Source organism: Tachysurus vachellii, chromosome 1 (assembly GCF_030014155.1).
Source record: "Tachysurus vachellii isolate PV-2020 chromosome 1, HZAU_Pvac_v1, whole genome shotgun sequence".
NCBI classification, from domain to species: Eukaryota; Metazoa; Chordata; class Actinopteri; order Siluriformes; family Bagridae; genus Tachysurus; species Tachysurus vachellii.
Window position 1 is genome coordinate 21,712,588 of NC_083460.1, and position 72,089 is coordinate 21,784,676.

The 72,089-nt window shown below is 37.9% G+C and overlaps 2 protein-coding genes across 5 annotated transcripts in view; both read left to right on the top strand.

Moving 5' to 3' along the window:
- Window positions 1–16,346: 16,346 nt before the first annotated feature.
- LOC132850530 (mucin-5AC-like) lies at window positions 16,347–48,748 on the top strand. 2 transcript variants are annotated; one of them, XM_060877174.1, is made up of 47 exons: window positions 16,347–16,469; window positions 16,682–16,726; window positions 18,541–18,802; window positions 18,930–19,044; window positions 20,155–20,245; window positions 20,649–20,755; window positions 21,008–21,224; window positions 21,371–21,499; window positions 21,601–21,718; window positions 22,328–22,466; window positions 23,932–24,042; window positions 24,271–24,340; window positions 24,446–24,583; window positions 24,700–24,864; window positions 26,068–26,162; window positions 26,253–26,379; window positions 26,472–26,727; window positions 26,922–26,974; window positions 28,340–28,440; window positions 28,709–28,860; window positions 29,194–29,332; window positions 30,502–30,612; window positions 30,836–31,015; window positions 31,117–31,356; window positions 31,454–31,610; window positions 31,709–31,837; window positions 31,912–32,059; window positions 32,163–32,206; window positions 32,323–32,508; window positions 33,041–33,788; window positions 36,648–42,271; window positions 42,407–42,582; window positions 43,093–43,264; window positions 43,375–43,622; window positions 43,936–44,119; window positions 44,678–44,855; window positions 44,958–45,136; window positions 45,225–45,294; window positions 45,373–45,503; window positions 45,957–45,988; window positions 46,096–46,261; window positions 46,474–46,569; window positions 46,670–46,710; window positions 47,513–47,641; window positions 47,898–47,931; window positions 48,042–48,165; window positions 48,396–48,748. In XM_060877174.1, the coding sequence occupies exons 1-47, from the start codon at window positions 16,391–16,393 to the stop codon at window positions 48,598–48,600; spliced, it is 12,441 nt and encodes a 4,146-aa protein (XP_060733157.1). In that variant the 5' UTR covers window positions 16,347–16,390; the 3' UTR covers window positions 48,601–48,748. The 2 variants fall into 2 exon arrangements, with proteins under 2 accessions (XP_060733157.1, XP_060733162.1); XM_060877179.1 differs by having other exon boundaries at window positions 16,348–16,469; window positions 33,041–33,793; window positions 38,084–42,271.
- A 12,977-nt stretch (window positions 48,749–61,725) lies between these two features.
- Window positions 61,726–72,089, top strand: part of LOC132850510 (mucin-2-like) — a 30,635-nt gene continuing 20,271 nt past the window's right edge. For all 3 annotated transcript variants that reach the window (XM_060877150.1, XM_060877165.1, XM_060877158.1), the window contains exons 1-25: window positions 61,726–61,825; window positions 62,126–62,173; window positions 62,267–62,528; window positions 62,757–62,871; window positions 63,025–63,115; window positions 63,363–63,469; window positions 63,894–64,107; window positions 64,717–64,842; window positions 64,966–65,083; window positions 65,426–65,564; window positions 65,651–65,761; window positions 66,084–66,153; window positions 66,414–66,554; window positions 66,689–66,853; window positions 67,026–67,120; window positions 67,396–67,522; window positions 67,991–68,240; window positions 68,319–68,368; window positions 68,603–68,703; window positions 68,825–68,976; window positions 69,094–69,232; window positions 69,370–69,480; window positions 70,421–70,600; window positions 70,916–71,155; window positions 71,474–71,630. In XM_060877150.1, the coding sequence (XP_060733133.1) occupies window positions 61,750–61,825; window positions 62,126–62,173; window positions 62,267–62,528; window positions 62,757–62,871; window positions 63,025–63,115; window positions 63,363–63,469; window positions 63,894–64,107; window positions 64,717–64,842; window positions 64,966–65,083; window positions 65,426–65,564; window positions 65,651–65,761; window positions 66,084–66,153; window positions 66,414–66,554; window positions 66,689–66,853; window positions 67,026–67,120; window positions 67,396–67,522; window positions 67,991–68,240; window positions 68,319–68,368; window positions 68,603–68,703; window positions 68,825–68,976; window positions 69,094–69,232; window positions 69,370–69,480; window positions 70,421–70,600; window positions 70,916–71,155; window positions 71,474–71,630 (3,385 nt within the window). In that variant the 5' untranslated portion in view covers window positions 61,726–61,749. The remainder of the gene's footprint in view (window positions 61,826–62,125; window positions 62,174–62,266; window positions 62,529–62,756; window positions 62,872–63,024; window positions 63,116–63,362; window positions 63,470–63,893; window positions 64,108–64,716; window positions 64,843–64,965; window positions 65,084–65,425; window positions 65,565–65,650; window positions 65,762–66,083; window positions 66,154–66,413; window positions 66,555–66,688; window positions 66,854–67,025; window positions 67,121–67,395; window positions 67,523–67,990; window positions 68,241–68,318; window positions 68,369–68,602; window positions 68,704–68,824; window positions 68,977–69,093; window positions 69,233–69,369; window positions 69,481–70,420; window positions 70,601–70,915; window positions 71,156–71,473; window positions 71,631–72,089) is intronic.

Consider the following 72,089-nt stretch of genomic DNA (forward strand, 5'->3'; position numbering starts at 1 on the left):
CCAGAAAGAAATGGACTCTCTCTGGACTCTCCTCTGTGCTTTCTCTTCTGACAACACCCCTCTGACAGTTCTTGGTGATGTCAACATCTGACATGATCTCAACATCATCTTGCCTTCTGACTCTTCTGAATTCCTTCTCCTAACATTCAGCAGCTGCCCACACATAAGAAGGAAATGTCCTGGATCTGGTTTTCACCCACCCTAACCCCCAGATACAGACATGAGTGCTTTCCCACTTCACATCTCTGATCATCACCTGGTATCCTTTTGATCATCACTGTGCATATCGTACCTAAAACCTCCTTCCAACAACTGTCTCTTCTCTGTTTAAAACCTCCACTCCATCTCCCCTTCTTCTGTAGCTTCCTGCATTTTCTTTTTTCTTTTCCTGGCCCTGTTCCTTTTCCTCCCTAGCCTATCGCCTCTCTTTCCTCAACCAATGACCTTCTCTGCCCTCTGTCCACTAAACCCAAGAATACTTCTTTTCCTGCTCCTTGGCGGTCAGACGAGTTACATTTACATTTTCAGCATTTGGCTGATGCCCTTATCCAGAGCGACTTACATTATCTCATGTTTATACAACCTGGGACCTGGGATCAAACTCACAACCTTCCGATTTGGTAGCCTCTTACCATGGTGACAAGCTTTGTGACAAGACAATTCTCTTTAGACATGACTTCTTTCAAGATTGCCTTTTATAAGAAAAAGCTTGAAGCTTCTGCACAAGATCCTTCTAAGCTCCACAACATCTTCTCTTCACTATTTAACCCCCCGGCTCCACCTGCTTTATCCTCCCTGAATACTTAAGACTTTGTCTCCTTTTACAATGTGAAGATTGAGAAAATCTGCCAGACCTTCACTTCTGCCCCAACTATGCCAGGAGTACCCTACTCCTTCATTGTCATATTTTGCAACCACAGAAGAGATTCTAAAAGTCAACCAGTCTTGCAATCCTACTACCTGCCCACTGGATCCACTTTTTCCACTATGCACTAGACCATCTCACAACAGCTTTAACTACAGACCTGTATCACTATTTTCTTTCTGTCTGTCTAGCTCTCACAGAACAACCTCCAAGGTCCTGACCAGTCTGGCTTCAAAGCGGCACATGGTCGTCACTGAGAAACTACATGCTGTAAGATCAGCCAAGCTTTATCTGCCCTCATTCTCCTGGACAATTCAGCAGCATTTGACACAGTGAACCACACGATTCTCTTGTCCACTGTCCGGAGTCTTTGAATTCATGAAGCAGCAGGGGAACTGTTTGCTTCCTTCCTGAAAGGTTGCTCATATCAGGTAACATTGTTATCTTTAGGTTACGTCCCTAAATCCTTCAAGTTGGCAGTTATTAAGCCCCTCATTAAGAAACCTAATTTAGATCCTAATGATCTATCAAATTACAGACCTATTTCACACATTTTGTTTATGTCTAAAATACTAGATAAGGTTGTATGTGTTCAACTGTGCACTTCTTACAGGAGAACAATATCTTTGAAGAGTTTCAGTCAGGTTTCAGGCCCCATCATAGCACAGAAACTGCACTTGTTAAACTTACAAATGACTTGTTCTTAGCTTCAAACAAAGACTGCATGTCACTATTAGTTCTACTTGATCTTAGTGCATCATTCGACACTATAGATCACAACATTCTCCTAGATCGCTTACAAAATTACACAGGTAATCAGGGACAGGCTTTAAGTTGGTTTAGATCCTACCAGATGGTTTATGATCCTATCAGCTCATTCTATTTTGTAGAATTAAATGGTGAATGCTCCAGTTTATTGCCAGTTAATTATGGGGTCCCTCAAGAATCAGTTTTACGACCTCTGCTTTTCTCAATATACATGCTTCCCTTAGGGATCATCATTAGGAGCCATGGGATTAGTTTCCACATTTATGCTGAGGATACCAGTTATATATCTCATCAAAACCAGACGAAATAGCTAAATTGTCCAAATTAACTTTAAAGAGTTAAAGAGATAAAAGATTGGATGACTTGTAATTTTCTGTTGTTAAACTCTGATAAGACAGAAATATTACTTATCAGTCCAAAAACCAGTACACAGAAGCTCTCACACTTCCATTTAGAGGGATGTACTGTAACTACTAGTTCAACAGTGAAAGATCTGGGAGTTATATTAGACAGCAACTTGTCTTTTGAAAATCATATTGCCCAAATTACAAAAACAGCCTTCTTCCACCTTAGAAATATTGCCAAGCTACGAAACATCCTGTCTTTATCTGATGCTGAAACGCTAGTTCATGCATTCATGACCTCTGCCATGGAGTATTGTAATGCATTACCAGGTCCTGCATCTTTAATAAATAGGCTACCATTAGTCTAGAATGCGGCTGCCAGAGTTTTTACCAGGACTAGTCTTCTTGATAGTGTTCGGGGCTCAGACACACTTTCCCAGTTTAAATGTAGATTAAAGACATATCTCTTTAGTCAGGCATACACTTACTTCTTCCCATAATCTTGTGCTCTAATACATCTGATCACATGCACATTATCATCTAGTGCTTGCTAATATTATGAACAGCATCTATGTTAATCCCTCTCCACTTCTTCTCTCTTTCTACCCATCCTGAGGAATCCAGAAACTGTACCAGCTCCGATTGTCTTCCGTGCCATGAAGATTTTGGACCTCCACTGAGATGAGGCAGACTTTGTGAGGATCCTGAGCCATCTAGAGATTTACCAGCTCCAGTTGGACTCTGCTAAACTGAAGAGGAGATGCAACTCCATGTGGTCTTTGAGGACAACAACCTCCTCATCAATACAACATTTGTCAGACTGTATATTTATAATCACACCCTCCAGTGTCACACAAATGAGGATGGGTTCCCCTTTGAGTCTGGTTCCTCTCAAGGTTTCTTCCTGTACCATCTAAGGGAGTTTTTCCTTGCCACAGTCAGCTGAGTCACCTCTGACTTGCTCATTGGGGGATAAATACAATCACATTTAAATATATCTAATATTAATCTTGAACTTTTGTATTATATTAATCTGTATATTATTTTTTACATTAACCTTTTGTTTTATGTTTATGTTCTGTAAAGCTGCTTTGAGACAATGTCAATTGTTAAAAGCACTATAGAAATAAATTTGAATTGAATTGAAACCCCCGAGGCATGGGGAGAACATGCAAACTCCACACACACAAGGTGGGGGCGGGAATCGATCCCCTAACCCTGGAGGTGTGAGGCGAACGTGCTAACCACTAAGCCACCGTGCCCCATGGTAGGTTGGTTGGCATCTCTGGAAAATTGTCCATGGTGTGTGATTGCGTGAGTGAATGAGAGTGTGTGTGCCCTGCGATGGGTTGGCACTCCGTCCAGGGTGTATCCTGCCTTGATGCCCAATGACGCCTGAGATAGGCACAGGCTCCCCGTGACCCGAAGTAGTTCGGATAAGCGGTAGAAAATGAATGAATGAATGAATGAATTGAATTGAATTGAACATGGAGGCGATCAACATCTGCATCATGCAGCCTCTTCACTTGTGTCCCAAAATGGTTAGTACATGGTCCTTTTCTTTTCTCCTTCTATATTCACTCTCTTTGCAAAGTTAAATCCTCACATGGCTTCTCTGCTTCCCTCTTTTAGATACCAGGGCTTTTGCTTGGATCTCAGCATGTCTGGCAGACATATCATAAAGGATGTTTGTTGGATTAAAACCTGAATGCTGTTCATGCCAGGTAATTCATCCCAAAGTCAAGATATTGTGATATCCCCGCACAACTGTCTGATCAACACTTCAGGAATTGCTCACAATCTTGGAGTGTCCTGTACAACATCAAAACGCATGAACGCAATTCAGCTTCCAAAATGCAGCTGCACGACTTGTTTTCAACCTGCCTAAGTTCTGGCATACCTCCCCGCTGCTGCGCTCCCTCCACTGGCTTCCGGTAGCTGTATGCATAAGATTCAAAACACTGATGCTTGCTTACAAAGCTAAAAATGGATGAGCATCCTCTTAGCTCAAAGTTCTTATCCCTCGCTATTAGCACCATGCTTCCACCAATCTACTAGAACTGCTTGACTGGTCCCACCATATCCAAGGGTACAAGGTAAGTATACTTTAATACTCTTTTTTGTTCTGACTTGTGGAATAGGTTGTTCTGAGGTTGTGGAATAAATTTCCCTAGATGTCACCTAGTGTCACTGGCTATCTTCAAATACCTACCTCTTCTTGAAACACTTATCACTTAGTTTTCCCTGTTTGTTTTATGTATTTTATAAAAGAAAAATTGTACTACAATTCCTCCCAAAATATTTTTAGGCTGATGGTAATTTTTGGTGGTAATTAAAGTCTTTACCCTAGTGAAACAGTGGTGATGTATTTGTTACAATACAATACTATAAAAATACCGACCCAAAAAGCAAATCCCACTCAGTTTGTTCAGATCAACAGTTTGAAATGGATCAGTGCTTTCAAGAAGCTACACTTTTATCCATAGAGATTTTAGTTTTGCTTTTGCACAGGGAAATTTAAAAAAAAAAAAAAAATCAGATTCCTCTGTAGCCCCCACTACAATCATTCAAACACCCAGTTGGAATTTTGTGACTGTAAAGGCCACAGAATATTATATTGACTTTGACATATGCCTATGACAGATCATTTTCATTCCCATCAAAACATGGTGAATGGCAGCGTTGTCCTGGAAGAGACCACTCCCATCAGTATGGGAATGTTTCATCATAGGATAAATGTGATGAGACAGAAGAATTTATATGGATTTGCACCGACCCTTCCCTCTGAGGAAACAAATAAACACACACTCAACCAGTAAAATATTTCCAGAGCATAACAGACCCAGCCTGTCATCCGAGGTTACGTCTAGCAACAGAGTAACTCATTCACTTTAAACATTTTCATCCTTATTCATTCATTTTAAAATGAACAAGTGCATACAAACACTTCAGTCTTGAATTTGATGTGCTTGACAGCATCTAGCTCTTTTGGCTGGTTTTACTGAGTCACTGCCACTCATTGTGCCGTGTACCACTCCTTTTTGTCAAACACCTCAATCGTCACATGGTAAAAGGGGCACAGCTATCAGCTTCTGATAGGCCAGACATGTGTTGGTCTAGCTTGTCTCTAAAACTGGTCAAGAGAGAGGTTAACTTCCTTGTGCAGTATGTGCTTTGTTGCCTTTCATTACAATTCTAAATATTATAATATTGTCAATAAATACACCTCAGAACTCGAGTAGAGGATCCAAAACCATGACAGATATGTTAAATGGCAGGTTACAGACATTTGGCTGGACAACTAGCTGTTTGGCATAATGGGGCATTTTTAAAATCTGGATAACAAATCAGCATTCATATACAGGAATTAAAACTTTGAGAATAATTTAAGAAATTTGAAGACCTGTCATTTGAGTTTTGATTCAGATTTTCAAAAACAATCACATAGTAATCTTTTATTTTTTTTTAACTGTAAACCCCATACGTAAAATCATAAAAATGTGTTGAAGGGAGTTGAAGGGAAGGATTTACTTTCAACGTTTACCCAGCAACCCAGCAATCCATGTTAAACTGTGTTTATAATGAAATAATTTTTATCAAACACCTTTGACACATGGCAGGCACTTATTTCCAGGGATTTCAGAACAGCGTAACAGATATTGCGTCATCGGGTACCTATAATATGATAATCTAACCCTATCCCTAACTCTAACCGTAGTAATTGGTTGTTTATTTCATTCATCTTCTACCGCAGTCAAGGCAGGAAACACCCTGGACAGAATGCCAACCCATCGCAGGACACACACACACACACACTAGGGACAATTTTCCAGAGATGCCAATCAACCTACCATGCATGTATTTGGACCGGGGGAGGAAACCGGAGTACCCGGAGGAAACCCCCGAGGCACGGGGAGAACATGCAAACTCCACACACACAAGGTGGAGGCGGGAATCGAACCCCGACCCTGGAGGTGTGAGGCGAACGTGCTAACCACTAAGCCACCGTGCCCCCTTGGTTGTTTATTTGTTTTCTAAAATAAATCTACCTGTATAACTGTTTTGTCCTTCGAAGTATGCTATGCCAAGGAAACACGCCCACTTTATGTCGTGGCAACGAAACCCCTGGAATTTAGTGAATGCCTTTGAACACATCTCCTATGGGATAAAATGCACAATTTCTGCTTTTTAAATACAATGGAATATATTACTTGCATTATTAAATGTATTTATACCAACAGAAGAACATTTACAGCAATGTGGTAATGTCAACATTTATTAAATCCTACAAAATCTTGCAAAGACGATTATGCAAAATCCAGGAACTTAATTCATCCAGGATACATTTCATATACAGGACGTGTGCAAACTTATAATGCAAAATATTTGATTTAGCATTGGTTTTCCAGCATCAGTCACTGTAGGTTTTTCTCAAGGTGTATGCAATATATCGCAAGGGTAAGAAATGAGTAACTATTGAGTTTTATCATTATCTCATCAATCAAGTGGATTTAAGGAGTGTATGGCTTCCTTCTCTCTGATTTTTCCTGAAACTTCCCAATTCCCAGCTCCCCAATCTGCTGATGGAGCTACTTGTACACACAAACTGCATTGCAGTGTATAGTTTAAAGTGGGTAATGAGTGTACAAAGAGAAAGTAAATTTGCTTAATAAACTGCCTATGGAATAGACTAAATAATAATCTCAAAGTGCAGCTATTACAAATTGGCCTTCAAATAATAAATATGAAACACTTTTTTTTTAAGGTCAAAACATTTCTATTATCCTCACCGGCCTAATATCACAAATTAACTAAATTAAACATCTCAAATGTTTAAGGCAGTCAAAGACTTTAGAATGAAATGACATCTTAAAAATCATGTTATGGATGAGCTGTGCACTTGGGAAAAAAATTATTTAGTTATTTCTCCTGTTGAATTTGGAGGCACTGAGTTCACTGCAAATATTTGGACGAATTAAATATTTATTTTTTTACGCCCTGTGCTGGCATACTGAAATTTTTAGAGAAGCAAACAAGGCAAATAGGCTATACATGGACAGATGTCCGCTTAATGACACACCCTCTACCTGTAATCTGATTCAGTTTGACTCTGCATGAGGTTTCAGCTGACGCACGACCATCTGATATCAGAATCTTATCGGATATTCTAGCACCTAGTATTGCACAACTTGGTTCACTTCTGATTACTTTTTGTTTTTATCTAGTTTTATCATAGGATTTTTAAAGTGTTTATGCCATTAAATAAAATAATATCACTTTGAAGCAAACCAATTAGCTAGGGTGAAGATGGCAAGCGCTGATGTGAGTGTGTACTTAGTTATGGGTGAGAGTGTGTACTCATTTACAGGTGAGAGTGTGTACTCAGGTGTGTTTGCTAAAAAACCTCAATTCAATGTTTATCTAGAGCAGCAATAATATTCCAATTCAAAATATTACAATGACTTATGCCTACAACAAAGTTGATAACCTTTTAATTCAACACGAATATTCTGCCTTGACTCATTAGTATGACATACTGCTTTTTGCTGTATATATCAATTGAATAAATATTTTAATGGTATTCACTTTTATATGCCGATTTAACCAATTCAGACTGAAAGATGAACTGGATTACATAGAGGAGTCTACAGCACTGACAGGATGCCAGTACAATGCATGTTTTAACGTGAAACACGTTTACCTTAGTGCCTGGGCAAGCTAAAATAGTGCAGGGATAATTATTTACACCCACAAGTTATATAATAGTATATATACATAAGTGAAAGATTTATTAATATGAACATATGATTTTTGCTCACATTAAGAAACATTAATATCACCTGGACATTCAAGTTCAGGTAGTTGTTTTGACATTTGTTTTCTTTTTGATTAACATTTATAAAGGATTGCCAATAAATTCACTGTCCTAGTGTATACCTGAAGTAATGTGGATCCAGGACGTGCCAGGTTCAGGTCACCTAAGGAGAATACACATTACTGGCACCATGCCTCACTCTTACACTCAATTCAAACAAGGTTGTTAGATAGAAATATGAAAGAGGGAGACTGAGTAAATATCAAAAAGAGAGAAAGCATATAGGATGAGTGGAGATGTGGTTTTAAGTTTATAGCAAATATAAAGTTACCTCAGATCAACACTAGACACTGGAAAGCACTCGACAAGCCAAGAAATGTTCTGATTTTAATCTGATTTTAATTTTTTGTCCATTTTTTAAGCAGTTCAAAGTGGAAGATGAGTTTCTGTTGTACCTGTATGAGCAGGAGGACTAAACCAAGACTGGCTATGGCAGCATAAATAAAAGTGACAGCCAGAAGGTGACACAGACATGAAGGCTTCCTGGGACATAAAGAGTCCCACCACTCCACAGTCTGCAAACCTGAGCGACTCGCGAGGGTGGTAAGGCGACAGCTTCCAGACATCCCAGTTCACCAAAAACTGTATTATTTATGTGAGCATCAAATGAGAGACTGGAGTCAAAAATCACACAGAGGTCTTGATGAAACACATGATGAAATAGAAAGACCATCTAGAGTTACACTGTAATCAGAAAGCTTACTTCTGGGCTATAAAGCTCTACATTATGTGACCAATACCCCAAATATAATTTACAATATAATTAAAGGTTAATATAATCCAACTAACAATTACTAGCTACAACAGATTATATCATTTTCATCTAATACGCTTAAATGTCTTCTTATAACAAATGAAATTCTGCTTGTTACACATGCACACACACACACACACACACACACACACACACACACACACACATACAAACACAAACAAACACACACACGTCAAAGTTAGTGATCAAACTGACTGGTTAATACAAATTCATTAATTCTAGTACATTCAGATAGTCAGAGCTTTTAGTCAGGGTATAGAATGTATTATTAAGGCTTCACTGGTTCTAAGCATTTTATGCAACTTGTCACATAAACCCTTAGTAGACGTCCACATATAGACCATATAAAGTGTAGTTTATCATACCAAAAAGGATGTGCTTAAGTGTTTTTGTTTTGGTTAGCCATAGTGTTGTATTTGCAATTTTAATGAGACAATTAAGACAGCAGTTATTACCACATTTATTTTTTATCAGTAAAATACACTTCCTTTACCTTCCTTAACTATTATGTTTACCTAATAAAATTTGTATATTTTTCCTCTGTATCATGGTCTGCATTTCTCTCCTGAGTTCATGTGAGTGTCTGTTTCATGTTCCAATTCTTTCCCATAAACACTCCAGTTGGTGAAGCAGCTAGAATATAATAGCGCTCACTGACCTACAGATGGAGAGCACAATGTTGCTTTGAATAGATGTGATTGGATGGCAGGATTCACCACAAAGCTATCATTTAATCTCTAAAACCAACATAATGTCTAAAATCTATATACATACTTCATTTACTACTTTTATCTACAATGTTATTGTGCAAAACCAAATGTGTGCACCAGCTATATTTAATGAGAACATCCATCCATCCATCCATCCATCCATCTTCTACCGCTTATCCGGGGCCGGGTCGCGGGGGCAGCAGTCTGAGCAGGGACACCTAGACTTCCCTCTCCCCAGACACTTCCTCCAGCTCCTCCAGGGGAATACCGAGGCGTTCCCAGGCCAGCCGAGAGACATAGTCCCTCCAGCGTGTCCTAGGTCTTCCCCGGGGCCTCCTCCCGGTTGGACATGCCCGGAACACCTCCCCAGGGAGGCGTCCAGGAGGCATCCGGAACAGATGCCCGAGCCACCTCAGCTGACTCCTCTCGATGTGGAGGAGCAGTGGCTCTACTCTGAGCTCCTCCCGAGTGACCGAGCTCCTCACCCTATCTCTAAGGGAGCGCCCAGCCACTTTGCGGAGGAAACTCATTTCGGCCGCCTGTATCCGGGATCTTGTCCTTTCGGTCATGACCCAAAGCTCATGACCATAGGTGAGGGTAGGAACGTAGATCGACTGGTAAATAGAGAGCTTCGCCTTGCGGCTCAGCTCTTTCTTTACCACAACAGACCGGTATATCGACCGCATCACTGCAGAAGATACACCGATCCGCCTGTCAATCTCCCGCTCCATCCTTCCCTCACTCGTGAACAAGACCCCAAGATACTTAAACTCCTCCACTTGAGGCAGGAGCTTTCCACCAACCTGAAGGGGGTAAGCCACCCTTTTCCGGCTGAGAACCATGGCCTCGGACTTGGAGGTGCTGATTCTCATCCCTGCCGCTTCACACTCGGCTGCAAACCGTCCCAGTGCAGGCTGAAGGTCCTGATTTGAAGAAGCCAACAGGACAACATCATCTGCAAAAAGCATAGACGAAATCCCGTGGTCCCCAAACTGGACTCCCTCCGGCCCCCGACTGCGCCTAGAAATCCTGTCCATATAAATAATGAACAGGACCGGTGACAAAGGGCAGCCCTGCCGGAGTCCAACATGCACCGGGAACAAGTCTGACTTACTGCCGGCAATGCGAACCAAACTCCTGCTCCGGTCATATAGGGACCAGACAGCCCTTAGCAGAGGGCCCCGGACCCCATACTCCCAGAGCACCCCCCACAGATCACCACGAGGGACACAGTCGAATGCCTTCTCCAGATCCACAAAGCACATGTGGACTGGTTGGGCAAACTCCCATGAACCCTCCAGCAACCTTGTGAGGGTATAGAGATGGTCCAGTGTTCCACGACTGGGACGAAACCCGCATTGTTCCTCCTGAATCCGAGGTTCGACTATCGGCCGAATTCTCCTCTCCAGTACCCTGGCATAGACTTTTCCGGGGAGGCTGAGGAGTGTGATCCCCCTGTAGTTGGAACACACCCTCCGGTCCCCCTTCTTAAACAGAGGGACCACCACCCCAGTCTGCCAGTCCAGAGGCACTGTCCCCAACTGCCACGCGATGTTGCAGAGGCGTGTCAACCAAGACAGCCCCACAACATCCAGAGACTTGAGGTACTCAGGGCGGATCTCATCCACCCCCGGTGCCTTGCCACTGAGGAGCTTCTCAACCACCTCAGTGACCTCAGCTTGGGGGATCGACGAGTCCTCAACCGAGCCCTCTGCCTCTGCTTCCTCAGTGGAAGACATGTCGGTGGGGTTGAGGAGATCCTCGAAGTACTCCTTCCACCGTCCAAGAATGTCCCCAGTCGAAGTCAGCAGATTCCCACTCCCACTGTAAACAGTGTGAGCAGGGCACTGCTTCCCCCTCCTGAGGCGCCGGACGGTTTGCCAGAATTTCTTCGAGGCCAACTGATAGTCCTTCTCCATGGCCTCACCGAACTCCTCCCAGACCCGAGTTTTTGCCTCTGCAACCACCCGGGCTGAAGCTCGCTTGGCCCTCCGGTACCTATCAGCTGCCTCCGGAGTCCCCCGAGCCAACCAGGCTCGATAGGACTCCTTCTTCAGCTTGACGGCATCCCTTACTTCCGGGGTCCACCACCAGGTTCGGGGATTGCCGCCGCGACAGGCACCGGAGACCTTATGGCCACAGCTCCGCGCGGCCGCATCGACAATAGAGGTGGAGAACATGGTCCACTCGGACTCAATGTCTCCAACCTCCCTCGGGATCTGGTTGAAGCTCTGCCGGAGGTGGGAGTTGAAGATCTCAACTCCCGTGTCCAGGGATTGGGTCGCCTAGGCTCCCACCTTCGACTGCCACCCAATCCACATTGCACCAGCCCCTTACGGTTTCTCCTGCAGGTGGTGGGCCCACAGGAGATCGGCCCCACGTCGCTCCTTCGGGCTGAGCCTGCGAGCCCCAACCCCGGGCCTGGCTCCAGGGTGGGGCCCCGGTTGCGCCATACCGGGCGACGTCACAGACCTTGCTGTATTTTTCTTCATAAGGGGTAATGAACCGCTCTTTGTCTGGCCTGTCACCCAGGACCTGTTTGCCTTGGGAGACCCTACCAGGGGCAGAAAGCCCCAGACAACATAGCTCCTAGGATCATTCAGGCACGCAAACCCCTCCACCACAATAAGGTGGCGGTTCAAGGAGGGGATGAGAACATTATGTAAATTTAATTTTTGTAAAATCTATTTTTGTCCAAACATTTCATTTAAGGTTTATCTATTAAAATAAATAAAGTTGTTTTACAAGAGCTGGGTAAAAACTGCAGCACAGATTCATTAGCATTCATTAGCATTCTACTCATAATCAGCTTGTTTTGTCTCATATCACATTCATACATACGCATCAAGGTGTGTTCTCCTTATGTTTGTGACAAAATGCATACTGTAGCACACAAACACACACACATACACACACACACACAAACACACACACACACACATTCATCAGCAACGTAAAGTCATGTTAGGATACGCACCTTGACTTCCCTCTGTTTCTTCTATTTACTTGCTGTATAATATATGAACTCAAACAGATTAAAAGGGTGACACAGTACCACACATTTAGCATGAAACATAAAGTTTGGGACGGATTTATCATAGACACCAGTTATTTTAAATTTTGTACCAGGTTCAGTTTTATGTCTTCTCCATGCTGTAAATTTGAAAACCCTTTTCCCTTTTCAAAATGTGCATGCTGTGTTGTGTTTTAATCTGTCTTTAATTATTTGTTTGTTTGTGACTCATATCACAGTCACGATTATGCATCTGGGTGTGTTATTAGGATAAACACTATATGTATACAGTATTTGGAATCCACACCTTGAAACGTGTTACTTCCTATGTCAAAATGCAAATATTTATTACAAAATTCATCTAGAAATATCTTCCACATCTTTAATCTTTGAACACATTTCATAAGTTCAGTAACTATGGCAAGCTTTCAAGCATAAATTCGACAAGTTGTTAATATTTTATTACAAACCAGAATTTACAACTTTTTTCTAAAATAAATCATGCCCCAAATGTTCAGACACACAGCACCCTACTGTACCTACTGTACATCTATATAGGGGACCTGCTGTACTTCTGTAGAGAGACTATCTACTGTAGTTGGGTATAGCATTGAAGCTGGGTAAACAAAGGGCAGATGTTTGTGAGAATCAGTTATCCTTGACCAATCCTGAACAGAACCATCCAAAGATTGAATACATTGAGAAGTAATTTTTTCTTCCATATTATGATTAATTTTAGGGAATTATAAGTGAAAAAGTGAGTATGGCATGACAAATATAATAAAAATCAAAGACCTCCAAAGTCTTAGGTGATTTAAAAACAGATATTTTTTTACATTTCAGGTGAGTGAAGTGCCTGGGATGTACAATACCACTGATCAGCAACATCTTCTGAGGCTAAACCATTCAGAAATGTACATTACATGAACAGGACATTGTCATCTATATGAGTCCTAATCTGCAGCTAATATAGCTTAAATGAAACTGGGAGGAATCTCACTTGCTGCTGCAATATGTGTTTGCAAAAGGGAATGTTGTTTTTATTTTACTCATTCATATTCAACTATAGGGTCATGGTGGATCCAAAGTTTATCCTGGGAACACCGGCTGAGAGGCGGGAATACACAAATGATAAATTACGATAATGATAAATGAGGATAAATTTGATTCAGCCAAAAGGTCAAGATGAAGAAACCTTACGAATGTAGGACAACTGTAGATTATTTGGCTGGTGGATTATTTAAAGTACAGCAATTACACCTACTCGGTAATCAAGGGTGAAATGAAAGCATCAGGTGCAGTGTGGTCTAGTACATTGTGTTCAATGTTAAATCTATTCATTATTATTCATTAAATGTGATCTCAAAGTTCTGGCGGTGCAGCACCAGGGACAGCGACACCAATTTTTGTGGCCTACATTTGGAATCTACTGATATTTGATAGTATCAAGTTTATGGCCTTTGTGTAATGAGGAAGGCTGCTACATTCATGGTTTAGAGGAATAAAAACTGATGAAGTATGAATACAGTGAGTGTATCTACAGGTAGAGAACAGTTTCTGTTTTAAGAGTAACAATTAACAATTCACATTGTCTCAAAGCAGCTTTACTGTATAGTGACAGAGTAATAAAAATACACATTTAAAGTTTAAAATTAATTTACTATTTATCTTTAACATATATCCTTAATAGGGGGGCACGATGGCTTAGTGGTTAGCAAGTTTGCCTCACACCTCCAGGGTTGGGGGTTTGATTCCCGCCTCCGCCTTGTGTATGTAGAGTTTGCATGTTCTCCCCATGCCTCGGGAGTTTCCTCCGGGTACTCCAGTTTCCTCTCCCGGTCCAAAGACATGCATGGTAATTTGATTGGCATCTCTGGAAAATTGTCTGTAGTGTGTGAGTGAACGAGAGTGTGTGTGTGCCCTGCGATGGGTTGGCACTCCGTCCAGGGTGTATCCTGCCTTGATGCCCGATGACGACTGAGATAGGCACAGGCTCCCCGTGACCCGAGAAGTCAGATAAGCGGTAGAAAATGAATGAATGAACGAATGAATGAATATATCCCTAATGAGCTAGCCGGAGGTAATGGTGGCGAGGAAAATCTCCCTGAGATAATATGAGAATGAAACCTTGAGAGGAACCAGACTTGGTTGACACTGGACAAAAAAAAAAAATCAACATAAATAATATCCTTCCTACGACAGTTTATAGTTTAGTGAGTCAGCACAAACTCCGAGTTCACCACAGACCCAACACTAACCTTTCCCGTCTGAAGTCTTCAAATGATCACTGATGAAGACCCAACCATAAAGCTGGCTGACCCAACAGTGGTTTAAAGTTTAAAGTGTATTGCAGAATAGAATAAAACATAAAGTGAAATCATCCCTCTATCCTTGAAACTGCCCAAGCTGCACCCTGGAAACCACCATCTGATTCCCCATATGTTCATTTAGCTTTTATTTAGTTTCAGTTCAAACTCAAAGTCAAAATAAAGAATAGATATTGGGTGGGGCTGTTATCAGTGAAGGTTTAAGGAAGGAAACTCTTCTAAATGCTCTTCCTCTAGTTGCTTTGGACTGCATACTGGTTTCAAAATAGCTTATCTGGAAAAAGTTAAAGTGGCAGAAGTTTTCTTGTCTTGACCACTGAGACAGAAAGTTTTTCAAATTGATCTCCTTTGTATCATGATGAAACATTTCTATTCTGATGGGAGAGGTTTCTTCCAGAATGGCAATCCCCCAATCCACAGGGTATGAGGGCTCACTGAAAGATATAAAGAATATACTGTGACCTTAACACTCACCAGATCTTAAGACCATTAGGCACCACTGGAAGATTTTGGAAAGTTTTGTTCTACAGCATTGTCATAATCAAAACTGAGGTAATAACTTTTGGAAGAAAGTCATTTATACATTCAGGACAGTTCCAAACAGAATTCTTACAAAGGTGCCCTGAAGCTTGTATGGTAGCTCAAAGTAACTCAACATCAGTTAAAACAATATATATTGGCTTTCCTGTTTGTCACTTATCTCATCTAATTGTGTGAACTGGTGGGTCATTGCCTCACAGGGGCTCATTAACTAGAGCAGATCTTTCTGGGCTGTAATCCTCACTCTGTACTTGGACTGGATTCTGGTTAAATCAGTCTGGAATAATGAATCAGCGCAATCTATTTTAATCATTCGGTAAACTCCTTTTGTAAACAATTCTATAAATAAATAATTAAGTAAAATACATCTATTGTGTGTGACATTAAAAAAGCAATATAATCTCACTAAAGTAGAATGTGTATCAGCAGTTTAATGACAAGTGATGCTGTTCATGGCACTTACAGAACTCTTTTGTTGCCATTTGTTGGTGGAGTCGTCTAATTGAAAGCGTGTATATTATACCAATGACAGCATGCTGATAAGGAAAATACTTTCTACAGTATGTGTCAGAGCAATGTCAATTTTGTTCCCTTTCCATTTGTGTAATTTTGCTTGTTATAGGTATGACAGATAAGAAAGACAAAAGCATGATTGGGTGGTGAAGGAGCGTGATTGATATTTAATCTTTGGTACACTGGTCCACGCCTGCAGAGGCATGAATGTGTGGCATATGAGTCAAGAAAATTTCATCAAATAAGTTAAAAAATTGTCATGGAAACCAATGAATACATGAAAGTGAATATTTCATCAGTTACTTTTTAGAGGAATATTAGAAAAGTAAAATGTTGTTGATGATGTCAGAGACGATTTTATCAAAAAAAAAAAAAATAATGTAACTTTTATGCCATTGTTTAAAAACAAACATGCATGTTTTGGAAAGGTGATATTATAATTAAAGCATGGATTCTTCTTATTTTTGGTGGAAAAAGCATCCATAAATCACAAGGCTGTGATTAAGTAAGGAGCTGGGTGGCCAGTATAATTTTGATAAAGGGCCAAGCCTTGGCCCCTCCTTGGGAGTCACACAATAGCAGGTGGTATAAAAGCTAATGGTAAGGTAAAAGCTTCTCTCATAAACATCTGTGGGCCTTCAGGGTATCCACAGATCAGCCATGGGGAAGTACAAAGACCATCCAAAATGGACTCTCAGCTGGATCATATTCGTTATTGGAATAAGTTCCTCTCAATCAGGTACAAAAAGATTTTTATTCTCCATCTATATTGATTATGTCTGGGATCAAAGCATTCTACTGTATTTAACAGTGGAACATCTGCAGGACTTCTGCTTCTATAGCCAAAGATCTGAAGCAGAATATAATTCATAAAAACTTTAAAAGGATTATTATATATAATATATACCTGAGTGCATAATTATAACACTGACTCTCTGTTGTCTTCACCAGCAAACGGACCAGTCAACATTTCACCAATGACCAGGACCATCTCTGGTGAGTGACACATCAACATCCACTGATAGATGATAGAATCTTATAAATGATTAAACATCAAATGCATGTGCAGAGAAATGAAATGAAAAGTCAGCTATAGATATTGCTTAAAAAGATATGAATTGGTGAAACAGGTATACCCTCGAGTAGTGATGAATGAAGTTCTCCTTTTAAAATGAACTGAAAATAAAGGTTTTGTTGCAACCCAGGAAGGTACAGTAGGTAATGTTTTCCCCAACATGAAGTTAAGACACCTGTGATTTCTAGTGAAAACCATTGTTCCTTATCTGTACTTTTGTACTTAAAGGATTAAAGATACACTACAGTTTCTTTACTAGGATAGAAAATAGAGGCATTTTTGCACAAACAATTGAACCACATATGAACAAAAAGCCCAGGATGTTTAACAGACATAGTACACAAACATAGTAGTAATGAAAATGAGCTGATATTAATTAAGTACCATAGCATCAGGTTAACAAGAACAGGAATTATTGACCATGTATGGACAATGGCAGAGAATGAGACTATAGTAATAGTATAGTATAATATAGTAAAGACTATAGGAACAGAATACATGCAATAATAACAGAAACTCAATGCCACTGTCAAAAACACTGCAAAATAATTACGTCAAGTAAAAATATATTGAATATAGTTTACTTTATATAGTATTTCTTATTATACCATTAAAACAAATTATTAAACTTATTTCTTGATATTCTTAGCTCATTTCAAGCTAGACTTTATTCTATAGACAAATAATTTGGCATCTTTCCAGAAATACAATTAAAAATGATCTGCCTGTAGAATGATTCTGTTATGCATGATGCTGTGATGCATGCTGAAGTTTTATTATTATTTGGTTATATTTGGTTGATCTAATCTTTATTATTATTATTATTATTATTATTATTATTATTATTATTATTATTATTATTTAATTATATGTTAATTTTTAACATTTAACATTTGATCAGGTAATTCCGAGCTTAAATAAATATTATTTTATTATGTTGCTGTGACATAAATAACATTAGATGAATTACTAAACTAGAACTTATAATAAGGGGGGCACGGTGGCTTAGTGGTTAGCATGTTCGCCTCACACCTCCAGGGTCGGGGTTTGATTCCCGCTTCCACCTTGTGTGTGTGGAGTTTGCATGTTCTCCCCGTGCCTCGGGGGTTTCCTCCGGGTACTCCGGTTTCCTCCCCCGGTCCAAAGACATGCATGGTAGGTTGATTGGCATCTCTGGAAAATTGTCCCTAGTGTGTGAGTGCGTGAGTGAATGAGAGTGTGTGTGTGTGTGTGTGCCCTGCGATGGGTTGGCACTCCAGGGTGTATCCTGCCTTGATGCCCGATGACGCCTGAGATAGGCACAGGCTCCCCGTGACCCGAGGTAGTTCGGATAAGCGGTAGAAGATGAATGAATGAATGAATGAACTTATAATAAATCTGAAGAAATGTAATAGATTTTGTCTGTCAGGCATTGATTGTTTGATAATTAGATTTGTGCTTTTGTAATTTGTATAGCATTCATTTCAAAGGAAACTTCCAGATAACCAGTACACTAATTGTGTAGTATCAGGTGTACATTTAGTACATTTAGTGTACATTTAGTGTAGTATCAGGTGTACATTTACATCTGATTGGATTAGTATTCTTTCTTAAGTTCCTAAATACATCAAGATCAGAATTTATTTATCAAATGTCAAGTGCACAGGAATTTGACATTTTACGGTTATATTTTACATAGGCCAACTATTACAGAGGTCATTTTTTTAATTACGCCTCTTGTCCATCTAAACAACAGGACTGAGTCCGGCTCACAATGAAAGAGTCTGCAGCACTTGGGGTAATTTCAACTTCAAAACCTACGATGGAGACTTCTTCCAGCTTCGGTCTACGTGTAACTACATCCTGACGTCTCAATGCTCAAGCAGCTACGAGGACTTCAATGTTCAGCTGAGGCGGCAGGTCGTCAATGGCGAACCCCAGATCAGCAAAATCACTATGAAGCTGGAAGGCACAATGGTGGAACTTTCCAATGGCTCCCTTAGTGTGGATGGACTCAAGTGAGTGACCTTTAACCCTGAAAAAAAAATAATCTGTGATTTAAAAGAAATTCTACTGTTGTGATGTTATAAAATTGGCATTGTTGGGATGAAATAGTGCTAAATTGTGATTTTTTCCCCCCCTCAGGGTAACTCTGCCTTACAGCCACTCTGGTGTCCTTATTGAGAAAAACCCAACCTACATCAAAGTCACCGCCAAGATGGGACTGGTGGCCATGTGGAATGGAAATGATGCTTTCATGGTGAGTGTATATAAAATATAGTCTTTAAGCTCATATCTCATATGTCTGTATATATATATATATATATATATATATATATATATATATATATATATATATATATATATATATATATATATATATATATATGTGTGTGTGTGTGTGTGTGTGTGTGTATGTATGTATGTATAGTATAATACAGTTTAGTAAAACGCAGTTTCTTATATTACAGTACAGTTTTGTATAGTTAAGTATAGTATAGTACAGTTACACAGTTTAGTATAGTATAATAAGTTTAGTATAGTACACTAAAATGGGTTTTAGAGTCATGTGTGAATCAGACATGCAGATATGGATCATAATCAGGTCATTAATCCTTTAAGTGAGTAACTTGTGCATTTGCTTACAAGAGCAGAACAAAGCATTGATCTGAGCACTTAAATATAAACACATCCACCACATTTTCCTTATTTTGCCTTCATTTCATCTGAATTAGATCAAAACAGGATCTGATTTATTTTTCCTTCTACAGATAAACCCATCTTATTGTACAGCTAATTCTAGTTTACTTTTTTATTATTCTATTTTATTTTACCTTTAGATTTTTTATTATTTCTATGTGACCCTATTTTTATAACACGTATATTCGTAATGAGCATTTTACTGCATGCAGTACTGTACATGTCTGTGTATGTGACAAAGTGACAAATAAAAATTTTATTTTGATTTGATTATTTGTAAAAAAAAAAAAAAATAAATGACTCACCTGTATTTATATATGAAGGTCTAATTAAATCTATTTTTGATAGATGTTGATGTTGCTTTAAATCTGCAACAGCATTGGACACACACACACACACACACACACACACACACACACACACATATACAAACTGCTATCTCACCTTCAGTGAAATCACCCCCACCCCAACCCCAAATTTACCATCTTTCCTAATCCGTGTTGAATGATATATGCATTATATATGTTATATGCATGACATTTAAATAAGGACTAGTTGGTAGGACTTGCATTCCTGCAGCTGAATTTGATTCATCACATGTTTGGAATAAGAATCGGATTAATATTTATTCAAAAATTAAAATTTCTGCTTGGTTTACTCTGGTCTACAGGTGGAATTGGACAATAAGTACAAAAATCAGACTTGTGGACTTTGTGGTGACTTTAATGGCATCCAGCTTTACAACGAGTTCATCCAAAATGGTTGGTTTTATGGTTTGATTATGAGTCATTATTTATGACCTTGACTTTTGGATGACAAGAAGCATATAATTATAGAATGTGTGAACATTATATGACACTTAGGACACAAAGGTCAGTAATGTATAAAACATTATCAATATCTTCTAATACCTTAATGTTAATGATCGCCAGTGATTAAAGGTTATAATGTAAAAATATTACCTGTACTATAACCATAAAGTGTCAGGTGTAAATGTGAAGCATTATGCAAGGTAAAACACACACACAAACACACACACACACACACCCACACACACATGTAAAAACTCATCAATGTTGAATTTTGGATTAAAGTGTTGTGCTGATTGTAAGTATAGTCAGATAACTGTGCTGTTTTTTTTTGGTTTTTTTTCCATAATAAAAGGGGTTGAGATTTCTCCATCAGACTTCAGCCAGTTTGCAAAGATGGATGGTCCGACTGAGAGCTGCAGTGAATTACCACCTCCATCAGATGACACCTGCGTAAAACTTGTAATAAAAATAATTATATAAATAATAATAATAACAATAGTGCTAAAATATAATTAAATGTCCATTAAGCATTTTATAAATATTTTTATTTACTTATATTTTTTTTGTGCTTTTTATTTTATTTATCTGTTTATTTAATGTTCTCTGGGATCTTATTTTTGTCTTTTGAGCTTTATCTGTATTTCCTTTTCTTTTTCTTTTTCTTCTTTAATTTTTGTCTGACCATGAGCACATATTTGGTTTCCTTCACAGACATCAGCATGTGAGCAGCTCCTCTCAGGTCCAGCTTTCAGTGACTGTAAAAACCTCATCTCCCTCGAGTACTTTATCAAAGCCTGCGAGTCGGACATGTGCCAGTGCAACGCCAGCTCCAACAGCTTCTGCCTGTGCAGCACCATCTCTGAATTTTCACGTCAGTGTGTGCACGCTGGAGGAAAGCCGAGCCCATGGAGGACAGAGCAGTTCTGCCGTATGTTGAATAGCCCGAATGCAGAATAATCCTAAATGATGTACTGCTGTAGAAATGAAAGTGGAAACAATGGGACACATAATTTCAATATAAGTTCTTTTCATGGCTATACTGTACAGTATATCTTATTAGTTTCTGTTTTACAGCCAAAACATGCCCTTTTCCAAACATGGCGTATCAGGAGTGTGGGAACCCGTGCATTAACACCTGCTCAAATCCAGACCGAGGACAGCTGTGTGAGGAACATTGCATCGATGGCTGTTTCTGCCTTCCAGGTATCTAACTGCGTTATTTTCATATCATACGTAAAGGGTCTTTAAGTCTTTCATCATAAAAACAAGTCTTTAGAATAAACTGATGAACAAACGTGTTGCAGGTTTGGTCCTGGATGATCTGACGGGTCGAGGATGCATCACACAAGATCAGTGTTCTTGCCTTCACAACGGCAAAATCTATCACACCGGTCAGAACATCACCAGCAACTGTAAAGAATGGTGAGAAAGACTCAGTGCATATGATTGTAGAATCTTCTGAAATTGTATGTGGTTTTACAGAAAACTATGGTATCATCCAAATATTATGAGTTAAAATCCAGATGATTGTCAATAAGTGAGCACAAATGCTCATGTTCTTCAGCTTGGAGAGTGGCACAGTCAGTGAGCTCAGTATGTGGAAAATAACACAGGGCAGATAGCACTTTCCTCTGAGTGTGTTAAGATGTGGTTAGCTGGCTTTGTGTGTCTTTGACGAAACAAAAGAAGTGTTAGTCTTAAAAATCCCGTCTTAAAAGAACGAAGTGTTAGTCTTAAAAATTTCTTAAAAATCCCAATTTCTATTACTTAAATGATGTTAAAGTCATTTTGAGCTCAAAGTAATAAATAAAAGAAAAGTTTGCACGTTATAGGATGGGCTTAAGGGTATTAGTATCATTATCAATATCATTAGTGCCAGTATAATCAACACACGTAAAACTGAATTAGTGGATTTAAAAATTATACAATACAAACGCTATAATCTATTCCTGAACCCAGCAAACGTGCGTCCACGGGAGCTTGTGTGTATGAGGGTTGTGCCTGAACTTGATTACCTTTCTCTGTCTTTAGCACCTGTACCTCTAACCAGTGGAGCTGCACAGAAAAAGACTGCCCCGCTACGTGCTCTGTAGAAGGTGGATCCCACATCACAACATTTGACGGAAAAACATACGACTTCCACGGTGACTGTACATACATTCTTGCTGAGGTAATTGTATTTTCTTATTTGGGTTTAATTCTTTCGTCAATCTAACAAAAGCCTTCAAAATCAAATCAACTTTCCTGGTTGAAATTTCTTTCGGAGATTTAATGATTTATGCAAAACCATAAGATTTTGACTTTCATTATTGCAAAACTACATACTGTATTTAATGTAAGTTAACAATAACACTATTTCTTTATACACTTCATGTCCTTTTGTCCTTTAACTAAATTTTATCCCAGTTTAGCCATTTCATTCCCCAGATCTCACTTGCACACCAGCTATCAGTTGGGACAGTAAATAAATTCAGAGGCAGTTTCTCTCCTTGGAATCTTCACCATGATTCATTCTCCCAATCTACTACAACATGACAAAACAGTAAACAACCCCCTCTCACAATAATGCCCCTCTCACAAAGCCCATTTCTTTTCTTTCTTTTTAACTGGTTTTACTTTTTCTCATCCATTCTGTCTTTAATATGTATTACTTTCTTCAACCACTGCACATTCATTTTCACCTTCTTTTAACTTGTCCAGTATGTTAAAGACTGTTTTTTTAATTCTCCCATAACATGTCCAGAATAGTTTTACCTCAAGATACATAACTTGCTCTTAATGTCCCTAGCTGTCATGGGAGGCTGTTTTTATTGGTGTATAAAATAATTATACTCACTTTCCTGTAGTATAGGAAAGTGCACCATGCACCATGTGCTAGTCTTTATTACTATTTTCTGCTTAACTGTTTGGAGCTGACCTTGCTCTGTTATTTCAATACCATCTTTACTATCCAGAATTTATTTTCTTGTTTTGTGCTTTATTGTCATTCAGATACAGTTTCCTTGTCTTTTTCAACATCCTTAAAAGACCATTCACACCACAAGCTATTTCTTTAATCTCTTGTTGTGAACACATCCTTAGTTCCCTCATCCATATCCATTTCCAATGTTCATATCCACATGGAACACTAGCTTTTTCTGTTTCTTCCTTATTGAGGTACATGTTCATCTTGTGTTTTAAAAGTAACATATCTACACAAATCCATTCATATCTCTGTCATATCTTTTCTTTGCTTTAACAATCCTGTCGGTGACTTGTACTGTCGATGTACCAAAACCCAGCATGCCGGAGTTCTAAATCAACCATAACATCCTCGAAGTTGAACATGACTTCCACTTAATGACTAATCCCTAACAAAAACTTGTCTGAATTTATCCTTAATGCTTGAGCTTATACTATCTGCAATTCTTCCACTTTCATGGTAAAGGTGAGACATTGTGAGTATAAATTCCTGGAAGGCCACTGGAATTTGGCCCTTTATCGTTTATTATTATTATTATTATTATTATTATTATTATTATTATTATTATTATTATTATTATTATTATTATTAAATCAACCAAAATCAAGCATTTTAAAATAAAATAAATAAATAAATCAGTTACATCATCCTTATTATTGTGTTTTTTTCTCAGCAAACCAGCGGTGCTGACTTTGTGGTTGTAGGAGATCTGGTTCGTTGTGGTTTGACGACCACTGAAACATGTCTGAAGTCCGTGACCCTGGCTCTGTCGGCTGGAAGCACCGTGAGTAACATTTTCATCGAATGGAAACATTTGTGAGTAGTAGCATGCTGTGATTAGAGCCCCAAATACTACCAAAATCCAGCCAACTGCATCGAGTCTAATGTACTGTAAGGCGACAGTCCATTTTGCTCAGATTGGGCCGGACCTGTAGACCAGCTGCTTTAACTAATGGACATACAAAAGATGAACAAACATATGTTAATGTTTATTGTGTATTTTCACCTTCAGGTGTTTAACATCCAGTCTGATGGAAAGGTCTTTCTTAACCGAATCTATTCTCAGCTTCCTCTCTCTACAGGTAAGTAAATAAGAGACATAATTGACGAAGAGAAGACGGATGAGTGTCATGTTATGTTAACCAGATGTTCAATGATAAATCCTGTCTACATTTTATTTATTGCAGCTGGTGTGAATATTTTCCGCCCCACCACATTTTATATCATCGTCCAGACGTCTTTTGGGCTTCAGATGGAGATTCAGCTTGTACCCATCATGCAGGTTTACATAACCCTGGACGTGACTTACAAGCAAAACGTACTGGGTGTGTAAACAATCAATGTGTATCTAACTGTGCTGTGTAAACTGTGCATTGATGTGAATATTAATGTTGAACTATGATGTGTATAGAGAAGTGATTCTCTGAGTTCTCATTGTCAGGTCTGTGTGGAAACTTTAATGACATCCAAAGTGATGATTTTACGACCATGAGCGGATCCCGTGAAGGAACTGGTATTGGTTTTGCTAACAGCTGGGGGACTAGAGCTAACTGTCCTGAAGTGAAGAACACTTTTGAGAACCCCTGCAGTCTCAGTGTGGAAAACGGTACTTCTTCATTTCCAACATCACACTAACTTTAATTATTCACCAACTGAAGAAAGAGCAGTTCTTTCTCATTCAGACAGTGAAGTGTTTAGTGCTGGTGTGTGTATGTGTGTATTGAGTGATCAGTCACACCTATAAAAGCACTCCCTTCATGAGATTAAACAAGGTTTGCTTAAAGTGTGTTCAACCCAATAGCAGGCAAATAGATTAATAGTGTGAAGTTGTTCTTAATATGAAGTCTATATTCTGTAGTCTATAGTCTATTAGTCTATAGACTAATGTGTGAAGTCATTCTTAAAATAAATATTGTTGAATACGTATTGTTGAAGCCAAATTAGCAAATCAGCAGATTATATAATATATCTATATACAGTATAATTTTATATACATAAAAGGACATTCTCTGAGAGCTGTACTCATGTTCACACAAGAATGTAAGAGTGTTTTGGCTCGACGTATTTTGTGATGTAACATGATTCAAAAATCAGCAGAAAATCTGCACAATTTTAAGTTTGCTTGATTTTGTTTTCATTTCTGATCACAAAATCCTGACATCCTGCAGGGACTGATTATAAGTGAGCTCAATTATGCTGTCATGAAAAAACTTTACTTTCTTTATTTTTATTTCTACTTTTTAAACACACATTAAATCTATTGAATTTCACTCAGTGAAAGTGAAAGTGACGTGACATACTGTACGGCTAAGTATGGTGACCCATACTCAGAATTCGTTCTCTGCATTTAACCCATCCAATGTGCACACACACAGCAGTGAACACACACACACCGTGAACACACACCCGGAGCAGTGGGCAGCCATTTATTCTGCGGTGCCCGGGAAGCAGTTGGGGGGATTCGGTGCCTTGCTCAAGGGCACTTCAGTCGTGGCCGGCCCATGACTCGTATCCACAACCTTCGGGTTACGAGTCAGACTCATTAGGCCATGACTGACTCAGCTAAGTTCTGTTAGTGCCCTTTATAATGAAACTGACTTTTATTGAAACAGAACTCGAAATAAACACAAACAAGTCATTATTCATTAATAATCAGTAGCTGGCATTGAAAAAGGTTTTACTATCTACTACTTTCCTACTAGCACTTAGTCTGATTAAATTTGTTGTATCTTAAATAATCGATTGAAAAATAGCTTTGTCATAGCTTTTGATTTGTAATACATATTTATTCTCATGTTGTTTCTCCCAGAAAAGTATGCTCAGAAGTGGTGCTCTCTGCTGACAGACCCTAATGGTGTTTTTGCACCGTGTCACTCTGAGATCAGCCCAGATATCTACCAAAAGGTACAATACAGTACTTCAGTGGCTATTTAAGCACAACATATATAATACTATAATATTTGAACTATAACTGTGTTTTTTTTGTCCTAAAAGAATTGCATGTATGACACCTGCAACTGTGAGAACAGTGAGAACTGCATGTGTGCGGCGCTCTCGTCTTATGTTCACGCCTGTGCCGCTAAAGGAATCCTTCTAACTGGCTGGAGGAGTGAAGTGTGCAGTGAGTAGAAATCACCAATTATTAAATATTATCCATCTTTAGATAATAATGTGTCATAATTCTAGAAACATGCTGTTGTGATTTGTTCACAGTGAAATATGCCACCAGCTGCCCGAACACCATGGTCTATACCTACGACGTACGCAGTAGCATGCAGTCATGTCGCTGTCACAGCGATCCGGATTTCACCTGTGCTGTGACCTTTGACCCGGTGGATGGGTGCGTTTGTGCTGAAGGAATGTATCTTGAAGAGAACGTCAAGTGTGTTGAGCTGGATAAATGTTCCTGCTACGACAAAGGGTCTGTGATTCCTCCGGGAGAAGTCATCAGCAAGGACGGTGGCATGTGGTACGTTTTTTAATGCGTTTCATGTCTGAATGGGGAATGTAGTAGCCTAGTGGTTAAGGTGTTGGTCTACATAGAAATACAGTTACATAAAAATGTAAATAGATCTGGATAAGGATGTATACCAAATGCCATAAATGTAATGTCAATAGACAGGAGATTTTAAATCATTATCATGTAACAAACATCTGTTTCAGCACCTGTAAGAACGGCAAACTCAGCTGCATCGGATCTTCCACCAGAGCGCCATGTAAGTGCTGCTATTACTTAAATCTTAAAGAAACATTTCAGCTTGATGATTTAAACATGTTTTAGAATAATTCTGATCTATCCATCATATACAGTATATGCCTCTTTGAGAGATTCATTAATGCGTTTAAGAATGTTTTTAAGAAAATCTAAGCACATTTTGCTATGTTTGATGCAACAGATATGCAGTTTGGTGCAAAATACTGAAAAAATTCACACCAGGAACAAATAAAATTATGTATAAATGAATACGACCAAAAAGCATGGACTGAATTTAGACAAACAAATTATGATTGTTATGATTGTTGTTATTATTATAATTATTATTATTATTATTATTATTATTATTATTATTATTATTATATATTCACCATACATTCACACAGCATTTAAACAGAGATATGAAAGGTTGTTTCACACGAACACTGCTAGTTAAATCTTTAACACACACAAGTTCCTTTTTCACAGTTTAATTTCAAAACAAATTAAACAATTAAAAATGCTTCGTCGAACACCCTGGACAGTTTGGTGTATGCTTTCTCACAAACATTTCTCTACTTAAGCATATTTCTCATCTAGGTTGAGAATATTGTATTTTAGAGAAAGAGAGAGTTTAGAGTCTGTTTTATGTGATTCACTCGTATTGTGTTTGGAACAGTTTTTCAGCATGTCGTTATACAGTGGTATGCAAAATTTTAGGAACCCCTGATAATTTCCATGATTTTCATTTATAAATATTTGGGTGTTTGTCAGTAATATTTCAGTAGTGAAATGAGGTTTATTGGATTAACAGAAAATGTGCAATATTCATCAAAACAAAAATAGACAGGTGCATAAATTTGGGCACCCCAACAGAAAAATCATCAATATTTAGTAGAGCCTCCTTTAGCAGAAATAACAGCCTCTAGATGCTTCCTATTGCCTGTAATGAGTGTCTGGATTCTGGATGAATGTATTTTGGACCATTTCTCCTTACAAAACATCTCCAGTTCAGTTAGGTTTGATGGTTGCAGAGCATGGACAGCCCGCTTCAAATCACCTCACAGATGTTCAATGATATTCAGGTCTGGGGACTGGGATGGCCATTCCAGAACATTGATCTTGTTCCTCTGCATAAATGCCCGAGTAGATTATGAGCAGTTTTGGGTCGTTATCTTGTTGAAATATCCAGCCCCTTTTTAACTTCAACTTTGTGACTGATTCCTCAACATTATGTGACAGATTTTTTTCTTGGGAAAAAGTTTTGCATACAACTGTATGTGCAGTGCAATTATTCATGTTTTAGTTCGCACACTTCTTTACTTTTCTCAGACTTGTGAAAACACTAGATTTCAATATTTTAAGCTTCCTTCTCATTTCCTTTCAGCTTGTTCCTCACCAATGGTGTTCTTCAACTGCTCTGATACTGCTCCAGGATCCACAGGTTCTGAGTGCCAAAAGAGCTGCAGCACAATAGACATGACCTGTGTGAGTTTATCAGTATATATTAAATTTATCAATATAATCTAATATAATATTATATAATCTAATAGAATATAATCTAATATAATATAATATAATATAATATCTTCTTTATTTACCAAGAAATTTTACCTGATTATTATTATTATTATTATTATTATTATTATTATTATTATTATTTATTATTATTATTATTAATAAATAATAATAATAATAATAATAATAATAATAATAATAATAATAATAATAACAATAGAAATATTTTCTACCACAGATCAGCACAGAGTGTGTCTCAGGCTGTGTGTGTCCTGCGGGACTTGTGTCTGACGGGAAAGGTGGCTGCATCGAAGCAGCTCTTTGTCCTTGTGTTCATAACAGCAAAACTTACCAGCCTGGAGAATCCATCAACATCGACTGCAACACCTGGTAAAAATCATTAATCATTAATTAATTTAACCGACCAAACAAACACAAAAACTGTTGTCACTGTAGTTGTTTTCTTTTTTTGTAAAATGATGTAAACACTATCATATTGCAAATATCTGTAGACGGTCATAAGGAAGAAATTCGTGTCACAGCGTGTCTCTTCTGCCTGCCTAGAGAAAGAGACACAGAAGAAGATTCTGTGGGCGTAGCTATAGACATGCTCAGAGACTGCAGTATTCTTTAGAGTTTTTAATGACCCTTCTTTCACAAGAATATAAAAAGAAACAAAGTGTAAAAGATAACTTTGGTACTTCTTGTCTTCTTTGAACACAGCACATGTAAGGACAGGAAATGGCAGTGCAGCACAGATTTGTGCCATGGGACCTGTGCAGTGTACGGCGATGGACATTACATCACATTCGATGGAAAAAGATTCACTTTCGATGGAGACTGTGAATACACTCTTGTCAGAGTAAGTAAAGTTTCCTGATGCGATCATAAGAACTGATGTTATGAGAAGTAATGGATTCACGTCTATAGACCATGCTGTGTTATATGATTTATGAGATGGCTGGACACCAAGCAGAACATCATCACCACACAACACAGTTTCTTATACCAAATACTCTCATTATTCCACAGTCTTTCTCTGCATTCTCTCTGTAAGTTAATAAACCAAACAAAAAAATGCAGCATGTCATGTTACAAAGAAATCTTTTCTCTTCTGACACTAGAGACTCCTTCCAAATATATGAGAATGTTATACTTTGTTAAACAGCAACACTTTTAAACATGTTTATAATAAGATATTAGTTATGTGGAACATCGAGTAAACAAGTCCCTTAATGTCAGCTGTTGTGATAAGAATGATAAAATATTAGAAGTAGTGAATTTTTTTAGCTTTTATTTTATTTTAGCCACAACTACGGCCTGAGTCGTGCTGTTATGTATGAATATTTATGCACAACATCTGATTCAGTCTTGTGGTATAAGGAAAACTAAACTGATTCATGAAAATGGATAATTTTTACAATAAAGATTGAATTTCAGCTAGTAAGAATTTACCCTCCCCTTTCAGTGTAATATACAATTATCTGTTCTCTGTGTCAATACTGAGTCAGATTTGACTTCCATCACCTTCTGTCTGATTAGTAGATTGTGACTAGCTTTTTGGAAATAATTGTAGATTGTAAATAAAAACAACACAAACTAATATTATAGTAACTAATATCACATAGATAGTTCAATTTACTTAAACTACCTATTGTAATGTAAATAACTCTACAAAGTAATATAATAGAAATCTTTAAAATGGAGAATTGGCTTATTTAGGCCCGTCATTGAATGTGCTGAATGTCTGTGGCACAGTGTAGTCTTTAAGACCATGCTCATTTGTTAGAACAAGATTTCACTGACTGACTACATGTCCCTGTTGATATATTACAGGCTGTGGTAAAATATGAAATACTTGTGTTTACACTTTCTCAAACAAGGGACTACCAAATATTTACGACGAATGGAAAAACCAAAGCTGAAGTAGAATTGTAAATGTGGACACAAACTGATTGATGAAAACAAAAAGTGTGCCAAAAAAAATCCTGAATAAAAGATGACCTTTGGATATTTTTGTGATTACTTTAGGATAACTGTGGTCACAGCAATACCAGTGGCACATTCAGAGTCCTCACGGAAAACATCCCCTGTGGAACAACCGGTGCCACCTGCTCTAAAGCCATCAAACTCTTTCTGGGGGTGAGGGATTCACTCACCTCTCTTTGATATTATGCTTCTTTTGATTTATGGCATCTTACAACACAATCAACAATTTTTCAGTTGTATTCTTCGAGAACTTTTATTTTTTACATTAACCACCACATTAACCATCTTGCATTACAAAAACCCTGTTCTACCCCATAATAGAGCTGACGAATCAACAGCATGCAGATAGTATACTACAAACTATTTTCTTTTCCAGGTGAATGAGCTCTTACTAACAGACGGAAGCTATGAAGTTATCCAGAGAGATGCAGGAGATGAAATTCCCTACCAGATCAGCGTTATGGGCATTTACATGGTCATTGAAGCTAGTAATGGGCTAATTCTGATGTGGGACCAGAAGACAAGTATGTTCATCAAGCTTAGTCCTAATTTCAAAGTAAGTGTACTTTTGAAAAGATGATTGAATTATTTAATCATTATTAATTTAAAAGAACAGAATGTAGCTATCAATACAACTATATGGATTTCTCATAACAGGGTGAGGTCTGTGGTCTCTGTGGAAATTATGATGGCAACACAAACAATGACTTTACTTTGAGAAACCAAGGTGTGGTCAACAACGCCCTGGATTTTGGAAACAGCTGGAAGGAGTCCTCCAGCTGCCCTGATGCTATTCAGATCAAAAACCCATGTACTTTTAACCCCTATCGACAGGCCTGGGCACAGAAACAGTGCAGCATCATCATGAATGAAATGTTTGTGTCCTGTCACATGCATGTAAGTTTGGACTGCGACTGTTAGTACCATTGCATTGCTACGTATCGATTTTCAGACAGTACGACCAAAGTTAACTATGTGTCTTTTTCCTGTGAAGGTTGACCCTGAACCATATTATTCTGCATGTGTAAGGGATGCATGTGCTTGTGATACTGGAGGAGACTGTGAGTGTTTCTGTACTGCTGTAGCAGCTTACGCTGAAGCCTGTAATGAGGCTAGAGTGTGTGTTGCTTGGAGGACACCAAAAATCTGCCGTGAGTTACTCTCGATTTTGAGGTCAAGCAAATCAAGAAACGGATCATTACAGAAACGAATTGCTAAAGTCTTGGTTTTTAAATTTATGCTCTTACAGCACTGTTCTGTGATTACTACAACCCACCTGATGAGTGTGAGTGGCATTACAAACCTTGTGGAGCGCCCTGCATGAAGACTTGCAGGAACCCTGAAGGAAAGTGTTCCAGTCAGATACCACCACTGGAAGGTATACAAATCATTTTCAGATTAAATATTTGAGTGTTAAAGTTAACTTTAACAAAGTTACCTCCTTCTTGTTAGGCTGTTATCCAAAATGTCCTGTTGCTCAGCCATACTTTGATGAGGACATGATGAAATGTGTTAAGAAGGAAAGCTGTGGCTGCTATCAGAAAGGAAAACATTACAGAAATGGATATGAGGTCCCAAGTACAGAAAACTGTCACAAATGGCAAGTTTTTCTTCATAAAGGCAATTAAATTATTATTTTTTTATTAAATTTGTAACAATCATGAATTAAATATATTGGTTTTTTTTTTTTTTTTTTTTTATAGCTATTGCAGTTCATCAGAAATCAGCTGCACAAAAGATGATGATGGTAATTATACTATATAATTATAGCTTACAGTTAAGCATACTGCAAAAAATTTTAGCGACTGAACCTAAAGGTTGAAGGTTGAGTGACATGAATAACTATTATCTTGATCTCTGCAGCTTGTACCTGCTTATATAATGGAAAAATATATCATTATAATGACACAATCTACAATACTACTGATGGACTTGGCAACTGCATCACAGCTAAGTGTGGAAAGAATGGAACAACTGAAAGGACATTATATCCTTGCTATACAACTCTACCACCAATGACAACTGTCTTTGACTTCTCCTCAACAACAGGTTAGTGCTGGTTCAACCTGGTCAAATACCTAATTCTCTAAATGGTATACAGAATTTTTCCTTGTAGTTCAGTGATATACTTATGTTCTAAGTAATTGCCTTATGATTTACAATTCGTTACAAATTTAATTCAAACAAAATTATCAAACAGGTGAGATTCTGAATTAGAGTACTCAATGACTCATCTGAATGACAGTATGTTAAATAATGTTAACAATGATTAAAAATAGATTGTTTTAATTCTCAGTAAGTGGAAATATTTCAATTTTCATTCATTCATGTCAATTTTATACATGACTCATATGAGACTGTGAATTCATCATTTTCTTTAAGTGTTAATCACAGAAGCAAAGAATTCAACATGTCAAAAATAGAAAAGAAATATTCAAAATATGAAATGGCTAGACATACTGATACACCATGAAATCAGGGTCATAAAATTAAAATTCTATTTAATGTGTGAAGCAATGTCCCTGATATTGCAAATTAATAAAAAATATTTTTGGATCTATGAAATGTATTTGTATTTCAGTCTCAACTCAGCGCCCCAGTACTCCAGTGTCATCACAACCAACAACTACAACTGTACCAACATCCAGTACATGCCAGCAATCATGTAAATGGTCAGAATGGCTTGACACAACATTCCCAACCCCTGGTCTCAGTGGAGGTGACTCTGAAACATACAAAAATATTAGAGCTGCTGGCCACAGGATCTGCGAGCAACCAACCAAAATTCAATGCCGTGCTGAAAAGTATCCAAATAAAAGCATAAGTGAAGTTGGACAGAATGTGGAATGTAATGTAAACATAGGTTTGATATGCAAAAATGAAGAACAATCAGGCCCATTCCCATTATGTTTGAACTATCAAATACGAGTTTACTGTTGTGATAAGAACCACTGCACATCACCACCAATGTCACAGTCAATACCAACCACAATAATGGTAACCACACAGACAAGACAACATTGTGAAGTCTGCTCCTGGACCTCATGGATGAATGTTGATTATCCTGAATATGGACCAGAAGGAGGGGACAATGAAACAATCAAAAACATTATTAAATCTGGTCGTTATAAAGTATGTGATAAACCAGCTGAAGTCAAGTGTCAAGCTGTGCGATATCCAGGTGTTCCATTGTCAGAGTTACACCAAAATGTTACATGCAGTAATGCAGGTCTACTTTGTGAAAACAAATATCAAACTCTAATATGTCTTGATTATGAGGTAAAGGCAAAATGTTGTAAGTCAGAAGAATGTACAATACCAACAACTGAAACAACTACCACAACAACAACAACTCCAACAACTACATCACCAACAACAACTATAACAACTCCAACTACAACACCAACAACAACTCCAACAACAACACCAACAACTACAATGACAAGTACTTCAAAAACACCCCCTACAACCATCAGCTTACCAGTGACAACAAGTCTGCCCACAACTCCATGTCCACTTGAATGCTCTTGGTCAAACTGGCTGGACTTTGGCCCTCCTACATCTGGTCCCAATGGTGGTGAAGTTGTACCAATAAAAAGGATAAGTGACACTCATCGTCATATCTGTTCCACACCAACAAAAGTTGAATGCAGAGCAAAACTCTCCCCTGATATTCCGCTCTCACAGTTGGGTCAGGTAGTAACTTGTAATGCCCAAGATGGATTAATTTGCCTCAATGTAAACCAAGGTCTTCAACAGCAGTGCTTTGACTATGAAATAAAGGTCTATTGTTGTGAAGTCCCAGAAACATGTCCAACTAGCACTACTGCACCAATCAGTACACCATCAAAATCACCAATAACAATTACAACACCTACAACAACACCAACAACAACACCAACAACTACAACAACTACATCACCAATAACAAGTAGAACACCGACAACAACACCAACTACATCACCAACAACTCCAACAACAACATCTACATCACCAACAACAAATCCAACAACAACACCAACAAATACAACACCAACAACAACTCCAACAACTACATCACCAATAACAAGTACAACACCGACATCAACACCAACAACTACATCATCAACAACTCCAACAACAACTCCAGCAACTACATCACCAACAACAACTCCAACAACAGCAACAACTACAACTACAATTAAATCACCAATAAGTACAACACTTACAACAACACCAACAACTACTACAACAACACCAACAACTCCAACAACAACACCAACAACAACTCCAACAACAACTACAACAACAACACCAACAACTACTACAATAACAACCACACCAAAGCCTTCAAGTCCGCTCACAACTTCATGCATACCTATGTGCAATTGGTCTGATTGGATGGACTTTGGCCCTCCTACATCTGGTGCCAATGGTGGTGAAGTTGTACCAATAAAAAGGATAAGTGACACTCATCGTCATATCTGTTCCACACCAACAAAAGTTGAATGCAGAGCAAAACTCTACCCTGATATTCCGCTCACACAGTTAGGTCAGGTAGTGACTTGTAATGCCCAAGATGGATTAATTTGCCTCAATGTAAACCAAGGTCTTCAACAGCAGTGCTTTGACTATGAAATAAAAGTATATTGTTGTGAAGTCCCAGGAACATTTCCACCTTGCACTATTGTACCGGCAACTCCAACAACAACAACTCCAACAACAACTCCAACAACAACACCAACAACAACACCAACAACAACTCCAACAACAACAACAACTCCAACAACTCCAACAACACGACCAACAACTACTACTACACCCACCACACCACAGCCTTCAGGTCCACTCACAACTTCATGCATACCTGTGTGCACTTGGTCTGATTGGATGGACTTTGGCCCTCCTACATCTGGTCCCAGTGGTGGTGAAGTTGTACCAATAAAAAGGATAAGTGACACCCATCGTCATATCTGTTCCACACCAACAAAAGTTGAATGCAGAGCAAAACTCTACCCTGATATTCCGCTCACACAGTTGGGTCAGGTAGTAACTTGTAATGCCCAAGATGGATTAATTTGCCTCAATGTAAACCAAGGTCTTCAACAGCAGTGCTTTGACTATGAAATAAAGGTCTATTGTTGTGAAGTCCCAGAAACATGTCCAACTAGCACTACTGCACCAATCAGTACACCATCAAAATCACCAATAACAATTACAACACCTACAACAACACCAACAACAACACCAACAACTACAACAAATACATCACCAATAAGAAGTACAATACCGACAACAACAACAACTCCAACAACAACATCTACATCACCAACAACAAATCCAACAACAACACCAACAAATACAACACCAACCACAACTCCAACAACTACAACTACATCACCAATAACAAGTACAACACCGACATCAACACCAACAACTACATCACCAACAACTCCAACAACAACTCCAGCAACTACATCACCAACAACAACTCCAACAACAGCAACAACTACAACTACAATTAAATCACCAATAAGTACAACACTTACAACAACACCAACAACTACATCACCAACAACACCACCAACAACTACTACAACAACACCAACAACAACTCCAACAACAACACCAACAACAACAACAACACCACCAACAACAACAACTCCAACAACAACAACAACTCCAACAACTACTACAACAACAACAACTCCAACAACAACAATTCCAACAACAACTCCAACAACAATAACTCCAACAACAACACCACCAACAAATACTACTACAACAACCACACCAAAGCCTTCAAGTCCGCTCACAACTTCATGCATACCTGTGTGCACTTGGTCTGAATGGATGGACTTTGGCCCTCCTACATCTGGTCCTAATGGTGGTGAAGTTGTACCAATAAAAAGGATAAGTGACACTCATCGTCATATCTGTTCCACACCAACAAAAGTTGAATGCAGAGCAAAACTCTACCCTGATATTCCGATCACACAGTTGGGTCAGGTAGTGACTTGTAATGCCCAAGATGGATTAATTTGCCTCAATGTAAACCAAGGTCTTCAACAGCAGTGCTTTGACTATGAAATAAAAGTATATTGTTGTGAAGTCCCAGGAACATTTCCACCTTGCACTATTGTACCGGCAACTCCAACAACAACAACTCCAACAACAACTCCAACAACAACACCAACAACAACACCAACAACAACAACAACTCCAACAACAACAACACCAACAACTACTACAACAACAACAACTCCAACAACAACAACTCCAACAACAACAATTCCAACAACAACTCCAACAACAACAACAATAACTCCAACAACAACACCACCAACAACTACTACTACAACAACCACACCAAAGCCTTCAGGTCCGCTCACAACTTCATGCATACCTGTGTGCACTTGGTCTGAATGGATGGACTTTGGCCCTCCTACATCTGGTCCTAATGGTGGTGAAGTTGTACCAATAAAAAGGATAAGTGACACTCATCGTCATATCTGTTCCACACCAACAAAAGTTGAATGCAGAGCAAAACTCTACCCTGATATTCCGCTCACACAGTTGGGTCAGGTAGTGACTTGTAATGCCCAAGATGGATTAATTTGCCTCAATGTAAACCAAGGTCTTCAACAGCAGTGCTTTGACTATGAAATAAAAGTATATTGTTGTGAAGTCCCAGGAACATGTCCAACTAGCACTACTGCACCAATCAGAACATCATCAACAACAACTCCAACAACTACAAGAACAAGTACTTCAACAACACCCCCTACAACCATCAGCTTAACAGTGACAACAAGTCTGCCCACAACTCCATGTCCACTTGAATGCTCTTGGTCTGACTGGCTGGACTTTGGCCCTCCTACATCTGGTCCTAATGGTGGTGAAGTTGTACCAATAAAAAAGATAAGTGACACTCATCATCATATCTGTTCCACACCAACAAAAGTTGAATGCAGAGCAAAACTCTACCCTGATATTCCGTTCACACAGTTGGGTCAGGTAGTGACTTGTAATGCCCAAGATGGATTAATTTGCCTCAATGTAAACCAAGGTCTTCAACAGCAGTGCTTTGACTATGAAATAAAAGTATATTGTTGTGAAGTCCCAGAAACATGTCCAACTAGCACTACTGTCCCGGGAACTCCAACAACAACAACTCCAACAACAACAATTCCAACAACAACTCCAACAACAACAACAATAACTCCAACAACAACACCACCAACAACTACTACTACAACAACCACACCAAAGCCTTCAGGTCCGCTCACAACTTCATGCATACCTGTGTGCACTTGGTCTGAATGGATGGACTTTGGCCCTCCTACATCTGGTCCTAATGGTGGTGAAGTTGTACCAATAAAAAGGATAAGTGACACTCATCGTCATATCTGTTCCACACCAACAAAAGTTGAATGCAGAGCAAAACTCTACCCTGATATTCCGCTCACACAGTTGGGTCAGGTAGTGACTTGTAATGCCCAAGATGGATTAATTTGCCTCAATGTAAATCAAGGTCTTCAACAGCAGTGCTTTGACTATGAAATAAAAGTATATTGTTGTGAAGTCCCAGTATCATGTCCAACTAGCACTACTGCACCGGCAACTCCATCAACAACTCCAACACCAACAACTCCAACAACAACAACACCAACAACAACTCCAACAACAACAACACCAACAACTACTACAACAACAACAACTCCAACATCAACAACTCCAACAACAACAACACCAACAACAACTCCAACAACAACAACAACAACAACAATAACTCCAACAACAACCACACCAAAGCCTTCAAGTCCACTCACAACTTCATGCATACCTGTGTGCACTTGGTCTGATTGGATGGACTTTGGCCCTCCTACATCTGGTCCTAATGGTGGTGAAGTTGTACCAATAAAAAGGATAAGTGACACTCATCGTCATATCTGTTCCACACCAACAAAAGTTGAATGCAGAGCAAAACTATACCCTGATATTCCGCTCACACAGTTGGGTCAGGTAGTGACTTGTAATGCCCAAGATGGATTAATTTGCCTCAATGTAAACCAAGGTCTTCAACAGCAGTGCTTTGACTATGAAATAAAAGTATATTGCTGTGAAGTCCCAGAAACATGTCCAACTAGCACTACTGTCCCGGCAACTCCAACAACAACAACTCCAACAACAACAATTCCAACAACAACTCCAACAACAACAACAATAACTCCAACAACAACACCACCAACAACTACTACTACAACAACCACACCAAAGCCTTCAGGTCCGCTCACAACTTCATGCATACCTGTGTGCACTTGGTCTGAATGGATGGACTTTGGCCCTCCTACATCTGGTCCCAATGGTGGTGAAGTTGTACCAATAAAAAGGATAAGTGACACTCATCGTCATATCTGTTCCACACCAACAAAAGTTGAATGCAGAGCAAAACTCTACCCTGATATTCCGCTCACACAGTTGGGTCAGGTAGTGACTTGTAATGCCCAAGATGGATTAATTTGCCTCAATGTAAATCAAGGTCTTCAACAGCAGTGCTTTGACTATGAAATAAAAGTATATTGTTGTGAAGTCCCAGTATCATGTCCAACTAGCACTACTGCACCGGCAACTCCATCAACAACTCCAACACCAACAACTCCAACAACAACAACACCAACAACAACTCCAACAACAACAACACCAACAACTACTACAACAACAACAACTCCAACATCAACAACTCCAACAACAACAACACCAACAACAACTCCAACAACAACAACAACAACAATAACTCCAACAACAACCACACCAAAGCCTTCAAGTCCACTCACAACTTCATGCATACCTGTGTGCACTTGGTCTGATTGGATGGACTTTGGCCCTCCTACATCTGGTCCTAATGGTGGTGAAGTTGTACCAATAAAAAGGATAAGTGACACTCATCGTCATATCTGTTCCACACCAACAAAAGTTGAATGCAGAGCAAAACTATACCCTGATATTCCGCTCACACAGTTGGGTCAGGTAGTGACTTGTAATGCCCAAGATGGATTAATTTGCCTCAATGTAAACCAAGGTCTTCAACAGCAGTGCTTTGACTATGAAATAAAAGTATATTGCTGTGAAGTCCCAGAAACATGTCCAACTAGCACTACTGTCCCGGGAACTCCAACAACTCCAACAACAACAATTCCAACAACAACTCCAACAACAACAATAACTCCAACAACAACACCACCAACAACTACTACTACAACAACCACACCAAAGCCTTCAGGTCCGCTCACAACTTCATGCATACCTGTGTGCACTTGGTCTGAATGGATGGACTTTGGCCCTCCTACATCTGGTCCTAATGGTGGTGAAGTTGTACCAATAAAAAGGATAAGTGACACTCATCGTCATATCTGTTCCACACCAACAAAAGTTGAATGCAGAGCAAAACTCTATCCTGATATTCCGCTCACACAGTTGGGTCAGGTAGTGACTTGTAATGCCCAAGATGGATTAGTTTGCCTCAATGTAAATCAAGGTCTTCAACAGCAGTGCTTTGACTATGAAATAAAAGTATATTGTTGTGAAGTCCCAGAATCATGTCCAACTAGCACTACTGCACCGGCAACTCCATCAACAACTCCAACATCAACAACTCCAACAACAACAACACCAACAACAACTCCAACAACAACAACACCAACAACGACTACAACAACAACAACTCCAACAACAACAATTCCAACAACAACTCCAACAACAACAACAATAACTCCAACAACAACACCACCAACAACTACTACTACAACAACCACACCAAAGCCTTCAGGTCCGCTCACAACTTCATGCATACCTGTGTGCACTTGGTCTGAATGGATGGACTTTGGCCCTCCTACATCTGGTCCTAATGGTGGTGAAGTTGTACCAATAAAAAGGATAAGTGACACTCATCGTCATATCTGTTCCACACCAACAAAAGTTGAATGCAGAGCAAAACTCTACCCTGATATTCCGCTCACACAGTTGGGTCAAGTAGTAACTTGTAATGCCCAAGATGGATTAATTTGCCTCAATGTAAACCAAGGTCTTCAACAGCAGTGCTTTGACTATGAAATAATAGTATATTGTTGTGAAGTCCCAGAATCATGTCCAACTAGCACTACTGCACCGGCAACTCCATCAACAACTCCAACATCAACAACTCCAACAACAACAACACCAACAACAACTCCAACAACAACAACAACAACAATAACTCCAACAACAACCACACCAAAGCCTTCAAGTCCGCTCACAACTTCATGCATACCTGTGTGCACTTGGTCTGATTGGATGGACTTTGGCCCTCCTACATCTGGTCCCAATGGTGGTGAAGTTGTACCAATAAAAAGGATAAGTGACACTCATCGTCATATCTGTTCCACACCAACAAAAGTTGAATGCAGAGCAAAACTCTACCCTGATATTCCGCTCACACAGTTGGGTCAGGTAGTGACTTGTAATGCCCAAGATGGATTAATTTGCCTCAATGTAAACCAAGGTCTTCAACAGCAGTGCTTTGACTATGAAATAAAAGTATATTGTTGTGAAGTCCCAGAATCATGTCCAACTAGCACTACTGCACCGGCAACTCCATCAACAACTCCAACATCAACAACTCCAACAACAACAACACCAACAACAACTCCAACAACAACAACACCAACAACGACTACAACAACAACAACTCCAACAACAACAATTCCAACAACAACTCCAACAACAACAACAATAACTCCAACAACAACACCACCAACAACTACTACTACAACAACCACACCAAAGCCTTCAGGTCCGCTCACAACTTCATGCATACCTGTGTGCACTTGGTCTGAATGGATGGACTTTGGCCCTCCTACATCTGGTCCTAATGGTGGTGAAGTTGTACCAATAAAAAGGATAAGTGACACTCATCGTCATATCTGTTCCACACCAACAAAAGTTGAATGCAGAGCAAAACTCTACCCTGATATTCCGCTCACACAGTTGGGTCAAGTAGTAACTTGTAATGCCCAAGATGGATTAATTTGCCTCAATGTAAACCAAGGTCTTCAACAGCAGTGCTTTGACTATGAAATAATAGTATATTGTTGTGAAGTCCCAGAATCATGTCCAACTAGCACTACTGCACCGGCAACTCCATCAACAACTCCAACATCAACAACTCCAACAACAACACCAACAACAACTCCAACAACAACAACACCGACTACTACTACAACAACCACACCAAAGCCTTCAAGTCCGCCCACAACTTCATGCATACCTGTGTGCACTTGGTCTGATTGGATGGACTTTGGCCCTCCTACATCTGGTCCTAATGGTGGTGAAGTTGTACCAATAAAAAAGATAAGTGACACTCATCGTCATATCTGTTCCAAACCAACAAAAGTTGAATGCAGAGCAAAACTCTACCCTGATATTCCGCTCACACAGTTGGGTCAGGTAGTGACTTGTAATGCCCGAGATGGATTAATTTGCCTCAATGTAAACCAAGGTCTTCAACAGCAGTGCTTTGACTATGAAATAAAAGTTTATTGTTGTGAAGTCCCAGAAACATGTCCAACTAGCACTACTGAACCAGCAACTCCAGCAACAACATCTTCAACAACAACTCCAACAACAACAACAACAACTCCATCAACAACAACACCAACAACTACAACAACAACTACATCACCAATAAGAAGTACAACACTGACAACAACATTTGAAGTAATAACTGGATCCATATCAACACCTCCTACAGGCCATCAATGTCAATGCAATTTTAATGGAACTAAATTCTCTCTAGGTAAATCATTAGACCTTTACTCTTTTTTCCCTCACTGTATTGTAGAAAATCAAGCTTGACTTTACGTATGTTATTTTCTCATAAAAATTAACTTACAACATATTTTCACTTTGTTTCATAATGTGCTACATTTAGGTTCCTATATTTACAATGTGAGTGATCCTGATGGATGGTGTTATGTTGCAATTTGTAAGCTGAATGACCACAACGAATGTAAGATTTACAATGATTCATTTGCCTGTGGTGTAAGTTCAACTACACCAGCACCAACTACAAGCCAGCACATACCCTGTGACAAGCCACCTCTAAAGGTAATGAATGTAACAAAGACTTTGTTTTTTCAATTTAGCAGATAATTTAATTTGATTTCATAATGTGGTTATTAGCAAATATGAACTGTGCTTCTAATGTTTTATTCTTAGTTTATATCTAAAAAGGTAATGTTATATCTTTTTAGATTCTATTACATAGGTTCCTCACTGTTACATAACTCACCATGTAGTCATTTGTTTGTTTTTACATGAATTTTACATGAATGAAACAGTTCAAATCTTATTAACACTGTAATCAACACAACATTTTTTTTGTAACGTAATAACTTAGTAACTAATAATGCTCGGTTATAATGCTTAGTATTGACAGTACAGTTTTAGTGTTTAAAATCTGAATTTGGTAAATAAAATCTATTTACCAAACGAGCTATTTCTGCAAAAATTAATTGCTTCTCTTGAGATAGACAATGAATTAAGAGTATTCTGATATTTCTTTTCTTATCCTCTCAGAGCATTTACATATTTGCAATTATTGTGTATTTTGATTAGCATGGAGAGACTATACCAGATGGAAATTGTGCGAATCTTACATGTGACAATGGAGTAGTCATACATGAGCATGTGAAATGTGAGGATGCACCTTTGCCTGTGTGTGTTAACCAACATCCACCAAAGCTAGTGAAAGATGATTCCGGGTGTTGTTCCAAATACGAATGCCAGTGTAAGTAAAGTGCAGTGTTTGTCATTTCTACATACTGCAACTGATTTTCTATTATTCTATTATTCCCAACAGCATTAATAATTACATTATCTTTTTTGTTCATCATTCAGGTATATGCAGTGGCTTTGGAGACCCACATTACATTACTTTTGATGGAACATACTACCCATTTCAAGGGAACTGTTCCTATGTCCTTGTCAAAGAGATAAACCCAAAATACCACTTCAGTGTCATTATTGACAATGTCTTCTGTGACTCTGAAGATGATCTCTCCTGTCCTAAATCTCTGACTGTGCACTACGAATCCTTTGAAATTTTCATGACACAAGAGATTTCTAATGGAAGCATTATAAATCTGGTAACTAGTTTAATCATTTATATATTTCAAAGGAATTTGGATTTGCTAAAAATCAACTAAGCATTGGTCTAAATAAAGCGTAGATTTAGGATTAAAAGTCTACTCATAAATTGCACAATAAAAAAAACTATTTTGGAGATAAAAAGATGTTGATGAGCTTTGTAGTATTGTAACTTAATTTAAACTTAACTTAACTTATTGTAATCTTTTTATCTATGAAATGTTTAAGAAATTGCACATCAACAGCATGCCAAACTAACGATTACTTGTTGATTACAGCTATGCAACATTAACAGAAATGTACTTTTAACAGATTAAAGTCAACAACAATCTGGTCAAACTACCATATCAGAACAAGGACTTCCGAATTTCAGACAATGGTATTGAATCACTCGTCGTGATACCAGCAATCGATGCACAGGTCACCTTTACTGGCATGATGTTTTTCATCAACCTCCCTTGGCAGATGTTCCATGGAAACACTGAAGGACAGTGTGGTAAGTTCATGTTCTAACTGCTAAAATAATGCTTAAATGTAAATTGTGCAGATTAATTGTGCTTGATGTTTTGTTTCTCTACAGTGAGACCCAGAAAATACATGAAAACTGTTTCACCTAACATCCTGTACAAATGTTGTGATCATTCGTAAATAAACTTAATTAAGCACAAACATATACAGTATATTTTAAAATGTGTTAACAGAGGATAAGAATTGGCTTGATAGATAGATAGATAGATAGATAGATAGATAGATAGATAGATAGATAGATAGAAAGATAGATAGATAGATGGATAGATAGATAGATAGATAGATAGATAGATAGATAGATAGATAGATAGATAGATAGATAGATAGAATTCAAGTGTAATATTCATCAAGTTGCAGAGAAACACTAGTGAGATTAACAGAACAGGTTAAAATTCTGTAGTAGCTTTTGGATAGGGCCAGTGATCAGTAAGAATGAACTAAAGGGAATTAGAAATTTGTCATAATAATGGTAATTATACAGCAGACAGTGTTTTGTTCTAATAGAACTTCTTTTCATCTGTTTTAGGAACATGTGATAATAACCGTACAGATGATTGTCGCCTACCAAATGGCACCATTATATCCTCTTGTGAAAAAATGGCTCAGTATTGGAATGTCAGTAATAATAATAGCTGTCTAGTGCCAAAGCCTAAACCAACACCGGTGCCATGCACCAATGCTCCAATCTGCCAAAATATTAGCAAGTAAGAAGACTTAGCCTCTTTCTAACACTGTTGATCAAACTACTATTAGGACATGATGCCCTAGTTTTACATGCTTAATTCTACCCTGAATCTTTTTAAAAGGATCTTTAAGGAATGCCATGAGCTTGTCCCATACCAGTTTTTTGAGGAGGCCTGCATTTATGACGTGTGCCACATGAACAACGAGGTCATCGGTTGCTACAGTTTGCAGATGTATGCTGATCAGTGTGCTCTGGCAGGAATCTGTATCGACTGGAGGTCAGCCACGAACAGAGTGTGTGGTAAGTGGCATTAAGTAACGTCAGTCAATGAAAAACGGTGTAGTATCTGCTCAAAGTAGTTAAAAATGTTTATTTCCTCCATATTTAGAATTCAAATGTGAAAAGCCCAAAGTCTACAAACCTTGTGGACCTCAGATTCCAGAAACTTGTGATTTAAGGTAACACAGTAACAAAACGATATTTTTTAATGATTACAAAATTACATTGCAGTGACATTTTATTGTTTGCTTTTACAGTTTTAACCTCAAATTTATAAGCACACCCAGTACATTTAGTGCTCTGGAAAAAATATTCTGGGAAGGCTGCTACTGTCCGAATAACACAATACAGTTGGGTCCAGATGTAAATGAGTGTGTTGAGTATTGTGGTAAGCGACAACTTTTAAAAACTAAAGTTGAAACTACAGACAGGTGACAAATTAATGTTAAAAACAACTATGCTGATTGGAGTGGTTTCTTTTGTGATAGCCCCGACCTCACCCATATAACATAAATATGTATGCAATGGTCATCACAGTCACCAGCCCCAATTATTTTCTCCTTTTTAACCAGCATATTAGACAGCCCTATTATCAAAATACCACCAGAGGAACAATCATTTGGAAGAATGGTGTTCATCCATTTAGCACAGTTCTAGATCTATGCTAAGGTGCACTGGAGCAGTTCTGCAGACCATGGTTGTCATCTTACTTAAGACATTAAGTTAAGACATTATGTTGACCTTTAATTTGTCGTCTGTCTGTAGATCTACTATGTACCTGTTTAAATATTTAGTGCTGGCTCAAAATCTAATTGTATTTCTTTTATCTTCAAATAATCAGGCTGCAAAACACATGACAATCAGATTAAAAAGGTAAAAGAAAACAGACTTAAATATTACATTTTTACAGTAATACATTTGTTATTGAAATTGCTACAGTAATTAAGCACAACACATCAATAACATACAATCACCTTTAGCCCAAAGAGAAATGGATTTCTGGCTGTATGAACTGCACATGTGAAGAGAGTCTGACAGTGAGCTGCATGCATTTAACATGTCCTACAAAAGAGCCTGTTCACTGTGACGCACCCGGTCAGGTGAAGATCACAGAGACTGTGGATTGCTGCGAGCATGACATTTGTGGTAAGTTTACACATTATAAACAGTCACATTTTATCTTGTCTGTTCCCAAAATTCAGCTGAATGATCATATGGATGTAAAATTCAGACTAAAAGGCAGTGTGATATTTATGTTACAAAGTCTGTGTAATGCAGCAACAGTTTGTATCATCATATAACTAATCAGATAATTTACACATTATTTACAGTTTTTTTAATATTCTATTCTTCCACAGTATGTAATAGTAGTCGTTGTCCCACTGAGACTTGCCCTATCGGATTCACTCCACTCATTGTCGAAATGAAAGGCTGTTGTCCAGCTTACACCTGTGGTGAGTGTGAAGCAGCTTCAATATATATAATTTTTCCTGTATACATGTTTAATATAGTTAGAACAAATACATTAAAAATCTGTTCTTTCTCTTTAAACAGTGCCTGAACCTGTCTGTGTGTTCAATGACACATTGTATAAGGTAAGAATAGCATGACCAAGATATGGAATAAAATATATATTTACCATACTCCAAACTTTACAAATGACATTAATTTATGCTGGATTACATAAGAATTCACACCCTTTAAAACCTAAAACTGAAATGCACTTTTTGCATCATTTTGTAGAATTAATCACATTCTGTACAAAATAGTTAGGTGGTTTTTACATTATTACAGTTTACCAAAAAAATATTTACAAATAAAAATAAGTAGTCAGTCAGTGACTAGGTAAAGAGGGTATGAAAATAAGCACATGTAATTCTCAAAATGATGCTACCACCATTATGCTTCACGGTGGGGATGGAGCTCTCATAGGGCTGTGTTGGGTTTTTTACCACACTAAGTGCTTAGTATCCGGTATCAGGTACAAATAATACCACATGATATGTGATAATGTGTGGTGCACACCAGATTTTTTTTTATGGATTTTTTTTATGGCTCTATACAATAATGACAAGAATCACACAAAACAGATTTAGTTAAAGTAAACATTTAAAGTCAGCTGTACATCAAATCTCCGGTTAAAGGTCCTTAAGGTGTTACTCAGGTATAAGTGAGTGGATGTCAGTAAAACAAAGATTGTACAAGTCATGTTTTTACTTAAATTAGTTCTAAGAATGATTTAGGCATCTAATCATTAAAGCTAATGTGATATACAATGACAAAATACAAGAGGATAAGAAAGAAGCAGGACACTAGGTGCATGGGCAGTTGGCAGAACAGTGTCTTTTCCAGTCATAAAATGTTTCAGTAACGCGTCTTCTGTTTTTTTTTTTGTAGCCTGGTGAAACCTGGACTCCACCTAATGACAAGTGTGTGACTTACAGCTGCGTGAAAAATGGGACTCAGTACAGTACAGTAAAGAACCAGCACGTTTGTCCACCATTCTTTGAAGATGACTGTGTTCCTGTAAGTTACCACAACCATAAAAACAACATAATCACACTGCTAACATAAGTAGTGATATAATAATATATAAATAAAGCTAATATTGAATCTACTGTTAATGATGCACTTGATTGTAATAGAACAAAATATTTGGAGATCAGGTTCAATTCTACACTACAGTACATGATGCCTTCTTCAGAGTGATCTGCCATGGTGTCGTTGTCTATGTATTTTATATAATACCATAATATAATCCCTTTTCTTCTTATTTATGCAGGGAACAATTGTCATTGCTGACTGCTGTCCTAAATGTAAGTGTTCATTTACATTCATTTGTTTAAAAAAAAAAAATAAAAAAAATAAAAACACAGATAAGTGAGCAAATCCAATCCAAACTAAATCAACTAAATTTTATTTTAAGGCACACTGAAGAATAGGGCATGCAGCCTCTCCAGAAACTCCACTTACCTTGAGAGTAATGGCTGCCGGACTGCAAAACCAGTGGAAATGACAGCTTGTGAAGGATCTTGTGTCACATCTTCCATGTATTTATTTTTATTCTTCTATCATGACTATTTGGAGATGATTAGAAATTATTAGAGCAATATTTTGTTAACAGACTTTTATTCAACTTTTCTATAAGATGTCTGTGTCTGTGCTTTTAATGTTAGTAGTTTTAAATGGATAATGATTTTGCAGGAACCTCCGTTCAGCTTACTGTGTTACATCATGAACCATCATTTCAAACCATCCACTTTCTCTGTCCCCTCCTCAGCTACTCGATGGCAGCCAACATGTTTGAGCACTCGTGCTCTTGTTGTCAGGAAGTGTCCACCATCAAGAAGGAAGCGGAATTCCTCTGTCCAGACGGATCAAAAGTCACCCACATGTACATCTATGTGGAGAAGTGTGGCTGCTATGAGAGAGAGTGCACCCTGAAGGAGACTTCTCCTGTCCAGAGACGGCGTAGGCGTCGGTGATCACATGTAGAACAGTCATTTTCTCTAATCAATGTTAATCTATTTATGACTCTATTTACATGAATCAACTAAAGAATTGTGATACTGTAACTGTAAATCCTTTCTGATACTTAGAACCTAATAAATATCAGCAATCAACAAGCCACAACTTGTTTGTGTGAAAATGCATCTAGTGGTGGAAAAAAAGCAGAAGGCATAAGAAAAGATATTTAAAATCTTTTAAAAAACATTAAATCAGTTTCTCATGACACACAGTAACAGTACTATATATTTTTTATATCTTAAACAATATATTACCTTGCAAGAGTAGAGGATACCGAGGATAGAGTTAGGTGGAAACTGATGATTCGCTGTGGTGACCCCTAAAGAGAAAAACCGAAAGTAGGAGAAGAAGAAGAAACAATATATTACTTACTGCCAAAAAAATAGCAGAGTAGGTTTTTTTATATGAAAATAATATAATTTTTTATATTATCCAGAACTCAGGATCAAATCCCGAACCCTGGAGTTGGGCTGAAAATATACACTCAAAATATGTTTTATATTATTATGAGCAAATTACACACAAGAAAAATTTGTAATCCTGACTTTAGCCATATAAACTCAATTATATTTCTATATTATTATTTATATTACTCAACACATCACAAGAAAGATAATGAAAAAAGGCACATCATGGAATGTATGTCATTTTAAAGTAGACAATTTCAACAATCAGATTATTATTTTACTTACTCAGGTGATGCCACTGTAAAGTCTTCAAAGAGCTATTCCTTTTAAAGGTGAAACTTAAATATAGGGGTGCATTATCTTTAAATAAAAGCAAATTAATACAGACAAATTAATAAAACAGCTTGACATGAACATCTGAGTTTCTCTTCTCATGGATTTTATTTAGAATTACTAAAGCATCAAATTGTACTAAAGCATCAAACTTTCACTGTTTGACATTAGCCCATATTAAGGTAAATAAGATTTGACATGATCCTATAGAAACAAATAAATAAGAGGCCCACATACTGTAATGAGCATAATTTAATGTTTAGTAGACGTTTTCACTAATACCAAAACCAAACATTTACATTATCCAATGGATATACTGTATAAACCTGACCATTGTTTGCAGCAAATATAAAAAAAATAAATAAACAGATTTTAAATAAATCTTTTTTTTTCTAACTTTATTGCTAACTTTATTGGTTAATTTATTTGTAAGTAGTGTTAAAAGAAGCTACAGAAAAGATCAAGACCCTCAGTAAGCTGAAAGTAGATTGAAGAAGAGCAAAATTTTCCACCACTTTGAGGATGGGACTGATTACCAATGGATCCATGCAAAAACCACCTCAGGCCTCACCCATGCTCCTAAAACCAGGAACCAGGTTAAGGTTATGGCATGGAAGCCTTTAGTATTGCCACATATACATTAGAGCACAGTGGATTTCTTTTCTTTGCATATCCCAACTGAGGTGGTTGGGGTCAAAGTGCAGGATACAGCACCTCTGGAGCTGGAAGGGTAAACAGGGTCCAACAGTGGCAGCTTCACAGTGCTGGGGCTTGAACCCCAATCCTCCGATCAACAACCCAGAGCCTTAACCACTTCCCCAGACCACCAGTGCCCCAACAGTAATAATAACCCACAACCTGCAAGTGTTGTCACCAAGCATGCCATGAGATCCTGCTTTGACATATGCAAAAGAAAACCAAGAAATACAGGTGCATCTCAATAAATTAGAATGTCATGGAACAGTTCATTCATTTTAGTAATTCAACTCAAATAGTGAAATGCGTGTATTATATAAATTCAGTACACACAGACTGAAGTAGTTTAAGTCTTAAGGTACTTTTAATTGTGATGATTTTGGCTCACATTTAACAAAAACAAACTAAACAAACAAAGGTTTCCCGAGTCATCAAAATGGTCTCTCAATTTGGTACACAAGGCTACACAATAATGGGGAAGTCTGCTGACCTGGCAGATGCCCAGAAGACAATCATTGACACCCTTCACAAGGAGGGTAAGCCACAAACATTCATTGCAAGAAACTGTATCCAAACAACAAACTGTATCCAAACAGAAAGTTGAGTGGAAGGAAAAAGTGTGGAAGAAAAAGATGCACAACCAACCGGGAGAACCGCAGCCTTAAGAGGCTTTTCAAGAAAAATCGATTCATGAATTTGCAACTTCAATGAATTTGCATGAATTTGAATGAACTGATGCTGGGGTCAAGGCATCAAGAGCCACCACACACAGACGTGTCAAGGAATTTCAAGTCAAGAGAAGCTTTTATTGTCATTACAACCATATATAGCTATTGCAGTACACAGTGAAATGAGACAACGTTTCTCCAGTACCATGGTGCTACATAAGACAAAGACAGAACTAAGGACTTAAGTAAGTATTCCTAGCCACATAAAGTGCATTTGTGCAACCTGCAACTCTCTTTTGTCTTTTGTCTCTTGCAGGAGAGACAATAAAGAGACAAAAAAGACAATACACAAAAGACAATACACAAAAACAGCGCCAACCAGTGTAAATACTGTATGTCCAATCAATACTGCATGTGCAGAAATACAGGAATGAACCCTAGTATTATAGCAGCAGTTACATGAGGTAATGTAATGTATTGTGCAAAACAGCAATCAACTGAAATGTGAAAGACAGCATGTGCAAAGAGCAAAAACAGTGTGCAAAACAGCATGTAAAAAGTTTTATATGGTGGTGCTGTAGACATGGATGTATATTGGTACAGTTTATTTTTAATGTGTGTGTATGTGTGTATTGTGCTCGGTACAGTTCAGTTCAGTTATTGAGGAGTCAAATGGCTTGTGGACAGAAATTGTTACACCAGAATGCCAGAATGCTTCGGGAACATGTGTGAGGGGTGCTGTTCCAATGCTGTTGGCTTTGCGGATGCAGCGTGTTGTATAAATGTCCATGATAGTGGGAATAGAGACTCCAATGATCTTCTCAGCTGTCCTCACTATTCGCTGCAGGGTCTTACGAGCCGAGATGGTGCAGTTCCCAAACCAGACAGTGATGCAGCTGCTCAGAATGTTCTCAATGGTCCCTCTGTAGAACGTAGTCAGGATGGGGGAGGAAGATGGCTACTCTCAAACTTCGTAAGAAGTAGAGATGCTGCTGGGCTTTCTTGGTGATGGAGCTGGTGTTGAGTGACAAGGTGAAGTTCTCCGCTAGATGAACACCAAGAAATTTGGTGGTCTTGTTGATCTCTACAGATGATCCATCAATGTTCAGCGAAGAGTGGTCACTCTGTGCTCTCCTGAAGTCAACAACCATCTCTTTCATTTATCAACATTAAGAGACAGGTTGTTGGCTCTACACCAGGCAGTTAGCTGTTGCACCTCCTCTCTGTATGCCGACTCCTCATTCTTGCTGATGAGACCCACCACGCTTGTGTCATCAGTGAACTTAATGAAATGGTTCGATCTGTGCATTGCTGCACAATCGAGAGTCAGCAAGATAAAAAGTGGTGAGATGAGAACGCAGCCCTGAGGGGCTCCAGTACTCGAGTGTGGTGGTGCTGGAGATGGTGTTCCCGATCCGGCCTGACTGAGGTCTCCCAGTCAGGAAGTCCAGGACCAGTTGCAGGGGGAGGTATTTAGTCCCAGCAGGCTAAGCTTCTCAATCAGGTGCTGAGGAATGATTGTGTTGAATGCTGAGCTAAAGTCTATGAACAGCATTCGTAAAGTGTCTTTATTGTCTAGGAGGGCTAAATGAAAGGCCATGGCAATGGCATTGTCCGTGGAGCGGTTTGGAGGAAGGGTGGAGAAGCTCATAGCCCAAGTTGCTTGAAGACCAGTGTTAAGTTTCCACAGTCTGTGATGATTTGGGGTGCAATGTCATCTGCTGGTGTTGGTCCACTGTGTTTTTTGAAAACCAAAGTCACTGCACCTATTTACCAAGAAATTTTAGAGCACATCATTCTTTATTCCTTCTAAAGATGCTGATTACATTTTTCCAGCATGATTTGGAACCTGCCCACACTGCCAAAAGCACTAAAAATTGGTTAAATTACCATGGTATTGGTGTGATTGACTGGCCAGCAAACTCACCAGACCTGAATTGTCAAGAGGAAAATAAGAAACAAGAGAACAAAAAATGCAGATGAGCTGAATGCCACTGTCAAAGAAACCTGGGCTTCCATACCACCTCAGCAGTGCCACAGACTGATCACCTCCATGCCATGCCATATTGAGGCAGTAATTAAAGCAAAAGGAGCCCCTACAAAGTATTGAGTGCGTATACAGTAAATAAACATACTTTCCAGAAGGACAACAATTCAGCAAAAATGTTACAATGTTAAAATATAAAATGTCTTATGAAGTATTCTAATTTGTTGAGATAGTGAATTGGTGAGTTTTTGTTAAATGTGAGCCAAAATCATCACAATTAAAATAACCAAAGATATACATCCAAAGACTGGATTTATATAATACAAGAGTTTCAATATTTGAGTTGAATTACTGAAATAAATGAACTTTTCCATGACATTCTAATGTATTGTGATGCACCTGTATTTGTCTCCAGCTTTTCTCTGTCCAGACTGAGGGATTTCTCTGCATTAAATAAGTGAAGAATAACAATTTTTTTCAGGACTAGGCAGCTGCATATCTTTACATAAAACAAAAACAGTGATTAATAAACTATTAAACATTAGTAGTGTGTACCAATATACATCCATACATCCATTATTGCTTGTATTTACATACAATGGCAGGTAAATCACATTTTAATAAAACTTGTTTTAGGAATAACCTTTTTTTCATACAGAACTAATTAATGAATATTTAATATTTACAATTTGGATAGACTTTTTTCTATGCCAATGACAGAGTTAAATGCAGTGAATTGTGTCCAAGAGAAAAACCCCTGAGGTATTAAATAGATGTAGGTCACTTTTTTTAAAGTGCAACTTTGGAATCTTTTGTCAAATTCAAATAACTTAATAGATACTTATTGTGATGCTTATAACGGAATTAAACAGACTGGTTTTACTGGTTTTTATTTATCTTGATCAATTGTAATAATAAGAAGTCATTTAGTGCTTTGTTGTTCTTGTACTGTTTGCACTCTATGTCAAGTTGCACTTGATGTACTTTATGTATGTACGTAGGACCACAATATTTCAGTCCTTATTTCTTTGTTGTGTTCTTTAGCACCATGGCAATGGAGAAACATTGTTTCAGTTCACCATGTACCACATCAGCAACAGTATGTATATATGGTTGAAATGAAAATAAAAGTTTCTGGACTTGACTTGATATCATAGGAGAATCCAAACAAAACAGTTGAGAAAAGAAAACTACAAAGAAAACCCCTGAAATAAAAACAGTCGACTTCCACAAGTCTGATTCTTCCTTAAGAGCAATTTCCAACTGAAGGTGCCATGAGCATCTGTAAAATCAGACAGACAAAGAGGAACAAACTATATTAAAATGATCATACAGTATGACCAGCTTGAAATCACCTGTGTTCACAGGAAAAAAACAGCTTGGCAGGACTAGCACAAACGCTTCCCTCCTACAATCATTTCAATGCTGTTTGGACACAACAGTTTTATTACAGTGCTGTCCTGTAAAAGGAGTTATAATAGACCTCACCCTGTGAAACAAATCCCGTTCAGATAGACCTTATGCTGAGATGCTGCACTTCCATGATCAACCTGGCTTCATCTCATAATATTTTAAACTGATTTTCCCCAAAACACACTTTATACATTTTGAATGTAATGGTAATGTAAGGTACTTGTACAGTACCATGGATAGTTTTTTTGGAGCTTGATGTAGGCTATATCAGGACTTATCGTGTTGATCACAGCAGTCCATACATGTACAGCATTTAGCAGACACCCTTATTCAGAGGTACTTACAGTTAATCTCATTTTATACAATTGATGGTCAAGGGTCTTGCTCAGGGTCCCAACAGTAGCAGCTTGGTGGACCTGGGATTCAAACTGTCAACATTCCAACCAGCAGTCCAACCTCTTAACCACTAAGGTACCACATCACCACATCCATCCATACCACAAGCTAATGAACCTAACAGACAAACTGACAAATTTTTGAAAGATATGTTTCCAAGTGTAAAGATAACACTTCATATTACAATAAAAACAGCAGGGAAACATGGTGGTGTGGGGATGCTTTGCTGCTTCAGGGGCTGAAAGTCTTTTATTTGTCTCATATTTGATTGAACTGATCTGCTTTCTACCAGAAAATCATAAACATGAATGACCAGAAAGAGCTCATTATGTGTAGGTTATCTGAAGCCCAAACATGCAGCATGACAATAATCAGGAGTGGAAGAGTCCACAGCTCAAAAGAAATTAATTAAGGATCTGGAGTGTCCTAGATAAAGTCTTGACTTTCACTAGATGCAGCAGCAGTTAGAAAAGACCTTTGTTGTGGCTTAAGTAAAACAAGTTAGATGGAAGTTACCTTTTCACTTAAATTACTAAGATACTGTTTGACCCTTTTCCCCTCAATAAATAAAAAGTATATAAATAAATAAATTTAAAACTGTGTTTTGTGTTTCCTCATTTTCTCCTAGCCTTTTATTACATTTTGTCTGAGGATCTGGAACCAGGTAGCATGACAAATGTACAAAATAATAATAATAATAATAATAATAAAAAATGATATATATAGGGGGGCACGGTGGCTTAGTGGTTAGCACGTTCGCCTCACACCTCCAGGGTCGGGGTTCGATTCCCGCCTCCACCTTGTGTGTGTGGAGTTTGCATGTTCTCCCCGTGCCTCGGGGGTTTCCTCCGGGTACTCCGGTTTCCTCCCCCAGTCCAAAAGACATGCATGGTAGGTTGATTGGCATCTCTGGAAAAATTGTCCCTAGTGTGTGATTGCGTGAGTGAATGAGTGTGTGTGTGTGCCCTGCGATGGGTTGGCACTCCGTCCAGGGTGAATCCTGCCTTGATGCCCAATGACGCCTGAGATAGGCACAGGCTCCCCGTGACCCGAGGTAGTTCGGATAAGCGGTAGAAGATGAATGAATGAATGAATGAATGATATATATATATATATATATATATATATATATATATATATATATATATATATATATATATATATATATAGGGAAATTCCCTTTCACATGGATAGTTATTTGTTTGGTTTTTAAATAACCTAAATAATAACCAATAAATAATCCATGATTAACAGTTGTGGACAGAATTATTTTAGATTTACATACAGTAGATGGCAGTCCACTTGTGGTTTTTAAACTATTGTTCAGATCGGCCTTTTAATTAATGAGATATGACAAAAAAGGCCACAGTCACAACACAATTCAGGCAGGAGACAAATTGCCAGCGTGCTGGTGTCCTCCCTCTGTCCTATCCCTCTGTACATATTTATTCATCTTACAATAGGCCAAAAGTAACCTTTCCATGAAAGTGTTTTTTTTTTTGCTCCAGCTCTCTTTTCGTCAGAGTAATGTATTAGCACATGTCAGCTCCACACATCAATCATCCATGTGTGTATTTGAATTACATTGTCAAAGCCTTTGCCTTCATTCCCTAGATCCTGTATTGATCTCATTGCCCTAGGATGTTAGGCTTCTTGTGTTTACTTAGTCACTGTGAAATAATAGTTTTGTTCAAGATTATGCCCACTTACAGTAACATGTGAGAGTGCAGAGAGACCAAACAGGGAAGTTGGAGCTAAATATGCACCTGGAGAAATAGGCTGTGCTTAAAAAAAATACCTCTAGCAAATTAAAGCTGTTTGAAGGTTTACATGACCCAGCAACAATCTCTATCTCTGATGTCCCTGCTCCTCTCCTGATCAGCTGCTTAAAACAATTCCACAGACTATGAATAGGTTTTTTATCCCCACAATCCACATCTTTTCAAACACCATTAAGCGACCTGCATCACACCTCAGCTGCTCCACTCAGGCCATACTGTCATGTGAAGGAATTCTTCCTGTCTTTCCAGATTGCATATGGCCTGTCAGATTATTATAACCCAAAGGTTTGTTAATCAAGGGTGATGTTCACCATGTGACAGTACTTTCGGGTTTTAATCGACATCAGAGATTTGACATCGGTTACAGATGGGCTACAGGTTGAAATGTTGAGTTTAAAAGTCACTGTGCATTTATTATTTACATTTACAGCATTTAGCAGACACTCATATCCAGAGTGACTTACATTTTTTTCAGTTTTTTCAGGCCTTGCCCTGCAGTGGCAACTTGGTGGACCTTGGCTACTCTCAAACTTCGTAAGAAGTAGAGATGCTGCTGGGCTTTCTTGGTGATGGAGCTGGTGTTGAGTGACCAGGTGAAGTTCTCCGCTAGATGAACACCAAGAAATTTGGTGGTCTTGTTGATCTCTACAGATGATCCATCAATGTTCAGCGAAGAGTGGTCACTCTGTGCTCTCCTGAAGTCAACAACCATCTCTTTAGTTTAATCAACATTCAGAGACAGGTTGTTGGCTCTACACCAGGCAGTTAGCTGTTGCACCTCCTCTCTGTATGCCGACTCCTCATTCTTGCTGATGAGACACACCACGCTTGTGTCATCAGTGAACTTAATGAAATGGTTCGATCTGTGCATTGCTGCACAATCGAGAGTCAGCAAGATGAAAAGTGGTGAGATGAGAACGCAGCCCTGAGGGGCTCCAGTACTCAAGTGTAGTGGTGCTGGAGATGGTGTTCCCGATCCGGCCTGACTGAGGTCTCCCAGTCAGGAAGTCCAGGATCCAGTGGCACGGGGAGGTATTTAGTCCCAGCAGGCTAAGCTTCTCAATCAGGTGCTGAGGAATGATTGTGTTGAATGCTGAGCTAAAGTCTATGAGCAGCATTCGTAAAGTGTCTTTATTGTCTAGGAGGGCTAAATGAAAGGCCATGGCAATGGCATTGTCCGTGGAGCGGTTTGGAGGAAGGGTGGAGAAGCTCATAGCCCAAGTTGCTTGAAGACCAGTGTTAAGTTTCCACAGTCTGTGATGATTTGGGGTGCAATGTCATCTGCTGGTGTTGGTCCACTGTGTTTTTTGAAAACCAAAGTCACTGCACCTATTTACCAAGAAATTTTAGAGCACATCATTCTTCCTTCCTTCAACTTGGTGTGGCAACTTGGTGGACCTGGGATTCGAACCAATGACCTTCCGATCAGTAGTCGAACACATGATTATTTTACTTTTGTATCAGCACAACTAGCAAGGGAAAGAAAGTTAAACTGAAGTGAAGATTATTGATTATTCTATATTGAGAAACATTTAATTTATTTACTTTTGGTTATTCATTAAATCTAGCAGTATTTGAAAAGTAATGGGCAAGAAAACGCATCCTTTCACTTATCACTACAACAGGGATTGTGTCATGTATTTAATTATATTTTCTATTGCAAATTCATTGTTTTAATCTCTACTTTCTTTCATCCCATACCGGCAGTGTGCATTCTGTCAGAATCATTCCTGCTCCCTTGTTCCCTTGCTCAGATCTAATAGTCGTCACATCGCGATCATGAGGTGTGAAGCCTATTAAAATGCCCTTCAAGTCAAGTCAAGAAGCTTTTATTGTCATTTCAACCATATATAGCTGTTGCAGTACACAGTGAATTGAGTACTTAGTAAGTAAGTCCTAGCTACATAAAGTGCATCTATGCAACCTGGTGCAAACAGTGCAGGACAAGACAAACAAGACAGACAAGAGGGTGCAGGACAAAAGACAGTGCAGACGAAAAATTACAAGACAATACAAAAAATACAAAAAAGACAATACACAAAAGACAATAAACAGAAACAGCACCGACCAGTGTAAATACTGTATGTTCAACAATATTGCGTGCCGTAATGCTAGAATGAACACAGTTTCATACTGTAGCAGCAGGTCCCTGAGATAATGTAAAGAATTGTGCAAAACAGGTTGATATGTCTCACTCATCCACCATTTTTACCTTATGAAGGATTTATGGAAGTGAATCCAACCTATAATTCCTTTATATTTTTTTTTATAATTAAAGTTATCTGATATTTAACCTATAAATACATTTGACACTGTGGTGTTGCTGAGAAAGACTGGCCTGCTCTTTAAGTCTCTCAATGTTGGTGACAGTAGACTGCAGTACCATAAGTGGGGCAGAAGTTAAGGGGTTTCAGTTTATTGTTGCAGTATGAATACACTTACACACTGCTGTGTGAGTTTAGATGCATGTGTGTAGTGAGACATCGGGATATAACTACAGTATGGACTTGAGAGCCACTCAAACAGGCACAGAAGAGGAGTTTGTTTTGTTGTTAAGGTGTGTCTTGGTTACACACATGTTAGATTTATTTCATTTTTTTAAAGTGTTATATACTCGAGTGAAGAGCTCTGGGGTCTGACAGTTTTACTTTATGTCATTATGACATACTGAAGCTAATCTTTGAAGCCAATATTATGTACAGAAATGTGATGTTTTAGTTTAAACACTAAATTTGTGAAATAGTGTTCTGAAATATTTTAGTATCTCATAGCTACGTTAAGCTGAAAGTCAAAGTCATTTTGTTAGATGAGCAAATCTGAGCAAATTGGCAAATCTGAGAATGTTTCCCAAGAATGTTTCCCATGTGTCACCTCTGCTACAAAGTATAGGGACTGCACCCTATACTGAAGAGTTCAGTATTAATGCATGAACCACTGTATCTAACCCTATATAAAAGTATGGTGGATGTCATGGCTGGACCAGAGCATGCGCTCTGGACGCCACTGAAGCTGAACTGAAGTGATGTGGCTCATCTGTCATTCTCTTTTGGAAGACTCTCGAGATGCCACAGACATAATAACCTCATGCTCCTTAGCTGAACACCAAGAGTAATTCAATTCCATTCAATTTATTTGTATAGCGCTTTTAACAATTCCTATTGTCTCAAAGCAGCTTTACAAAAGTATGGAAACAGAAGAGAGAGGAAAAAGAAATAAATATATAATAATAATAAGAAGAAGAAAAAATAACAATAAAATTAATACATGAATATATACAATTAAAGTATAAAATTTATTTAAAAAATATTAACTTAAATTTAAAATACTATATATCTATCCCTATCCATAATGAGCAGTCCACTTGAGGTGACAGTGGCAAGGAAAAACTCCCTTAGATGATATGAGGAAGAAACCTTAAGAGGAACCAGGCTCAAAAGGGAACCCATCCTCATTTGGGTGACACTAAAAATAGTGTAAATGTAAATCATGTCCTTTCATCAACAGTTTATAATAGTGCAACCAAGAGCTCCTGAGGAACTAATGGGCCATCGTAATCTCTAAGTTCACCACAGGCCTGATTGCTGATAAAGATCAGACCATACAGCTGACTGACAAAACATTGGTTCAAAGAAGGCATGACAGTCTCCGGGCGGCTTCATACACAGCAATACCATGAGACACATAATATAAATATAAAACAAAAACATGGAATATTTCAAATATGTATATATCTCTATATATCACTGATATGCGGTAATTTCATTTCAGGTTCAACCAGAACTTCTTGAACAAAGCAAAAATTAAATAACCTGTTAACATTCCACTCTAAAAAAGAAGGAAAGGTGTGGACTCAATATAGTCAGTCTTCACACAAACTAAGAGCTCAAGATGTCTTGATGGTTTTACAGCTGGTATACTGGATTAATCACAAAACCATCCACTAGATCTGGAAAAATAAGTCCTCAACAGAAGGGCTAGAAATGTCACAAATGCAAATACTCATCTCCAAAACTGAATATATCCACAATCACAGTTAGCTCTACACTGACAAATACTCCACAGAAATATCAACACCCACAAATAAACCCAGAGCTAAATTCTTCCACAGTTCAAATTGCAAAATAAAAACAAAAAGCAATTCAAATTCAAACTCTTTTCTGAAATAAAAAAAGTCTTCTTATCTAAAAATACCAAATCAACTTGGACCTGAACATTACAATATCAATAATAGAATTATCAGTAGCCATGTTTTTGTGCCAGGTTTATTCTTTATATCAGGATACAGATCCTTAAAAGCAGTGTGAGTCAGTGTGAGTTTAATGGACCTGAATTAAATATGTCCTCTATCCTTTAATGCTTCAGGGTAAACTTGAAGTTTTGTGTGTTTAAGATGTTGAATCATGGCAGATCAGAGAGCCATTATTTAATGGGATGGGCTCAGATATTTATACATTATTTGTATAATCAAAGTAACTGAATGCCGTGTGCATACTCACATTAACTCAGTGACGTAAGCCTTAGTCTGTCAACAACTTAACACAAACCTTGCACAGCCTTAAGATGAAACTGATGAAGACCAATAAAATTCACCTGCAGCAACAAGATATTTAGTTTGTGAGATTTAACTTTGTTTTTTTATTGATCGAAAATAACAACATATGGGATGCTGTCTGTGTGTCAGCATGGATTTCCTCTGGTTTCATTTCACCCCATAAAAAACATGCTAGTAGGTGGATTGGCGGCATGATCCAACATGATCTTGACCAGGATAAAGTGGTTACTGAAGATGAATCAATGAATTAATTAAATAATTAGTGGAGTCAGATTACTGTCTCATCTGACTCCAACATATGATTCACTTCATAATGTTCATAGATGCCACATTTATGTCCACATAAAAGGCTTTTTTGTGTGTTTTTGTTCAGGTCAAATTCTGGGTAAATATTGAACTGCTACAGACTTCTCAGACTTTTGGTCTGTTAAGTCAATGCTTTTACTCTTTTCTTTCCCCATGATGATAGGCAGCTGCCAATTTCTACACATGAATGATTCTTGAGAGATTTTTCTGTTACACACTGCTATATTACTACAACTGATTTTGAAATGGGATGGTTATCAACACTAAAAGTGAGAAAACTAAAACAAATTAACCTTGTTAACTTTAGGGTTAATGAGCACTAAAACAGAATAGGAGATCCACACCTTACTTCTCCTAAAGGATGATTGCCTAAAGGTATTCATTGCCACGCCATCATCTAGCACAATCCAGATAGATATTTATCTAAGGAAAGTTAAACTAACTCATGGCCCCTCCTTAACTAAATCTCAAGAATATGACGTGAAACTCAGGTAGTATAAAAATCAGAGCAGATATGGGATTGTCACACCATACCTGTGGAGCGCTCGGCCTCTCCACAACACCACCATGGGGACTTTAAATTTATTAACTATAGCATTCGTAACATGGATCGCTCTATCTATTGGACAGACTACTGCACAAAGTAAGTCAATGACTTCATAACCAAGTGACATTGTGGGGCATGTTAACAATACTATGTTATAAATGATTAATCAGACCTGGTTACCTTCTAATGAATATATCAATTAAAAATCAACTGCCTGATATGGATTACAACATAAGAGCTCTGTTTTTTTATCGTATGTAATAAAAATATCTAAAAATATACAGATATAGAACTTGCTAATGTATACTGTTTCAAGAGAAATCAATGTCAGTAAAGAAGTATGACTTTGAAGTTTATAGAATAAAAGAATAACTTTTATTTTTCTAAATATTTCAGCGACCATAGCAATTATTGAACCGCAGTCGACAACGCAACTGATTTCAGGTAGACATGAACAAAATATATAGAAATCTATGATTTCATTTTATTTTACGCACAAAAGATAAAGGTGTAACAGAATGAAACATCATGTTTCAGGAATTGCTTCAGCGCATAACGAGCTTGTCTGCAGCACATGGGGAAATTACCACTTCTTGACGTTTGACGGAGACCTTTTCCAGCTCCCGTCCACATGTAACCACATCCTGACATCGCAGTGCGGAGGCAGCTACGAAGCCTTTAACGTTCAGTTGAGACGGCAGATGGTGAACGGCGAACCCACAATTAGCAAAATCTCCATGAAGCTGGATGGCGCAGTGGTGGAGCTCAGTAAAGACTTAATCAGTGTCAACGGCCAAAAGTGAGCCAGACTAGTCCACTAGCAACTCTTTTTATGGATCAGTTATTACACATTAAAAAGGCTCAGATAAAATCTGCTTTGACTCAAATGGAATTAAATGCCAATTTAGTACACATACATTTTCACCAGTATTTAGTGGACTTACTCATATAAAGCAGAATTCATATCTTTTAAAAATATCTACAAACAAATCTAATTTCTTTTTGTTGTTTTTTGTTTCTTTTTAAGGGTCACACTTCCATTTGTCACCAACGGAATATACATTGAAATGCGCAGCTCTTACATCACTGTCAAATCCACAGTGGGGCTAACAACTATGTGGAATGAAGATGATGCCTTCATGGTAAATCTTTATTCTTTGAATTTTGTTTAATGAAGATGGATACTGATACACAATTTCCTAGCTTACCTTTAAAGAACAATTTAATTAGTAAATAATTAATAAAATTGGCAAATAGTTGCAAAGCAGATGCTCATTGTGGGTTTATTTTCACAGATTGAATTAGATGCAAAGTATAAAAATCGGACATGTGGGCTTTGTGGCGACTTCAACGGCATCCCGACTTACAATGAAATGATCAAGAATGGTAATTAAAAATAAATTTCTTAAAAGTCAGGGTTAAGTAAGTGAGGAGTGTGTGTGTCTGTGTGTGGGTGTGCTGCTCTCCAATGAACTGGTGTCCCATATATTCCTGCCTCATGTTTATTGTTTCTATGATTAGCTTTAGATTCTTGCATAAATAAAGCTTTTTATGATGACTGAGAATGAAGAGTAGCATTATCATCCTGTTCCTGCATGAGATCGACATTGACATTTTTTTGTGTATACTTTAGATGTGGTTATCTCTCCATCTGATTATGGAAGTCTCTGGAAGATGGATGGACCCACAGAAAGATGCGAGGACCTACCTGCACCAACATATACAAACTGTGGAGATGAGGTATCAAATATCATATCTTCACTAAACAGTTTTCAAATGAACATTTGAATTAGAGATCATCATATAATGAACCCGAGAATCTGGAGGGCCAGCTGACATCACAGTCACTAAAGCTTGATAGATTCATTACTTTGCTGGTCCCGGAAGACATAAATGAATTGCTACATAAAAAGTTGGTATAAAACATAATCACCTGGCTGTATATTACACAAAACAGTCAGCACTAGTAAAGAAAAGCATTCAAAGCTACATAGCTCAGTAGCTTGGTAGGACTTTATATTCAATGAGGTATTAAATCAAATAAGGTAGTCAAGTTAGATTGTTAATAAGGTAGCAAACATTCAGCAAAGCAATCTGATTCAAATAATTTAACTATATTTAACTATATATATATAAAATATATAAATGTTATCTTTCTGGACAGAATTTCTGCCGTCAGCTGTTCCTCAATCCGGAGTTCAGCAGCTGCACATCTCTGGTGTCGGTCAATATGTTTGTGAAAGCATGTGTAGAGGATTTGTGCCAGTGTAACACAACTACAGACTCCTCCTGCTTATGTAAATCTGTAGCCGAGTATTCACGTCAGTGTGTGCACGCAGGAGGGAAACCTGGAAACTGGAGGACTGATGTTTTCTGCCGTGAGTAAACACTTCTCTTAATTAGCTTGTGCTTTGCCGACTGTGTGTCCTTCACAGACATGGATATACCTTACTAATGTATTGATATGGTGATATGGTGTTAACATTCACCACTGCACTGTCACTTTTCTTCTGTGTTTTGCACTATTTGGCACCACTTTAAAACCATGCATCATTGCACCCCCCAAAAACTATCATTACACTTCTGTATGTCCATCCATATTTATTCTGTTTATTCTGTGTATACATATATATATGTATATACATGTATATATTCATAATGACATTCCTTTTGTACAGCTATACCTGTCATACCACTTCATACTGTATCATACTTATATAAAAACCACACTATATATACCCTTATTCAGTTATATGTACATATTACTACACCTTCTGTATAACCTCATACCCTTATTTATTACTCTGCCACGTGTAAATAAGCTATCTATGCACTTCTGGTTAGATGCTAACTGCATTTCATTGGCTCTGTACATGTAACTTGCACAATGACAATAAAGTTGAATCGAATATAATCTAATCTAATCTATTACTCTGGATAACGCTGTTAAGTTTTTTTAATTTTACTTATCATCTCTTTGGTTACAGCCCAGTCATGTTCAGGTACCATGCAGTACACCGAGTGTGGCAGTCCGTGTGTCGATACCTGCTCGAACTCTGAGAGAGGAGATATTTGTGGTGAACACTGTATTGATGGATGCTTCTGTCCTCCTGGTAATTTGTTCAAAACCTCTTAAACCTAAAGCTTAAGGTTTAGCTCTAAGCTTGATCATGACTCCGATCCCACATCTAAAAAAATCTTTCAGATAAAATTGAAAATGTGTTTTATATTTTAAGGCACTGTGTGGGATGATGTGACCAACTCCAGCTGTATTCCGCTGAGTTCCTGCTCCTGTGTTCATGAAGGACAAATTTACAATTCTGGGGACAACTACACAGCTAGCTGCAGAGAATGGTGAGTCCTGTATCTAAAAAAAAAGGTTAAAGTGAAAATTCAAGTCATATTCATAGGGGTTATGATTGTATTTATTATTGTTGTTATTTTTATATTAAACCATATAACATAAAGCACCATCCATATAAATCCTAATGCGAATTCTCACCACTCCTGTTAAAAACTCTCTACTGCTGTTTCTAATTCATTATGAATGTTATCAGGTCTCATACACCACCATCACAAAACATTATGAATCACAATCAATGGGTCTAAATAGTTGAGATGCCATATTGGTTTTTAGAAAGAATCAGTAGATGTTTTTTCCTAGTCTCTTATTGTTATTCATTTATTTGGTTTCAGCACTTGCTCAGGAGGTCAGTGGGCATGTGTTTACAAAGACTGCCCTGGTACTTGCTCAGTTTTGGGAGGATCGCACATCATAACATTTGATGAAAAGCCATACACGTTTCATGGGGAGTGTTCGTACCTCCTTGCAAAGGTAACAGTCCTGACTTTAGGGTACAGTTTTTGAATGGCTTTCTAATTTTCACACACCACTAATTTGCACTGTTCTGCTTTGTTTAGGAGTGCACAGGCAACGATTTCACCGTTCTGGGTGACTTAATGCAATGTGGACTGTCAAACACTGAGAGCTGCCTGAAAACGGTCACCATCGCGTTATCGCAAGGCAGTAAGGTAATTATAAGAACGAAGGTTTAATCATGTACGGATATATTTTTATTATATCGGTATTATCTAATCTGTTATGCTTGTTTGTTGATAAACAATGATTTAAAAATAATTACTACAACCCTTCTTTACATGAAATGTCACATGGCAGTGAAATAGTACATGATAAAGAATAATGAATTAAAACATAACGCAATAAATACAAATGTGCAGATACTCAGCATGTGTCCATGATAAATTGCAATACAACATACTTCTCTTATATTAAAAGTTGTTTTATATACTTGTTTCTGAAAAATAAATCTATTCTTTTATATTTGCTCTTCAGCTGATTCAAGTGGATTCGACTGGGAATGTTAATGTGGACAAGATTTACACACAGCTTCCACTTTTTACAGGTACCAGCTCAGTCATTCCATCAGGACAAACAAATCAATACAATGAATTAAAAATACATTTTAATAAACATTAAGGTATTGTATTAAATAAATTCTCTAGCCAATGATTATACCTACATCACCATTTAGTCTAAAAGTCGGTCAACTTGTGTCACAATACTGCTCTTAAATATAACAAATAAATATGACGAGCGGTTACTTCAAACCCACTGAAGGTAAATGATTTTTAAATATTAAAATGCTTGATTTTGTGTCCACAGCTGATTTGAGCATCTACATGCCATCTTCCTTCTACATCATCATCAGGGTCATCAAGTCCAATATTCTTCTGCAGATCCAGCTGGTTCCCATCATGCAGGTTTTCATCACGCTGACTCCAGTTTTTAAAGGACAAACATGTGGTGTGTTCACACCATCCACTCTCTCTTTCACACATTTCACATTATCTTTAAATTGTATAAGTAGTAAAAGTCAATCATCTGTTTGTTATGAAGCAGATTGTAATATTGTAAACTGAATCGACTTTCACTTGCAGGACTTTGTGGTAATTTCAACAACATACAGGCAGACGATTTCACCTCACCTAGTGGACTTACAGAAGGAACAGCTGAGAATTTTGCCAACAGCTGGAAGACGAGAGCAAATTGTCCAGACATCCAGAAATCTTTTGAGGACCCTTGCAGTCTGAGCACAGAAAATGGTGCGAACACACACCAGCCTTCCACTTTTAAAATGCAGAAGATTACCTGAAAGCATGGTGACTTCAGTCTTTGCCCAGAAATGTCTCTGCCTCCTGTTTGTAAATATGTATTATATATAAATGCACTATAAAATATATGAATTAAAGGTAAATGTTGGTGTCGTTTTTACAGAGAAATACGCGCAGCACTGGTGTTCCCTGCTATCAGATCCTTCTGGAGTTTTCGCTAGCTGCCATTCAGAGATCAGCCCTAAAACCTACCAAACGGTAAACTGGGCTCTTCTTAATGATATAAGTAAAGTATTTCAAATAACCTTAAATAGGAAACATCTTAATGATCATATGGTTAAAGGTATCTTGTATCTGGTAGAGCATGTGAAATAGATGGCAATCAAAATCTGCTTTAAATATTTAATATTCTAACTTTTTTTCTTCAGCTATTCATTAACTGAAGTCGTATTTTGAAGTTGCATTATGTGCATTGCAGATGGTTGTTGTCCATAGTTTATACACAATATTTAGAATTTTTTAATTCTTTACAGAACTGTATATATGACACATGTAACTGTGAGAAGTCTGAGGACTGCATGTGTGCTGCTCTGTCTTCTTACGCACGAGCATGTGCTGCTAAAGGGATCGTCCTCAGCAACTGGAGAGATGCTGCTTGCAGTGAGTTAAACACATGAGCACGAGCCGGAAAACCACTTAGATAATACAAACACTAAATACAAATAAGTGCTTAGTATATCAATTCATTCTGTTTATATTAGCTTGGCAAATGTTTAATATTTATTGATATAGATATAAATCTAAAGCAAGTCAATAATTATTTTAAGCAGCTCAAATATTTTATTTAGGATGAGAATAACAAAGTAAATATGAGTTAATAAAAACGGGTTTCCAAACCCGGATCTGAAATTTACACACTTCAGATAAGAAGAATGAACACACAATATCAAGAACTGCACAATATCACATACAGTACTGTTATATAAAAGCAGTCTTCCTTGTAAAAAGACTACTTTGAAACCATTGTAGAAAATCAGTTCAATACATTCCAGAGATGATATGCAGTTGTGTTTATTGCAAAATCTGACAGAATATTGTAAGCATCTGATTGTTCTTTTTTGTACTCAGATAACGCCACAGTGTGCCCCAGCTCCTTAGTTTTCTCATATGAAATGACCAGCTGTAAACGCACATGCCACTTCATCGGGAAGGAGGACTACACCTGCATTAATCCTGTGAAAGTGGAGGGCTGCGGCTGTGCATCAGGGACCTACATGAATGAAAACGGAGTGTGTGTTGATGAAAACAACTGCCCATGTTACGATTCTAACACCATCATTCAGCCCGGCGAGATCATTAGCAAAGACAGCACCACATGGTAAGAATAAAACAACGCTAAAAAATAAACCTTCATGATGAGATGAGTGTTGATAGTAATTTTCTTGTCTAACTGCAGCACATGTAAGCAAGGCAAACTGAGCTGCTTCGGTGCACTGAAGGTGGAAGGTAAGCAACAGTGTGCCATTGATTATTATTATTATTATTATTATTATTATTATTATTATTATTATTATTATTATTATTGCTGTTATTATTATTGTGTTATTAGTTAAATTAATTTCTAGTGAAATTTAAGAATTCAAGAAGTTCCACCCTCAGATTTCTGATATATTCCACTTTTGTAATTTCCCCAAAACTGTGATATGCTGTGATTTGTACTCTACATTTTGTTTACTCTAGAATGTGTGGCACCAATGACATTCTTCAACTGCTCCAGCGCTGCTCCTGGAAGCACCGGCTCTGAATGTCAGAAAAGTTGCAAACTTCTGGACATGGCCTGTGTGAGTTACCACTACTGATAGAAAGCATTTTGGAAGTAATGAGCAAACATAGCAGCTATATTGAGATGTCTTTTAAGACACTCTCAGTCATGAGCCATATTATTACTCTGCATTCATACAGATAAGCACAGAGTGTGTTTCCGGCTGTATGTGTCCCCCTGGCCTGTTGTCCGATGGAAAAGGTGGCTGTATTACTGAAGACCTTTGTCCATGTGTCCATAACGGAGTGAATTTTCAACCTGGCGAGAGTGTTCAAGATGGCTGCAACACATGGTAATTAAAAAAATATAAATCATTTTCAAATTTCATTCTTGTCTTGTCTTGCCTGTACAAAGTCTTGTCTTGTCTTGCTTGTACAAAGTGTCAGACTTACATTAACACCCCTTGCAGCACCTGTAAGGACAGTAGATGGCAGTGCACCACAAATCAGTGCAGAGGATCATGTGCCATTTACGGAGATGGGCATTACCTAACCTTTGATGAAAAACGATATGTGTTTAATGGAAACTGTGAATATGTCCTCTCTCAGGTACTGATCATACAATATCATTGAGACACATTTAAAAAGCCAAACAACTCAAAAGATAAACTGACCCAAAAGTCCAGTCTTGTGAAATAGTCATGTGTGTTTAAAGAGGTAGAATAAAGCCATTTTGTGATTTTCAGGACTTCTGCAGTGGCAGTAGCGTCAATGGCTCTTTCAGAATCATCACTGAAAACATTCCCTGTGGAACAACTGGCACCACCTGCTCCAAATCCATCAAACTCTTCATAGGAGTGAGTTTTATTTATCAATGACAATTTATTTTATATTTTTGGTGTGAATCCAATCAATGGATGCTGACAGAGTTGTAAACCATCCAACCACAGTCACATGCTAGCTAGATAACAAACACAACCAAACACAATTGTAGGAATATGTGCTACTGTAATACACAGAATTACAAAGGAAATCACTTAATTAAATAAAAATCTTGATGTAATAATAATATACACCAGTGATGGTACTGTAGACACTTCTTGCAATTATCAATATAATACTCTGTGTGAACAAAAATGCATAGGCATGTAACACAATAATAATAATAATAACAATAATAATAATAATAATAATAATAATAATTATTATTATTATTATTATTACTATTATTACAATTATTATTAAATATATATAATAAATATATTATTATTATTATTATTATTATTATTATTATTATTATTATTATTATTGTTGTTGTTGTTGTTGTTGTTGTTGTTGTTGTTACTATTGGCCATCACACCTCCAAGGTTGGTTTGATTCTTGCCTCCACCCTGTGACTGTGGTTTGTATGTTCTCCCCATGCTTCAGGGTTTCCTCTTGGTTTTCCATTTTCCTCCCCGAGTCTAGAGATGTGTTGAGGATAGATTAGCATCTCTATAGTATATGAATGGATGTGTGAATTAGAGTCCCCTGGGAAAAACTCCAGGTTCCCTGGGACTTTATGTACTGTAAGATAAGCTCTACAATAAATGGATGGATGGATGGATGGATGGGAGGAGGGGTGGATGGATGGATGGGTGGATGGATGGATAAATGGATTTTGCCAAATAAGACCAAACATTTCCTGCTGAGTCAGGAGTTTATATCCAAGGCATAAAGACAAATCAGAGGAAAATCTGAGTAAGAAGAAAACATCATTTTGTCAAAAATGAAAAACATAAAGCATTTTATTCACAGAGCAATGAGCTGATCCTCTCAGATGGAACATACCAAGTGGTACAGAGAAGCAATGGAGGTGAAATCCCGTACCAGTTCCGCACCATGGGAAACTACTTGGTGGTTGAGACCTATAACGGCATAATGCTTGTATGGGACAGGAAAACTACCATATACATTGTGCTTAGTCCTCAGTTTAATGTGAGTATTTATGCCTCATGTCACAGATCTATTAAAAACCTGTAAAAGACTGTGTTACACAATGTTCACAATGTTGCATTTATAAGTCCAGACTACAATGTTTTTAGATCGCTTCTGTTAATGTGTCTTGTGTTTTATTTGTCTTTCAAGCTGTTGCTTAAAAATGTTTAAATTAATGTTTTATTGAACAAACAGGGAAAATAAATAAAGAATTTATTATTATTATTATTATTATTATTATTATTGTTGTTGTTGTTGTTGTTGTTGTTGATGTTGTTACATGGTTTTGATGTATTTTTCTGCCTCAACTCACAGGGAAATGTGTGTGGTCTGTGTGGAAACTTTGATGGCAATGCCAATAATGACTTCACCACAAGAAGCCAAGAAGTGGTCATTGACCCTGTCACCTTTGGAAATAGCTGGAAAGTGTCTCCTACTTGTCCAGAGGCACTGGCTGTTAGTGATCCGTGTGCTAATAATCCATACAGGGAGGCATGGGCACAGAAACAGTGCAGCATCATAAACAGTAACACGTTTGCCGCCTGCCATTCAAAGGTATCCTCAATGCACAAAACAAATTAAAAAGCAAGAAAGAGAAGAAAAATTTATTTTTTACTATAACTGCATGCTAGCAAAGAAAATCTGTCTTGTCTGGGGGTGGGCTGGATGGTGAGGAGTCAATAAGGAGACTCCGGAATAAAATATTAATGTCTTATTTCAGAAATTTCAGAATGGTCATGTTTAGCAGTCACTAATGAAAAAATGTAGTTCAAAACAGTATTTCCTGAGCTAATGCTTTGTTACTTAGCTAAACTTTCCAAACTGGTACACAAGGCAAGAGCATCATCAGTGTGTAATTTTATTTTCTTCCAGGTGGAACCAGCTTCTTTTTACTCTGCATGTGTGAGTGATGCATGTGCTTGTGACACTGGAGGAGACTGTGAGTGTTTCTGTACTGCTGTAGCAGCCTATGCTAAGGCCTGTAATGCCGCTGGAGTGTGTATTGCCTGGAGAAGCCCAAAAGTTTGCCGTAAGTAATGCATATGTTCATATTAGTGCTGCAAAGGGTAGGGAATTGTCACAGTAAGATACAACACATCTAAATTAAGCTATATCCAGGGACAATTGCTTTAATATTTGCCAACCTTTGTTTGGAAATTTTTTCTATGGTTAGGTTCTATGGTTTATTAGTTGCGTTTAGAGATCAGAGTTGTGTTTAAAGCTGGCTAGTATATGTTAAGTGAAGTTGAAAATCTACAACTTAAGCATAATATTATGTGCTTCAAAATGAAACACTTACTTCCTTTTTCATTCTTCAGAAACACAAGCAACAACAAATTGCTAGTATAATTTGCATGAGATTAGAGGCCATCAAAACAAAATAAAGAGATTTCTTACCACTGAGAACATGGCAAACTGTATGCATCTATAAAGACTATAGAAATATTTACTGTAGATTTGAGTTAAGATGAAGTAGAGTTAAAATGAC

Bases quoted from the DNA above. Each gene is read 5' to 3' on its own strand.
- LOC132850530 (XM_060877174.1), top strand. From the start codon at position 16,391: ATGGGGAAGTACAAAGACCATCCAAAATGGACTCTCAGCTGGATCATA. The intron at 21,719-22,327 runs GTGAGAAAGACT...CTCTGTCTTTAG, and splicing joins ACCAGCAACTGTAAAGAATG to CACCTGTACCTCTAACCAGT. The intron at 26,728-26,921 runs GTACGTTTTTTA...CATCTGTTTCAG, and splicing joins AGCAAGGACGGTGGCATGTG to CACCTGTAAGAACGGCAAAC.